General features: G+C 41.7%; 1 protein-coding gene across 1 annotated transcript; it reads left to right on the plus strand.

Annotated features, from left to right (window-relative positions):
• The first annotated feature begins 25,336 nt into the window (after positions 1-25,336).
• LOC142488195 (uncharacterized) lies at positions 25,337-37,864 on the plus strand. The gene is made up of 3 exons (XM_075588570.1): positions 25,337-25,591; positions 25,957-26,492; positions 37,760-37,864. The coding sequence occupies exons 1-3, from the start codon at positions 25,495-25,497 to the stop codon at positions 37,862-37,864; spliced, it is 738 nt and encodes a 245-aa protein (XP_075444685.1). The 5' UTR covers positions 25,337-25,494.
• The last annotated feature ends 34,225 nt before the right edge of the window (positions 37,865-72,089 follow it).

Raw genomic sequence — 72,089 nt, forward strand, 5'->3', positions numbered from 1 at the left:
GACTTAGAAAAATTTCAGGAAAAAAGGCAGTTTAGGAACGGAAAGTGCCTGTTAGCGCTGCTCTGTGAATCGCGCTGAGCGGAATATCACGTTCGCAAAGCACTTTCCGCTCTTAAAGCCAATTTACGGAGCTTAGTGCATAGCCCCCACAGTGTAGATGCCAACCTTAGCAAAAAGATCTGCTGAGTGATAACAAGAAAATCCTCCTCACAGTCACCGTCTATATAGTATCAGCCAGTCCATGAGAGCGAGAAGGAGCTGAACACAGTTTCATACTGGGGAACCTTGTGTCACACAATGAGACAGAGGGGCCTATTCATTAAACGTTGATAAGTGCTTTTCCATGTGAAATCGGCTGTATGAATTCCATCTTGCCATATTCTTTAAGTCCTTCTCGCATGTCCAAACCATGTGATAATGTCTTTTTGTGAAGCAATTTGATTCCGGCTGTGCAATGCTGTGTGGGGTAGCAAATTAGGCAATTTTACCTAATGAAGCATTTGGTTAGTACTCGTTAACCTAAAAGCAAGATAGGATGGAATTAATTGGCAAAAAAGTCACCTGCTCCAGGAAAGCAACACTGCCTGATGAGCTACCCCAGCAAGCACTATTTTTCTCTTTCTCAACATAGATGTATTCCGTTTATTGTATAAATTCAGTTTAGGGTATAAATGTATATGATGTTATATTTTACTGTATGTATAAAATTCCCTTTCAATTACATATTCCCTGTATGTACTGTACAGAAAAATTACCTTTTAATCAGCTTGGAACAGGTAACTAATAATGTGTAAGTGTGAAGTATTAACAAATAGTAGGCAATGATAATGTCAAACAAAAATAATATTTTTTCAGTGGTAATATGTCTGCTCTTGAAGTTTGGATTTAGCCTCTCCTGGTGCCTGGGTCATGATGTACGTTATTAGGCAGTAGGCTGTCCTTTAGTGTTGGAAGTGGTGTATTTGGTGCAATTGAGGAAGTAGAGAGAGTAATATCAATTCTAGGAAACGCTAGACCCCTCAGTATTTTAATGCCCTCTCTGATGATATTGCACAAATCGGAAATGGATGCAGCCTCACGATGGCATTGTTTTCAAGCAGATAAATGCCCATCCTCACCGTTCCAGCCAGCTGTCTGACCTTAGGGTGACGTTGACTAGAAAGAGTGCAACACCCAAGAAACCAGAAGTGACGTCAGACGCCGGCTGGACTGGCGAGGACGGTCTCTGCAACTGGGGGGGGGGGGGTGGGGAGTGAGAAGACTAATCAGCTTGCTCCATTTTTATGTATGGAATCTGTCTTAGGTGCTGTACCTGTTTTTTTTATGTATAAAGAAGCCTTTTTTACATTTCCAAGCTGGAATGTTTATTCCTTGAAAAGTCATCCTGTGTGGAGGAAAGGATGAAAAGATACCTTTAAGTGCCTGGGCTCAGGCACTTTCATGTAAGTTCATATCTCACCTTTGCTTCATCAAGAGCCTAGTTGTGATCTTGCTTCACTATTGTTTTTTCTTTCTCTCTTTTTTTTTTTGAGGTGCGCTGATGCTTTCCTGGACACTATTTCACCTTGAACTGGGAATATTTCCTCTTTCATGCAGAATAAATTTTGTATTAAGTTATTATGTTTATTATAGACCACCACATTGATAGCGCTTCCTTCGTATATTGTAATAAAAAATATAATTCAGCTGCGAAAAGGGTTTTCATATTTGTAGTAACCGCTCTTGAATAGTAATTCCTATTCTATATACATTTCCTGGAAACTGCAGAATTAAAAAATCATGTTGGTTATTTGCCCAACTTTATCTACTGTAATTGTGTATTTTTTTCAATGTCTACTGGATTAAATCTTTAAAAAGACCAAAAGCTATATTGTATGTAGCCCCCTTTCCTCATAACTAAGGGAACTACCAGTGCTGCTGTCACCTGTTTGGCTACCAGAAGGTCTGAGCCTCTGCCACTGGGAGCCTGGGGTATCACTTGTTCGCCTTGGTGCAGCACCTCCAACGGCGAGGGATTTCAGCGAGTGGGAGGAGCCCCTCACTGGAACCAATATACACAGCAATTAAACACAGGTATAATATAACAGTACTTACTGAACACATATAATGCATGAAAAGAATAACACGGCCATGCAAGGCCGCACCCATACAATAACACCTCCCGGGTGGAACACCCAAAATACTGGAGTCCCTGGGCACTTAACCCCTTAGTGTCCACAGCTAATCCCTCCCCAAAAAGCATGTGTGGGATAGCGTTACCCACAGTGTGTTGGGCCCTTGGTGCATATGAATAATACCTCCCTGGTCTCCGTTCAGACCAGGTCAACAAGTAAAGAACTCTGTGGATCCGCTACGTGGTTCCACACCGCAATCTATTGGTTCCTCTACTGTGTTGATCCGTAGGCGGATGCCTCTGGAGGGGCCACCAGCTGGATTGTACAGCTTTAAAATAGTCTCTGATAATGTGGCCTTACTTTGCTCACAGACTTCAGGCCGCACTTCACCTTCAGATGCAATGTCCTGCTGCTGATGTCTCTCACTGGCACATTACTGGGGAAGGTTCCCTATCTAATGCCTTTCCCTGCAACATACACAATCTACAGGGTGTCGGGTGATCTATCTTGAACCTGTGGCAAATCTGGCCTAGTCCAGTGGAGCACTGCTCCCTGGACATTACCTTCACCCTCTCTGTCCTGGTGCCGACTAATGTGGTGTCTCTAATGTAACCAACTCCCTCCTCCGCGCTTCCAGGAGCCCTATTGGTCCTCCTGCTACACGTCTAGCAGCCCCATAGGCTGCTGGGACTTGTAGTCCCCTCACTAAGTCTATTCCTGATGGCCGCCGCACTATCTAGCACTGCGCATGCGTGAGCTTCAATGCACATACGCAAGGGACTAAAATATGGCGGCACCCCCTATTAGGTACCACCGCAGAGCTCCGGCGACCCGATCACCCACACAGCAGCACCCGCGCACAGTCGCAATCTTCTCCATGGAGCCGTTCCCCTCACGCAGCACGGAGGTAAGAGGGGGACCTGGCTACATGTATTATAGATTAATGGATGACACTGGCATTAAGTGTATTAAAGATATGAATCAGTATGTGCATAACTGATATCAATCTAAACCCTAATATGCACAACTTCACTTTTAAAGCTGCAGTTCAAGCTGTCTTTTTTAAATTATAATTTTTGTCATTCAATGTGTGCATCAATACAATCTACAGTACAAACTGACAAGTGATTAGCTACATTTCTGATCAATCCGTTCTCTTGGAATCGATTGCTGAAAATTCGGCTGGGGGTTCACTAAATGCATCTTGGGTCCTATTCTGCTGCACTGAAAGACAAAGTTCGATGAGGAAGATCATGTGACCTGGCAGACACTAGATTCAATTGGTTTAGTGCTAGAGAGGCATGGCTCAAAAAGGTGATGCTGTTTCAGAAGGAAAAGGGATGTGACTTTGTAAATGGTTGCTATAGGAACAATAATTCTTAGAATAATAGAATAATACATTAGAATACATTAAAATGTCTTTCAAAGTGTTTTTTTTGTTTAAAAGTATTTTCTCGTAGTAAGAACTGATTTATTTTAAAAAACACACGTAGGATATTGCTTGAACTTTAACTTTAAACAAGTCTTTGGTGACCAGCATGTCTCTACCACCCCATATAACTTTTTTCACTTCTCTAGAACAATGTATCCATACTGTGACAGAGTCACTGACTCGGTAGTCTGGAACAGTGAATGGAGAGACGCTGCAGCCAGTTCACAGAGTGTTAATCTCCTCAGAGAGAAAGCACAGCTGAAGACTGATTAAACAGGGGCTGAACTCATCAGTGAAACAAGTGCTTTAAAAAGCAGAAAGTTGCTCACACAAGGTGAGCTTGTTTTTCCACAGGAGGGTGGAGAGACTTCTCCCAGCTAGGAAGCCCTAGCTGTTGCGCTGGTCCCCCAGTCCTGCGAGGAGCTATGCTGCGGGGACCAGCTGGGACCCCAACCCAGGATAAAGATAAAGATTGCTGCGAGCTGGACACAGCCTGCTCCCTGGAACATGTTCCTGTTAATTCCTGTTAATTTCTAGAAAGTAGTTTCTTAAAGGGACAGTGCACCCGTACTTTATTTTGGTTGTGGCTAATAAAACACTATAGTTTAACGTTTCCCATCATGTCTAGCGTCTTACTGACCCCGCCGCGAGGCCGTCCTGCCACAATACCCACACAATTATGTTCCTTTTTTTAACTCTCTATTTTCTCTAATGTAGACTTTTCCCTCAGCAAAGATGCAAATTAAGCATTCATTAAAAATAAATGATTGCTTTACCCCCCGCCCCCCCACTTTTGATACGATATCCCAGTATAGGGGCTTAGAAAACGACATAAAGGGAAACCATTTACAGGCATTGGTAATTAGTTTACATAGTTCTCTCTACTAATGTTCAACAAATGCTCTGTGTTTGTCCAATGGAAGAAGATCACTCAAGTGCTAAATGAACTATAGATCTAAGGGCTCTACAATTAGTAGAATGTGAAGGATATCTTTTCTGAAAGTAAAGAGAAGATTTAACAAACGCATAAATATGAAAAGGCAAACATAGGGAAGAGATGAATATAACGCTTAAATAATTGGTTTGAATGGAGCCGTGATAAATTGTGCGATAAAACTTGTGTCGGCAATAATGCGATATTGTGCGACAATGGTAGTAATAATGCCTGATACATTTGAAGCTGAATAGAGAGAATTGGCTACTTTGGGGAAGACTATTTCAGTTGAATAAGTAGAATGGAATCTGGATTCGTGAGAGACAACAAGGGAGAACTTGCAGCCAAGCATGCAAGAGACTGCCAGATGCTCAAAAGGTTTGGAAGCAAATGTCAGGAGGGGGGCAGGGTGATAGAAAGCAAGGCCTGTAGCATTAAGGGTGGGTTTTTTTTTGTTCTTTTAAACTGTACCTATCATTCATGAATACATCACCAATAAACCTATATTTCATATAAGTGAAAGAAGAAAAAATGATGATAATTGGAAGGTTGGCATTACAAAAAAATGCAAGTATTGTTCTTGCCAACAGATTTTTGAATTAATTCTAGTATCCCATAAACATAATCTATAGACTAATAAGTAGATTTTTTTTTTTTTTTGTTTTTGCTAGAAACAAGATGCTCTTATAGCAATTTAATGAGGCGACTATGCAAGAAGAAGCCACAGGAGGTGGTAATTATTACATATCAATAAAATAGCAAAATAAAACAGCCACTGTTCCGCATATGTTATTTTCTGCTTAAGATGTACAGTAGCTTACTTGTTGCTTTGCTTCATATTTTCTTGGGTGTTGCTTGTATTGTAGATTCCCTGCTGTAATATAGTTTGTTTATAAAAAGAAAAACAAAGTAAGGCATACAGTAAGAATGCAAAGCAACTTCAAACATTAATAACAAAGAGTTCTTTCATCACAACCCCAATGTTCTGCTGTTTGAATGAGGAATTAAAAAAACAAAACAAAGAGCTTTTTGATGCAAAACCTTAGCTCAGAAAAGAAACATTTTTAGTACAAAATGTTTTTTATAAACCTTTGGTCAAACAAATCTTTTGTTTGTCACCTTTAAACAAAACACAGGGGGACAAAGCATGATGTACTTTTTCTGAGTCTCTGTTCTATCATAATTTATCATTCAAATGCCTCTAAAGCATGTTTATGTTGATGGAAAGCAAATATCACCATCAGCAGTGCACAATATCTTATATATACATATTAAGCCAGACACATCATAATGTGCACAAGCTGATAGAGTGATATGATGAGGGAGAAAGGTGTTTAGGAACAAAATGTTTGGCACATGTAATGGAACCAATAAGCTGTAACAGGTGTTGCAATTGGTTCATTTGGTGTGGTTTTCAAGTTACAACCTATTTTGTACTTTAATAGGAAAACGGCTGTGCAGTAGATATGAGCAATTAAATTGGCCCAGGAAGAAATTGATTTTTGGTCAGGAAAAAAACTGATGTAAACAATTTGTCTCTCAGTGACGAATAGTTTCCCACAAGGTTCTGGCTGGCACTTGGTTGTATTGCGTTTGGCTCTGTTCGACGTCCTTACACACGTTTCCAAAACTTTAGACTTCAGCTGAGCTTCATGTGTTTCCCTTTTATGGATTACACAGTCAACGATTATTGGATTACTCAATCATACTGGCAAAACGCCCATGAAGTAGTTAGTCCTCTAGTCCTCTAATTCTGACTATTTATAGATCATAATATAAGTGAATTTGATTATTCTTATTTTTCTAAGTACTGTATGGTATAATATTAGCATTTGTACTTCAAAGAAAAAAAATCCCAATAGAAATAAAATTAAAAAACATAGAAAAAAAACAATATTGGAAAAGAAGCAATTTAATTTTTCTGTTCTGTTCTTCAAGCAGTAGTAGATTCATGCCACCTTTTGTTGACACTTAACAAGTCACTGCAACTGGTCTGTAAAATGTAGATCATTGAGGTCAGAAGAGCATCAGCTCAGCACCTCTTAAATCCTTAGATTCATAGTGTCAAAAACAGATAAACAAATTCTTCACTGTGACGGATAGCAAAAAAAGTGTTACCTCCTAGTTTTTTGGGCTATATTTATCTATTATATGTTAATTCAGAGTAAAGTTAGAGCTATACATTTGGAAGAGCAAGTCAGAGGATCAGAAGGTGCAATGAAAAAGAAATTCCTGTGTATGCAACAGGTGGTGAAACAAGGTTTTTATTCAAGGAAGGCAACTAGATACAGATGTAGCAGACATCAGTGCTCCCCTAGATAACACAATACAGCATATCCTGTTTTACCGCAGAATATTATACAGTTTCTATAAGCTTCAATGATGGTATTGGTGCACAAAAACACAGCATATCCCACCAAAAGGAAACAATAAAGACTGCTACTTCTGTACTGATGTAGCAAGACTTAATGACACACACGGTTTATGTACCGAAGGATTAACGCTGCAGGGGGTCCCATTCAGAAGCATGGACCATGTAGCTCCACCGTGGCAGACATTGTCCCCGGCACCGCAGAGTTTTGCATGTTTTGTCCACGACGCCAAGGACAGTAAGTCTTCCTAAATCTGAATATATTTATTGTTGAAGTAGGTGCATTCACATGACTTCTAAACAATGTCCTGTGCGTGGAATTCTGCCCGTGGGGGGAGGCAATATCCACTGCAAAGAATTCCTCAATAGAAGAGAACCGACATTCAAGAGGTCTCAATGAATTGTCGGTTCGGTCTCAAACTCAGATATTTGTCAAGTTACCTTGACAAAGGTCTGAGTTTGTGACTAAAATATTGTTCATTGAGAATTAAATTCACTTTTTTGAAGACCTCTGTAGTGACGGTTCTTTTTTCTATTGAGGAATTCTTGCAGTAGATCTGTATATTACGAAAACACAAACAGAATGTTCTGCTCACTAGTAATATGAATGGGGATGTAATATGATTGCGCCCACAAATGCCTAGAGTGGCATTGGGTGCATCAGATGAGCTAAATATAATCAGGACGAAGCGCGTAGTGTGAAACGCGTAGAGGTTGCGACAGGTCACTCTGCGCATATGCTGTTAGGCTGAGGCGGCGCTTGCAGGAAGTCCGTGCGGTGGTAACATCTCTGCGGTGGCGTGGTCCGGACCCCCTTACGCTCACCAGCGGGACCCGTTCGGCACTTAAGTGTAAGTCTCCTCCTCCCCCTTTCAGACCCAGACATTTGTTCAGCCTTGCTACTAGCATCATCTGGTTACTATCACCCATGATTTTGAGCATTTATGTCTTTTTATTCATTTGTTATTAGTGTTTAGATCTAGTCTTTTAGATAGATCTATTTATAATTTTTATGTGGTTATCCTGCATTATTCATTTGATTAAGTGTGTATGTACACTGAGGTGGGGTTGGATCCCCTCAGTTGATGCTCCTTTTTCATTTTTTGGGGGTTTTAATAAATATATATACTGGTATATATATATATGTACATATTCTAATCCCTGGTGCGCATTGTGTGCATTCTTTTTCATGTAAATAGTCTATCTGATGTAAACTCCTTAAGAGCCGGCCAAGGAGTGTTACATTGCATTAGTAAGCAACTATTTTTTTTATTGCAAGCCCATTAAACACAGAATAAAGTTAAATAAAGAATCAAGATGACATGTACACATGTTAAAAAGTGGCACAACTGCCTAGAATCAGACAATTCTTAAAATTTTCTGACATTTTCCCAACACAATGTACCATATATTTTCCCACCCTTTTTTTAGACCACTTGTTCTGTTCTGCAAGTATAAATGTAGCCAGACATATTGTCCAGTATTATGCCAGGAAACCAGAGTTGAAAACTGCCTGACCATTGCCTGCTCATGAATTCACTCTGGCCGGACTAGTTGCCCATAAGGATTAAACACAGCAGGGGTTCCTGCTTCTCAATGGCACTCCCGCTGCGTTACACCTACCGGGCTGTACCAGTCTGGAAGAGCTGCTCAGTAAGAGCAGACATAATCTGTCCCTCTCCCTGCGCATCTCTAACAGGCGATCAAAATGTTTATATTTTAATTAAATAGTATTGAATAAGGTTGTGTCCGGGACTGAACCACATTCATTTAAGCCCCTGGGACCCCCTGCTTCAAGAGTTAAAGGTGCCGGTATGTCCTGCACAAGAAACCATCAGTCATTTTTAAGCAGGCAAATCATTTTAAAAGTAATTATCCTCCAGCCATCTAAAAGGGAAAGAACAAAATCAAATATGGCTACAAATATATATATATATTTTTTACACTGTTCATACAGTCATAAAAAAAAGTCTGGATTTGTGTCAAACAAAAAGGGGATACATATAAAATTAAACATCACATAAATTATAAGACAATGGGGCTTATGCAGAGACGTGCGATACGGACAATCTCGCCAGGTTTTTGGCAAAAATGTCCGCTGCAAAATTGTGCGTGGCGACAACTTGGCGAGAAAAGTCAAATCCGCCGGAATTATTTTATTTCAATAAATATTAGCCAGACAGGTGGCGAGAAGCTTGAATTAGCCATTTACAAAACACGGAGTATTCCAGTAGCTCCGATGCGCATGTATGCGCCAATCGGGGCTATTGCATGGCGCGTTTGTGTACAATTGTGGCCGCCAGCAAAACTTGGCTTTATGCTGGCCAACGACCGCGCAGCTCTGCATGGTGAGTTTTACGCCAAGTGAAACACGCCAAATTTACAATTTACTTTACACAGGGCTAACGGAGTACCCTGCATAGGACGAAATTAAAAGGCAATTCTGTGGCGAATTTATTGCCGTTGTGCCTTTCTGTAAAGTACCTCTCTGCATAAGCCCCAGTGTTCCAAGACATATTTTTTTTAACCATCACAGTGGAAACCCAGCAGGACTCAAATATATGGGAATTGAGATGGTGGAAAAAGATTTGAGAGGAGGCGACCGTGATAAAATGTTCACACAAAGAGAGATTCTGGATCTACAAATTGGGGACCATCACTCCAGGGGGGCCTGAATGTAGATATTGATCTGAATGCATTAATTATATAATTAGATATTCATTGGATTCTTCCTTTTAATATTTTATAATGTTCTTACTTTTTAATTAAATGATGATGATTATATATCTATTAAATAATTCTTATAGTATATTTTATACAAATTATTTAAATATTTATTATTCTCTGTCTGATTTCTATCTATATTCATAATAAATATTTTTACAGTTATTTCCTATTTTTCTATTTTATAAATAATTTTATTACAGCATGTGTATCTATTTTATTCTATTTTTTTTCCATAGGTGTTTTATTACACTAGGTGTTATTATAGCTATATTGTTTATAAATGTTGTATTATTCTTTGTAATTAGGTTATACTTTAATATTATAAACAAAGGGGGACACCTGCTCAGCTCAGAGGTAAGTATGTGGGTACACTAGGGGTGATAATTTAAAACAGAGAAAGGGTAAAACGAGCTATACGGTCACTCCTGAGAGGGAGAGTAGGCTGTGGGAAAAAGCCCCCATTACATGCACTCGCTACTGAATGGTGGAACTCGGGTTGTGGGCCAAGGAGAGATGATATTCTGTATATGGACCTCTTTGTCGCTGTCCCTGGCTGTGGTAAGAGCTAGTTAGTGCTCAAAATGCATATCTGTATAATATCTTTGTATTATGTTACTGCCACTTTAAATACTAATGCAGGAGGCTGCAGCAACAAGTGGTTCGTGTTGTCTACTGCCGGTGAGTCAGCGGGGATCTGTAGATGCCAATTGACTATCCCTTGTCTGAGGAAAAACTGTGATTGGACAGGAAGGGAGGGAGAAGGTAAACCTGATATATTGCCTAACTGTTTTGAGGTGGTACTGGGATCCTGGCACCAGACGGGTGTCAGGAATAGGCCTGACATAATTTCCTAAGTGTCCTTCTCTCCCAGTTCCTTTGTCGGTCTACTGGGTGTGCTGCTGTTTTCTGTCTGCCTGTCTCCTCTTGGGTGCTCGTATCTTCTGTATCTCCCTACTTTTATAGTTTGCTGTTTCCTGTTCTTCTTTGCCTTTGCTTTGTTTGTGTCCAGACTCCTTCTGCGTCTGCCCCTGATCGCTTTCCATTTTGTTCCTGTTGAGTTACACTGGCGACACACTTTATTCGAGCTTGGCTAGTCCCACGAATTCGGGTATACCCGGGTGTATTGAGGTTTGTGACTGTTTTCTGCCCGAGTGCATTGAGTTATTTTCCAAGCAGGGATTGAAGCATTTTATTCCCTCTGGCTGCAATACTGCACAGTATATATATATAAACTGCATTACAATTCATGAATTTATGCCATCTGGTAGACACGCGAAGCATTGCAGCCTATTAAATCCTAATCATTATCATTTAACAGATCAGCCGCCCATCAGCCAGGCATAAACCCAGGCTGGGAAGGCAAATGCAACGGGGCTTGTCAGAGGTCAGGAGTGGCGCATTCCAGGTATCTGCCAGGTACATACCGGGTATTTGCTCGAATAAAGTGTGTCGGTGCAGTATGGTAACATTAGTAAAGGCCCTTGCTATTGAACTAGTTTGCCCCCATCTGTTTCCTGCTCCTTGGTCCCAGTTCCTGCTCTCCTACCCTGTTCCTGACTTCCTGCTGCCGACCCCTGACTGGACATTGACGATCCTGCTTGCCACTTGCCACCGAACCCTGCGTGTGACCCCGATGATCCTTGCCTGCTGACCTCAGCCTGTGACCCCAACAATCCTTGTCTGCTGCCTTTCACCAAACCGTGCCTGTGAACCCGACGATCCTTGCATTCCCGGATGTTCCAGCCATCGAGGTCCTCTCTGCTCCTGGTGTCCTGTGACAACAGGGAGTTTTTTAAGCTGTGACTGGGCTCCTTTGCTGCAAACCGGCATTCACAGCAATGGTACATGGAGAGAAGAAATAACTGTCTGACAGTAGTGTTGTTCAGACCGACGGTGCTGACGGTGTGACGTAAGCGGACTTCCGTACATTTTGCTAATGGTGGATTTTCAAGGGTAAGTCACCCTCAGTTTATATGTAGAGGATAGAGGAGATGTGTTGGTATTTTTGTACTTTTGCCCTTTAGACAAGGTCACACCCCAACTGCCCTCCCATAAAAACTTTAAGGCTGCCGTTTCTAAGTGTTGCTGACTGTGCCAAATAGTGGATTGTACTGTAGGGCTCATTGAAGCCATTGCTCTTGCAAAGCCTTGGTATAGACACCTGTCTGCAATGAACATGAACCCCTGAAAGGGTTAACAGGGAAAGTCACAAAGCCTTTATATTAGCATCACAAGGGAAACAGATGTATACAGTTTTAAAGGTGTTCTGAGCACCAGATGGTTTGTCATATTTCTCCCGACAAGATTATCTTTCCTGCAAACTTACTTTGATTGTAAACATTATACATAATTAAACAAAGTGTCAAATAAATGCTGAGTGCATGTTTGCAAATGAAGATGCTTGCCTGTAAAACAACCTTAATTAAGATGTAGAGAGATGTGAAATGATATACAGTATACAGATTAACACTGAATTTCAGATCCCCAAGAAGTAATTTCTGCGCAAAGTGTGGGACGCTTATTTGTTTTTTTTTGCCGTTCGTGAAATACCAGTTTTAAATTTTCCTAATCTTGGTAATGTGCTAAACTAATACGTCCTGAAAAGTCAACACAGTTTACAGTAGATATAAAGTTCTTCATATCAAGCTTCAGTGTGCTATTGGGCTAAATACAGAGATATTTGGGAAGCAGAAAAAAAGCACATGGGGATTATTTATCAGTCTCCCAGTTACAAAATTGAGCAAAAATACTGCAACAGATTTATAAAAGAAAGAAAACAATTCCATTGATTTCAATAGGAATAATTTTTATTGATAAATGTGCTGCAGTTTTTCTGCCCCAGTTTTGGTGCTTTGATAAATTGTTCACTATTACTATTGCACTTTTTTTTTTAAATGGTAATGGCTCTCTTTTTATTAATATTTGAATCTTAATTAAGAAAAATACCATTGTTTCTGAAATTGCTAAAATAAATTAAAGTTAAACTCTTGCTTAGCATATCATAAATATTGAGTTTCAAGAACTCATAGGAGTGAGATTTGGAAGTTCAAAATGTTCCATCAAACTTCAACCAGTAATATGTCATGAATGCCCTTACTTCATATACTGACAATGACTTATCCATACTGGAGAATATTTTAATCTAGTGCATTTGAATGTACAGTAGCTGATCTCTTCTCAGCATATTGAATAAGGGGCCTGTGAGAACACTGATAATGAGCGAGACTGCTTTCCAGTGAGTGAAATGAACTCAATATGACAGACTTGACAGGCTTCAGTTTGCATAAAATCTTTATGCAATGTAAGTTTTCTTTGTTGACAAACCTTTTCATTATGGATGGCCCAAATTTATTAAACGGTGCTATTGCATAGGACATCTTCCACTATCCAAAAATCAGCTAATGGCCTATTTAAGTGAATTAGTTGTAAGGTGGCACCTCACACTGATAGATATCTTATGGCATATGACCAAGAACACGCACATTCAAGACCACATCATGAAAAATAGTTCCTGCTTTAATCTTGGTCTGACTGAGCTCGCATAGGTGAAATCTCTTTATAAATAGAGACGCTAACTCTGCTTTTTCTAATATAATAAAGGAACACACACTAAAATACACAAACAAAACCTCCCTTAGACTATAACTCTACAATGTGTAACATTTATAACATTTTTCTTGGTTCATTACTTGGCACATCATGAGCCAGACAAAAATCAGTAAAAGGCAGGAGTGGTCCGCTGCTATAATACAGTAGACAGGACTGTCATGGGAGACCAGAACTTTTAACACCTTTACCACCGGGATCACTATCACCAGACAGGACACAATAGTGGAAAAAACGAAAGTTTATTCTGGCAAGTCAGCAAACACACAAAATACACAATCGCAATGTACACTCACCAACTGGGGCCTTGTGGAGAGGAATCTAGCCTAAACTAGGTGCAGGGGCTTGCTTCAGAAGGCTTGCCCTGAACAGCTTCTTCTCCAGCTTCAGTGCTATTCCTCCAGTAGAACTTTCAAAGAAAAAAAATGCCAGTCGTGTCTCCGATCAACTCCCAAACTCTTCTGGTTCTATGATTGGCCGTGCTCCTTACATAGCCCTCGATCTTCTATAGTTTTCATGGAGCAGGGGCCACCTATCAATCAGAACATGGATCGTGATGGCGCAGCTAATCGGAGGACGAGGGCTCGTCCGGCTGCACCAATCAAAGGAGGGGGCTGGCTTAGGCACTCTGGACCGCCCCGTGGGGAGGAAGCTGCTGGCAAGCGAGAAATTCGAACTGGCCAATGAGAATCAGGCCTATGGAACTTAGGCCAGGCAACAGTTCCCTTGGCCAGCCCCAAACCCCCCACTGGGTAGGTGCATCAGTGTCTCAGGAGAACAAAGGCTCTGCACCGCCAAGAGCCAGTTCCCATACCTGATTATCAGCCCTTCCCTGCTTACCATTGTCCTGGTTCTCATGCCGCTCCCAGCCTCTGTCACGAGCCAGCATTTCTCCGTAAGCAGCCCAGCTAAGTGAATTACTGGGTCTGCATGCAGAGAAATGCTGACAACACAAATTACCTACTGGCTTGCTAACTGTGCAGGGAATATGCTATCATGGAGAATAAAAGTGCCTTTTATTAACAGTCCCGTTCACCAATTTATACAGTTTCCCCCCTTCCAGATATCACAGTGACATAGCTCTCATCTGGAAGAGGTTACACACAATACATTACATACAGGCCAAATGAGCCTCACCGAAGCGGCCAGTACATATCATATTATTATGTGAGGCTGGCTACCCTACCATCACAAGGACCTTGACCAGTATAGGGGTATTTATTTATAAATTATAAATTTATTTATAAATTTTTTAATTGCTTTGGCACAACCACAGATTTTTATTTGTCATAATAACATACAGTGCTGTAGAATATGGGTATTGTCTATATGGGTGTTATTCACTCAACTATGATAGTGCCGATCAGGGCTCTTTCTAATTGACCTAATTTGGAGTTTCCATGCTACTGTATAGTGCTTCAATTGGCACTATTACAGTTTATTGAATAACCCACAATGTGTTGGAAACCAGTGTACACTAGTAACTTAAACCCCATATTACTCCTTTCAGTCAAATTCTCCACAATGAAATACAGATAAATTAATTATTTTGAAGGTGTTATTACCATATATACCATCTCAGCTCTCAGCTTACAGACTCAGGTCTGTTGGAAATCAAAGACTGACTCCTAAGTCTTATGACTGTATACCAGAGTGAAAGGATCCCTTTTCCCATCACATACCTTCACTGTTTGCCGGTAGCCCAGGACACCAGAAGCAGAAGTCCAATCATCCATGCTTTCCAGAGAAATAAAGTCTGCATTAGGATTCTCCCTTCCAGGAAGGCAGCAAACCTCACATGGAGAGGCTGATGAGGACAAGGTACCCCAGGTTTCCAACTTTCATGGTATTAAGCCATTGCAGGAGAGCATACTCAGTGACCAGTTTGAACATGTCCCCTCCAAGGTAATACCTACGCTTTCAACAGCCCATTTTAGGGTAGAGCTTTGATAGTGATTACAAATGAGTATTATACCCTGTCAATGTTCTGTGAATGTGTAAGGGGCTCTGAAAATCTGAACTTAACTTCATAACCATTAATGCTTTTCTGACACTCATATGTCCACACTTCTCTAATACAGTATGAGTTCCCTGTTTTGTCAAGTCAGTTAGTACATCTATCAGGGTGTAAATCTTGCTATCCCTGAGCAGTCCAATTATTCATTAACCCTTGGTATGGAGTAAACATCAAAACACTACGTTGCATTCACCTTCATAAAGCTGTAAAAGTAAAGAGTACAAAGTGATATTAACCCGAAGAAAATTCACTTAAATGCACACCACTAGTTAAGATATAACCTTTATTTTATTACTTAAAACATATATTACCGAGTGTGCATATAACGGTGTTTAAAATAAATTAAAGCAAATGACAAATGCACTTGAGTCTCCTCTCATATATAACCACTCCTACTGGATAATAATGGTAGGGTGATGGGGACTAAATGGTGCGATCAGCCAGGGTAGAAACCCACCAGATCAGTGAATAGCACAGATGGTATATTGACAGTGTTAACAGTGGAGAGGAATTGGTGGGAGTGATGTTATTTAATTATTAAATCACCACCAGATAATACTTAGTATAGTGTGTATTGCCCAAACTGCACTAGCATAAGTAGTGTATATACAGTTAGGTCCGGAAATAATTGGACACTGACACAATTTTCATAATTTTGGCTCTGTACGCCACCACAATGGATTTGAAATGAAACAACCAAGATGCAATAGAAGTGCAGACTTTCCGCTTTAATTCAAGGGTTTGAACAAAAATATCGTATGAAACGTTTAGGAATTGCAACCATTTTCACACACAGTTCCCTTATTTCTGGGGCTCAAATGTAATTGGACAAATTAACACAATCATAAATAAAATGTTCATTTTTAATACTTTGTCGAGAATCCTTTGCCGTCTGAAATGCATGGACATCACCAAACGCTCGGTTTCCTCCTTTGTGATGCATTGCAAGGCCTTTACTGCAGCTGTCTTCAGTTGTTGTTTGTTCGTGGGTATTTCTGCCAAAAGTTTTGTCTTCAGCAAGGGAAATGCATGCTCGATTGGGTTGAGATCAGGTGATAGACTCGGCCTTTGCTGAATATTCCACTTCTTTGCCTTAAAAAAACTCTTGGGTTGCTTGGGTCATTGTCCATCTGTAAAGTCAAGCGCCGTCTAATCAACTTCGCTGAATTTGGCTGAATCTGAGCAGACAATATATCCCTATACACTTCAGAATTCATCCGGCTGCTTCTGTCTTCTGTCACATCATCAATAAACACTAGTGACCGACCCAGTGCCCTTGTAAGCCATGCGTGCCCATGCCATCACACTGCATCCACCGTGTTTTACAGATGGTGTGGTATGCTTCGGATCATGAGCCGTTCCAAGCCTTCTCCATACTTTTTTCTTCCTATCAATCTGGTACAGGTTGATCTTAGTTTCATCTGTCCAAAGAATGATGTTCCAGAACTGGGCTGGCTTTTTAAGATATTATTTGGCAAAGTCTAATCTGGACTTTTTATTCTTGAGGCTTATGAATGGTTTGCACCTTGTGGTGAACCCTTCGTATTTGCTCTTGTGAAGTCTTCTCTTTATGTTAGACTTGATAATGATATGCCTACCTCCTGGAGAGTGTTCTTCACTTTGCTGGATATTGTGAGGGGTTTTTCTTTACCATGGAAAGGATCCTACGATCATCCACCACTGTTATCTTCTGTGGACGTCCAGGTCTTTTTGTGTTGCAGAGCTCACCAGTGCGTTCTTTTTTTCTCAGAATGTACCAAACTGTTGATTTGGCCACTCCTAATGTTCCTGCTATCTCTCTGATGGATTTTCTTTTTTTTTGCAGCCTAAGGATGACCTGTTTCACTTGCATTGAGAGCTCCTTTGACCGCATGTTGTGGGTTCACAGCAACAGCTTCCAAATGCGAATGCCACACCTGGAATCAACTCAAGACCTTTTACCTGCTTAATTGATGATGAAATAAAGAAGGAATAGCCCACACCTGTCCATGAAACAGCTTTTGAGTCAATTGTCCAAGTACTTTTGGTCCCTTGAAAAAGAGTGGGCTGCATATTAAAGAGATGTAATTCCTAAACCCTTCCTCCAATTTGGATGTGAATACCCTCAAATTAAAGCTGATAGACTGCTCTTTAAGCCCATATTTATTATTTAACTGTAACTTGAATTTATTTTGGTACACAGCCGAAAATAATAAAACTTTTATCAGTGTCTAATTATTTCCGGACCTAACTGTATATAATGAATTAATGCAGCCACAAGAAGCTCTGGGGTCCACAACGAAATGAAGTACCTTTAGCACCCCTTGCACAACATAAATGCACATGTAGCGTGTAGGCAGCACAAGTGCATCAAGAGGCGCAATGTGAACCTGCAATATTGCTAAGTGGAAAGCAAATACACTTCCCTCACTGTCTAAAATACACTTTAACAATGGCCAAATAGCATAAATAAGCTATAACATTGATCCATGGACTGAGAAACACTGTATTAAAACAGCTCCATAACAGAGACTGATGACAACATTACGTGCCCAATAGCGCTACTGTGCATGCGTGGGGAGATATGATCTATACTCAATGCCACAAATCTCCTTCTGTCACTGCGCATGCACGCCTAGCGGACAAAGCTTCAAATGCGCAGATGTGGGATGATAGAGTCATAAGCTGCACACATGAGTTAGTTGTATTGCGCATGTGTGGGAAGACATACTTTGCCATACCTAAAGTTATGTCTATGTATACTGACCCCATCTCATTGTGGATCAGATACATAGATGATATCCTCTTATTGTGGGAGGGTTCCCAAAATCTTCTGTTTGAATTTGTGGAACATCTCAACACTAACAAGTTGAATCTGAGACTAACAACTGTACTGAGTACTACATCTATCACTTTCCTCAATTTGAATATACAGTAGCGACATATCTTATTGCACTAAATACCGGCGGCATGCCGGGATCTGCCCCAGCTGCCCCAGTAATGCACGCGCGCCGCCGCGTTTCCCCACTCACCCCCCCTCCTCCATCGCGCGCAATTTACACACCCTTCCGGACCCCTGTACCCCATCTGCTCTGCCACTCTGCTTCCCCGAACCCCCGCTTACCTTAATTTCATCTCCAGGGGTGTCGGGGAAGCCTGGGGAAGCCGGGGAAGACGGGGAAGCCGGGCGCGCCTGTGACTGTGACGTCACAGTGCGCCGCCACGCGCCGCGGCTACCCGCTTCCCAGCCACATACAGCCAGCGGCTTTTGCTCGAATAAGAGCTGCCGCTGCTGTATATGTCGATAGTGACAGGAACATCCAAACGAAAGTATTTACAGTAGGAAAAGTACAGCCACTAATAGTTTACTGCTGGCACAAAGCCAGCATCCTACTAGTCTCATTGCCAGAATTCCACAATACAGGAGTTCATTAAACAATCCAAGGAGCTACGTGGTCAATTCCTAAGGCGTGGGTACAATATTAAAACACTTAAGAGAGCTTATCATAGGGCATTACATAGTGATAGAGATCTTCTCTTGTCCTCTAATGCACCAAAAACTAAAGACAACGCTATAAGATGTATTGGCACCTTCAATAAAAGATGGTGGTCAATAAAAATAATATTTGCCCGACATTGGCACCTCCTTTTGTCTGACGTGGATTTGGCCAAGGTCCTCGGCCCGAGACCAACAATTACCAGCAGGCGGTCCAAAAATTTGCAGGACACACTTGTCCATAGTCATCACCAAAGGGCAAGGGTAGAGACATGGCTTAGTCCCATTAAGGGAATGTACCGCTGCCAAGGCTGTAAGGCATGTAAGCATGTCATTATAGCTAAGACCTTCGTGAATCATGATAATACGCAGCAGTTTAATGTGGACAGTTTAATTAACTGTAGGACTACCAATGTGATATATCTCATTACTTGCAACTGTGGGAAGAGGTATGTGGGTAAGACTACTAGACAACTTTGTAGACTCATTCTTGAACATGTCAATTCTGTCAAGCACTCTACCGAAACCCCAGTTGCAAGACATGTTACACAATTTCACAATGGAGATATAAACAGCTTTAAGTTTATGGGTATATACCAACTAAAATGCACTGCGAGAGGGGGTAATATGGACCAGATGCTTCTGCGTGTTGAAGCAGAGTGGATCTATAAACTTAAAACCAGGAGCCAGAATGGGCTCAATGAAGGTTTTACTTATACCCCATTTATCTGAGTTTACCATTCGGATCTCAGTCTCCTAATAGACCTTACTGTCTTAATTTTGGTTTGGATTTATCTGATTAATTGTATATCACAGTAATTGCTTCTGACCAGCTTAAGAGCTTCCTTTACCCACTATGTGGGCTACTCATCCATGGTATTGATTTACATTGTAACAATTTACCTATATAATTAACTATATCACAATTAGTGACTATATTACTAGTGTTATAAACTCCTTTTTGGGTTTATTTAGTGTGTAACCGATGTATACATGCAGTTTATCGAGACAAGATTGTTCTAGGATATAATAGAAGTTCTGCGTGTATTTATTTCATTTCATTTTATTAATATGTTTTCACTGTCATTTCTTGACATATTGCGTATTTTTATTGAGGTTTGACAAATACGAACAGCTGATCTGTAACATGTCAAAGTGTGTACTAACGTTAAGTTATGATCCCACTCTGTATGGTGACAGCTTGTATCGTCTATGACATAACTTTAGGTATTGCAAAGTATGTCTCCCCACACATGCGCAATACAACTAACTCATGTGTGTGCAGCTTATGACTCTATCAGCCACATCTGCGCATTTGAAGCTTTGTCCGCTAGGCGCGCATGCGCAGTGACTAGAAGGAGATTTGTGGCATTAAGTATAGATCCTATCTCCCCACGCATGCGCAGTAGCGCTATCGGGTCAGCTACGGTGACAACAGATGCTGACCATCACAGTCATACTGGCAATGGCTACAGGCTGTCCCTTGAAGTAACTGCAGCACTTATCATGTGGGTCCTTGTTACTTTTGTGGCCTAATGTTCGTATTTGGCAATGGTGGATTGTTTATAGCATCTCTATGGAGACGGGAGGGTATAAATAAGCTCCGCTCACCCTCCACAGCAAAATTATTCTTGACGAAGCTCCGTAGCTGGAGGGAAACGTACGTTGGGCACGTAATGTTGTCATCAGTCTCCGTTATGGAGCTGTTTTAATACAGTGTTTCTCAGTCCATGGATCAGTGTTATAGCTTATATATGCTATTTGGCCATTGTTAAAGTCTATTTTAGACAGTGAGGGAAGTGTATTTGCTTTCCACTTAGCAATATTGCAGGTTCACATTGCGCCTCTTGATGCACTTGTCCTGCCAACGCGCTACATGTGCATTTATGTTGTGCAAGGGGTGCTAAAGGCGCTTTGTTTCGTTGTGGACCCCAGAGCTTCTTTTGGCTGCATTAATTCATTATATATATACACTACTTATGCTAGGGCAGTTTGGGCAATACACGCTATACTAAGTATTATCTGGTGGTGATTTAATAATTAAATAACATCACTCCCACCAATTCCTCTCCACTGTTAACACTGTCAATATACCATCTGTGCTATTCACTGATCTGGTGGGTTTCTACCCTGGCTGATTGCACCATACAGTCCCCATCACCCTACCATTATTATCCAGTAGGAGTGGTTATATATGAGAAGAGACTAGTGCATTTGTTATTTGATTTAATTTCTTTTAAACACTGTTTATATACACACTCTGTAATATATGTTTTAAGAAATAAAATAAAGGTTATATCTTAACTAGTGGTGTGCATTTAAGTGAATTTTCTTCGGGTACAATCACTTTGTACTCTTTACTTTTACTGATTCACTTTTCAGTTCACGGTTTGCACCCACTTTACAATTATCGATTTGGATTTGTCATTTATTTATCTATCATTTCAATTAGTATGGTTCAGTTGATCACTCAATAATCTCCCTTTTTCTGTACCTTCATAAAGCTAATGCAGAATTAAGTTGATCCGTCTGTCTCAAGAGTCATTGAGAAGTCTTAATGTGACTGGTTGTGGTTCCTAAGTGTAACAATTCCCTTATCTCCTTTTCTAGGGAAGCCCTTTTACTTTAAAGAAGCTTATAAAGCTGGGACCTAACTTTTACCCACAGAATTGTCCCAATGAGTCTAGTTCTACTATGAAATTCTTAACAGAACAGCTTCCTAAGCCCTCTGTTCATCGTTCAACTGGTCTCCCAGAGGGATGTGTTCTGCTTCCTTATTGTTTACCTTTGGGAGTTGCATTCCATGTTGTAATGAGATTAGTATTTAAATCTGTTTGTGCTGTCTGTTCTCTGGTTGAGCAACTTCATAGTTGACATTGCCTGTTTGGTGTATATCTTAGCTTTACCAGGGTTCACAATATCATACCAAAATTTGACAATTTTACTATATACTCCACTTAGGATGGATCCTCTCTTTGAGCATTGGGGAAGTTAGGGTGAATCAGGATATCCTGCAAAACACTGGGTGAAGATCCCTCAGCTTCCACTGGAGGCCCTTTCTCTGTCACAACATGGGAACGAAAACTCTGTGGGTAAATTTTAGATGGGAAAGACTATTTCCCTTCTTTACATTCAGTTGTTCCCCGTTATCCTCCCTAGGGGCAGTACAACAATGCTAATCTATAACATGGCTATGACAGGGCCTTTCTCTGGTTTTAAAAAGGCAGCACAAATAAATTAGTAAGTCTCCCCATGGCTCATCAAGCAGGTTTAAGTGTGTGCTGCACAAACTGCATACTGTAGGTCTCCTGAGCCCAGAAGGACTTTGCTACTAGAATAGATTCCCAGGAACTGATTTCTCTAGCACATTGGAGGTGTATGCTGACAGAGCGATTCCAGGGAACTCGCCCCTCTATTCCAGGACACATCAGTCACTGGAACCTGCCAGAGGGTGCACCCCACAGACACCAACCCAGACCCGGACTGAGGGAAAGAGCCCCTGATAACAGGAACCACTTTAGACGTTTGGTCAGAGGCTGATAAGAGAGGCCTAGCCTCCCAGCCCTTCAGATAGGGACTGGGAGAGTGAGTTGGCCCTTACAAAGGGATTGGCTGTTTGTTTATATGTGTGCTGCCTTAAAAATGTATTGTTTGAAGCTACGGCTGAATAAAAGCCAAGGTTTATTTTCCCCAAATATGTCTCCTTGGCTATACCTCTGCATTAGGGCCTCATGCAGTAAGCGTCGATTATGTGAAATCGGCAAGCTTACCGATTAGTCATGTTATTGGCGATTTTTCCTCTCCGTATGCAGTAAGTGCCGAATACATTCAAAATCAACCCGAAAACAAATCCGCCCACTCTCACGATGATTAGCCGATCACACACAGGTGTATCGGCGTGCGTGGCGGGGTGCTGTTAGGTTGCCCAATCACAAATCTTGCTGAATCAGGCGAAACAAGCATGTATTGGATAGCGCGCCATATTTAAAGGCAACGTGTACTGCTAATCATTCTCTGTGTTGTTGGGAGTGAGAGAGAGAGAGACGCACAGAGCTGGCTGATTGAAGATTTGCATATTGACTGAGAGACTTGTTGTGTATTGGGTGAGCTTTGTCCATTGTTGTTTTGTTTACATCTTTGTCTTGTTTTATATGTGGAAGTGTTTCGTGTGATTGGCTGTACATTTCTTGTCTGTTTTTTGTGAGTGCTGGAAGTATGCCCGCAAAGCGTGGGAAGAGTGATGCTGGTGGGAGTGGGAGTGCTACTCATGCGAGTACGCGTCGGAGTGAACGTACTGTTCAGGGGAGTGATGTTGCTGGGAGTGCGAGTGGTGTTGCTGGGAGTGGGAGTGCTGGTGCTGCGAGTGGTGTTGCTGGGAGTGTGAGTGCTGTTGCTGGGAGTGTGAGTGCTGTTGCTGGGAGTGGGAGTGCTGGTGCTGGGAGTGGGAGTGCTGGTGCTGGGAGTGCTGGTGCTAGGAGTGTGAGTGCTGGTGCTAGGAGTGTGAGTGCTGGTGCTAGGAGTGGGAGTGCTGGTGCTGGGAGTGCTGCTGGTGGCGCAGTTGCTGATGGGGTGTCTGGTGGTGGCGTGCTTGCTGGTGGCCAGCTTTTGGAGGCTCTTCCATTGGAAGAAGGAGAGTCCAGTCAGCACCAGCCAAGCTCTGACCCTAAACCTGCTCGGAAGAAACGTGTGGAGAAGCCACGTAATCCTCGCTTCAATGACCAGGAAAATACAGCTCTTGTCACTGGCATTCTGGAGCACTATGACAGTATATATGGACATTTACTAGGTAAGTGTACCTTTACATTTATTATTCAAATACATGTGATCCTAGGTCATCTGAGTTTTGTTCATATGCAAATATGGGTTCAGAATATCTTTCTATGTTAATTAGTCTGGAAACACAGCTTTTTATCATGCCTTACAAGGACAACTAAACACAGGCGGTCAATTTGTCATAACTGCATACAATATGAATGCAACCTTGCTTACATGTATAGGTTTAGTAGTGAATGCTCATGTGCTTCACATATAATACATAAAACAGCATGTTTGCTATCTCTTGGAACAGCTAGCAGTGTAGGAAACTGGTGCTTCTATTATTATTAAGTTACCTCATATATTTTATATGTTTTTCAAGGGCGGACAAGTTCATCAAGCAGAAAAGAAATGTGGGACACAATAGTCATTGGTGTCAATGCGTGTGGGAATCATGTGAGGGACAAGCGGAATTGTCACAAGATATTTGATGATATTAGGTCCAAATTGAAAAAGAAAATACAACAGCAACGCGTGCATGCTACTGGCACTGGAGGTGGGCCGACACCACAACGTCTGATATTAACTCCATTGGAGGAGCTGCTTCGGGCAAAATTACTTCCCGTCGTCGTGGAAGGCTTACCTGGTGACCGTGATATTGGAATTTATCCCTCACAATTTCCACCAGGTGAGAAATATTACTGTACTAGGCGTGTCGTTGCTTACAGTTATTTTGCATATTTACACTGCTTTTTATACTGTCTTCACAATATAAGCATACCTGCATCTATATATGTATATGTCTGATTCTGTATATATATATATCTCAAAAAGACATATATGTTGTAGTCCTACTAAAAGCAGTAACTAATATAGCACGTGCCATTGCGTGCTCATTTACATGTGAATTCCCAAAATGCATTGCTGCAGTGGAAGCAATTGATGGTGGGCGAAGATGGGGAACAACAGGGTAGTACACATGTGTAACACATGTTAATGAGAAATTATTACTAGCTACAGGTACAGAACATAAATATGTATAATATTATTGTGTATTTTATTTATTTTACTCCGAAAAACATGACATTACTGCCTATTTTAAGCATGCATCAAATATATTGCATGCAACTGCCTACAAACATCACTTGCACTAACACATCTATAGTTGTTTATGAAAAGGTCCATTTTTGCTTTAACTCATATACAGACAGCATAATGAGGCACACGTATCATATGTTATGTCATTGTTTTCATAACTTAAAAACTGCACACGACTATTTAGCTCATCTACCATTGTGTTAAAGCAGCTGCAATTAATATCTCATCACAGCATACACTTCAACAGAGGGGGTGGGGTTCAGCACACACACAAATTACAGGCTCATTTTAGGGTCAACTTAGTTCACACCATTTTCACCTGTTTCAAGTAATTGAAAGGTGTGGCTGATTAGGCTTTTTGGGGAAGGGAATACCGTTATTACAACCTGACTAGCACAACTGAAGTTAATCACACTCATTTGAAAGCTACACTTTAGCTACTAAATGCCCCAACAACTCATTACTTATCAAAGCGTACGTCACACATTAGTTCACTCATATCTATAGTTGAACTACTATCAACAACACATTATCACACACTGCATGTGTTGTCTTGTTGAGTGACAGCCACATTCAGGTGTGCCACATCTTCTATTAATGTACCACACATATCCTCTAACAAAAACAACACTTTTTGCAATATGACCACCTTCATGATAACCATTGTGAATGGTCATCTCATGATAGTTATGTACATTATGATACTGATATCACTACACAACATATGATTTTTATGTACAAATTTAATCTATTTATCCTCACGCATTACTGCAGAAACATAGTATGTTTTATGTTAGGGAACTCAAAAGTTCTAAGTACACAGGCATGTACATTGTTATTACAACTATTTATGTTCACTTTCACACACACATTTTGGGTTAAGGAACTGATGCTGTTAGGTACTCATAAATACAGAACATACAATAACTGTTTGTTCAATATTTACACATGTAAATGTAAAACTTATGTTATTGTTATATATAGTTGCCCCTGAAGGACATGTGTCACCTGAGACGGAACAAGTGTCTTCACCTGGGTCAGCCAGCTCAACACACCTAGAAGGTGAGTGTATCAGTTGGTGGCCATATAATATGTGCTCTTCTATATGTTATGTTGTCATGTTCATTATTTGTTTTGCACATCTTCTTTAAATAGGATTACTTAGTGTCAGTGAAAATGAAGTGTAAGGCAACATGTATTGTGTTAGTGATGTTAACTATCATGTAGGAGTTGTGAGTTTACAGCAAGTTTTCATTCACTCATATTTCATACTGAGTCCAAACATTATTCTTAAGTCAAGGTAGTTTTTAATGTGAGGTTATAAAACGTATGGAAACATGTTAGTTGTTACTTATGACACAGTAGAATTACATATTAACACAGCAGAGATTAACATGCCATTTAATAATGTGTACATTTATTTGTAGAACATGATGATGAGGATTATGATGATGATGATGATGATGATGATGATGATGATGCCGCCATAGACACACAAATACAAGCAAGTGACCATGAAGAGGTTCCAATTGAAACTGTTTTACCGCCAAATCGTCCAGCAAATACCACATACGATGCAATTGTAGCTTCTGAGGGAAAAATTGTGGAAGCAGAAAATCGTCGCCATTCTGACCTGATGACAGTGCTGGAAAGGATGATTGCACTGCAGGAAGAAACAGTTTCACAATTGGCACATCTCCACAGAGTCTTCATTGAAGTGCCTAAACAGTTGCAAAAAATCAACACCTCATTCGAAGCATTAGTTGTTCAGCAAACACAAGCTAATTACTTGAGAATGACTAATGTACCACAATTCAACTTGAACACCTCACAGGCAGGATCTGTTCATGCTGGTCAGTTTTCACCACATGCTTCTGATCTTCATTCACCAGGTCCGAATGTTACCGGTCAAGTAGCAGACATTGCTGTGCAGGTTCCTGACGACATCGTACCGCTGCCATCGGTACAAAATCAGCAGCTGACACTTACAAAGGAGGCGACAAAAACAAAACACAAGCAGTTACTACTGACCAGTTTTTGGTCAAAAACAAAAAAAGACACACATGAAACAGACCAACCATCACTTGTGCAGTGTCTACCAACTTGCTCACATGTGTCAGTGGGCACAAGCCCTGTCGGTGAGTCACTGGCCACAAGCCCTGTCCGTGAACAGTCACTACCCACAAGCCCTGTAAGTGAGTCACTGCCCAAAAGCCCTGTCGGTGAACAGTCACTGCCCAAAAGCCCTGTAGGTGAGTCACTGGCCACAAGCCCTGCCCGTGAAGTGCCAGAGGCCAGTCAAAGTGGCTCTGTAGTGGCTAAAGTTGTTGCCAAACGAAAAAGGAAAATACAAGAGACAACAAGCAGGCCTGTTACTCGATCTCAAAAGGAACAAAAAAAATAAATGTTATAATTCACTAAATATGTCTTTGGCCTTGTTTTGTTGACTTCAGATTATCTAATTAATATTGTATGTATGCAGAAGACTGTGTTGTTTCCAAACTTTCAAGTATGTTCTTGTACACGTGAAGTTTTGGAAATGTTAACAGTCCTAATTAAAGAATAGTGTTATAAATATTGATGTATTAATTGTCTGTTCAGTAATGGTCCACCAGGAGCCAGTTGCTAAGTTTAGAGAAGCTGCCATTGACTTTGCAGCAAAACATTGCATTTGGGTGTGTTACTTGATGTAATCATTGCATGTGCATATTATTCACATGCAATGAAAAAAAAACCTATTTAACTGCAAACATCTTTCTTGTACGTTTACAGCAGGATTATGTGTAAAATATTACTTACCTTTGCCTTGCTTGGGCATTGTAATGTTGTCCTTTAATCATTTATGTGTTCTTGTTTCAAGAACATCTCTGAATTTATACTAATATATATGTAGTATGTATGCATATATGCACACACACACACACACTGTGTGTGTGTGTGTGTGTGTGTGTGTGTGTGTGTGTGTGTATGTATATATAGTACTATCTAAACTGGTATAGATGTATTTACAAAAAACATACACTTCATGCTTCCTTGTGAAAACACAGTATTTTAATAATACAGGCCTAATGTTTGAAAACTATACTAAGTGTGAGCCTCTAACAGTATTGGGCGCAAACAAATGTTTATTACTTAATTCACTCATGTTTATCACCATTTAAATAGGTTTCATACAAGGCCTACTTACTGCCATCAATATGTTGTGTGTACTCCTGCAATATAAAAATAAAAATAAAAGATACATTATATATATATATATATATATATATATATATATATATATATATATATACATATACATATACATATACATACACACACACACACACACACACACACACACACACACATATATATATATATATATATATATATATATATATATATATATATATATATATATATATATACACACACACACTATATATATACACACAATATACATATAGTACAATATACACTTTCTATATATATATATTTATCAGAGAGATATATGTATATATATATATATAGATACACACGTATTTAAACTCATGCAGACAGGGAGTTAACCAGACTTTCAAATACACACAGAAATGTATGCGGGAAAGAAACATTTCATTTTGCAGGTGTGTGTATTTACTGATATGGCTGTCTAAGCACTATTTTCACACAGTGCTCTTTGTTATTTTGCAAGAAAACTCAATGTTACTTAATTACAAGTGTAGGAATGTTTTCAGAAACGAGATAAAAAAAAGGATACATGTTTGTCCCACAAGCGGCTATCACAAACCACAAATGTTCAACCAATTAAAACTACAAATCCAATTGGCGTTTGAAATGAGGAGTAAAAGTTTATACTTTTGTTGACCTTGAAAAGGAAACACAGAAATTTGTTAGCCATTGAGCAGTTTCATTTTTATGAGCAAAGGACAGATACCTGCACACATCTTTTGTGCTAATCTGCAATGGCTGAAGAATTCGTTAAAAATCAAAATCCGCAGTTAGGGTATAAATACATGGTATCAGAAGCAATTTTATCAACTTGCGGACACAAAGCAAGCACAGGCCAAATCTATGATTTGATTCGAGCAAAATACCAAGACCGTGGCCATGCGCGCAATTTTAATTCCTCAGTAAGATTCACTTTATCAACTAATGACTGTTTTGAACTTGTGCAGGATAAGCTAGAAGACAAGTATGGTTTCTGGAAGATTGCGAACGAAAAACATTTCACCGTCAAAGAGGGCACACATATTGTGCTTAAAGGCATATTTATTCCTAATGCCAATAGCAATGGATCCGCTACTACTGTTCCGTGTGAATCGATACCTGCTGCAATATCTGCACCCTCCATTCCTGAAACCCACATTGTACAAGAACAAAACTACTATGATTATGTAGCAAGCCTTTCAGCAGAAAATGCTTTGGAATGGGTACCCGAAGAAATGAACCTACCTCCGGACCAATTGTTTGAAGAAAGCAGTGGCGATTCCTATGAGCGCTTCATGGAGGAGATGTGTGACATACTGGATTCAGCGTTTGGGTCAAGCGTGGATGAAAATGCCTTGCATTTCTGGAGCGACCAGTTGCAGGCAGACGAAGAGTTAATTCTAGAAGAATGGTAAATATAACAATCGTTATGCGTTGACTCTGCGTTTAAACTTTTTTTTTTATTTTAACCACCATTTTCACTTTCAATGCGTGGATACAGCGTAACATTGCACACTGCATAACATGTAGCGATCACAAAGAAATTGTTTCCTAATACAATATAGTAGAACGTGAAAGAGTAGTACACATTGCTGACGGAATAAATATACGTACTTTCCTATCCCTTAAAACATATTAGCAACATTTTACCCTAACTCTAACACATACCTGTTTTGTTATCATGCAACATCTACAACATTTAAAACCGGGTCCACCACGTATGACGTGGGACCCTTGTCATGGGCCAAGGCGTCCTTAAAAAGGATTACGGATGTAAGTCCCGCCCCCAAGCGACGTGCACGCCTCAAAGCCTATTGGCTGTCATGTTTTGTTATAGTAACGGTAACTGCAGTGTGTCATGTGTGCGGCTCAGTGTTTGTAGGCGTCAACTGGGTGTTAGCCGAATGTTAATTGAGTGGGAGGAGTGTTAGCGTGCTTTTCACGCTGGTTTAACATGACGTCACACGTATTGCATTTGCGCATTGTGTTATCGGCCGTCCTTTCTGTCCAAACACGTCTGTTTAAAAAGAATACAGATGTACTCGTTTAGAACGAATGTAGTTTCGTCTTCATTGTATTTGAAATAAAGATTTTATGTTTACTGGTATTTTCAAGATGTATTGAACGCACAACGTACGCTTTGTTTTGCGCATGCGCTAACAGTTAGTGGAGCCAAGCGTGAAGTGCGTGCGCACACTAAGATGTGCGCGCACATTTTTCAGTATACAGGCAACGTTCACTTCATATACATAGTTATGCCTGCTACAAATTTTAATAAACATTACATACTGATGTACACTTGTACTTCTAACATATAAGTGAGTGACGTGTGTATGTACACAATCATATAGAGCTGTGTAACGCGTTGTCACGGATACATATATAGTAAGGTGCCATATTTGACCATCATGTGTTTGCTGTATTTCAGAGATGTCGGGGAAGATACAATCGGATCAATGTATGATTTCAGAAGAGTCTACCTTTATATGAGATGATTGTGAGGAGGAGCCACCGACTACTATACTACATATGGAACTAATTTTATATTGCTTGCAGCGCTTATTAACAAACAATTAAAAATGTGATACCCTTAAGCCTATATTGCATAAGCACTTAATTAACATAATGATGTTGCAAAAGAGTGCCTCATGAATTTTTATGGAGTGTTCTTTAATGACTACTATCATTTTATGGCATGGTGTGTTTTATATATAACAACCATTCCCACTCTGCTAACACATTTGTGTATTCTATTGTGTAATGGAACGTATGACTGTCGAAACTATGTAACAATAATAATAATAAAAATAATACTTATAATATGAGCATGTTCATGTATAGCGCTGCTAGTTGTACACAGCGCTTTACAGACACATTTTTCAGGCTGAGGTCCCTGGCCCGTGGAACTTACAATTTATTTTTTGCCGCCTGAGGCACAGGGAGATAAAGTGACTTGCCCAAGGTCACAAGGAGCCGACACCGGGAATTGAACCAGACTCCCCTGCTTCAAACTCTCAGTACCAGTGTGTGTCTTTACTCACTGAGCCACTCCTTCTCCCAATGTAAAGGACACTAACAACCAACTAGCCATTTATTGTTAAAAATCTGTTGTTACATGGGTATGTTGATAAAATGGTTTGGGACTGTAGCAAATAATGTTATTGGCCAGATGTTGTGGTCCCCTACAATGCATGATGTTCTGAATATTACATCAACATCATGTAATGAAGTATGTTTCTGTGTATATTTCATTAACCTAACTAACTATAGTTTACTGTGTTTATTAAACGTTCTAAAAATACATAGTATAGTCAATATGATGATATAAGCTACCATAATAAAGCTGGTGTTATCATTTGTCGGTGTTATACATGGATCCTACACAAATTGATACAGACACAAACAGTTGTCTTAAAAAGTGTGTCTATGCTAATGTGCACGTGATTGACGTTACAATTGTGAGAATACTTGATAATTATCATCATGATAATGATGAAGTGACGTGATTTATATTCCAAAAATATTACCAACATTGTCATATTGATAAATTAGAAATGCTAAATGACAGTAACATTTGCGACAAAATTGTCTTTTCTGTTAACAGTTTTACACTTGGTACATGTAGGACACATCCACACACGTGTGACTTATACATAGACATGTCACAAATTTAAATTAATGTTGACTATTAATTCCTAGCATTAAAAAACACCTACATTGCTAAATATAAGATGTAGTACGCATTGTTGTGATTACAGGCATTCATGCATGGAGTGTTATGATCAGTCAATTTCATCCGCGATGAATGAGCTCCCGTAAGTAAACAAATAAGTACAGTTATCCCCTTGTCTCCAAACACCTCTATATTACATTAATGGAATTTATAAGGAAACATACATAAAATGTGATGAAATGTGAGTAATCATTTTCTAATACAATGCACATGAAAGCTCAAGAGTAGCTAAATGCATATACATGATACAGAAAGTACATATATGTTACATTTGTGTTTAAACCAATATGTTGGGTTTTGACTTCAAATAATTATAGGAAGATTGATGTAGGCACATCTTATGAGAGATGTCAGCAAATATACATACCATGATCAGTCATACTGGAGATATACCTATAATGCAAAGGAACAATATATAAATTGCAAACATTGACATGCCATCTTCAGTACCGTAAACAACACAGCAAAGTGTGTATTTGGTGTTAAATGTGCAACACCATGTATATTTAATCACATTCCAAATGTAAATCAGCCTGGTGTACACATCATATGGATGTACATGTTACACTGCACCAATAACATTGTATGTAAGCATACTAGAAGCATGAATGAGTATGGGCATAATATGTGTATTGTCTTAGCATAAGGAACAACACAATGCTAAAATATTAGTGCTTTGTTACCCCAGTTGTATTCACATACACACAACTAAAGTACAATTGAAGAGGGATTATATAACCTGTGCAACAATAACATACCGGTGCCACATCCCTTTGTGCACACAGCAGAGAAAAGAAAGGTGTGCAACCCATATTCAACTGTGTCCTACCAGAAGGGTATATAAAAAAACATTATTGTTAAGATAACATAATGTAACTATAAAAGTAGAACTTGGAACATATATGTTTTTACTTACAAGAAAAAAATGAATTGATGAGATTCTGGCGTGTCTGGCCACCACTGGCTGTTTGTTCATTTTCAGCAGCTACATGGGTGGGATGCTCGTCTATCAAAGCCTCAGCTAGGTCTGATTGTACATTGTGCCTGAGTGCAACATTGTGCAAAATGCAACAGGCAAGGATAATATCAGACACTTTTTGAGGCTTGTATAGAAGAGCCCCACCAGTTCTGTCCAGACACCTAAATCTGGTCTTGAGTAGGCCAAATGTCCTCTCTATAACAGATCTTGTAGATATATGGGCTGCATTGTACCTCTCCTCTGCTTCAGTTTGAGGGTTTAGCACCGGAGTCAAGAGCCACGGCCCAATTCCGTATCCTGAGTCACCTATAATGAATGGAGCACACATAAACTGACATTAGTGATCATATTGTACAATGCCAACATTCCTAAATAAAAATGTGTTTTGTGTTAGAACATGTAAATGTGTACTCACCCAGCAGCCAACCATGTTCAAAATGTCCCTCTTCGAACGCATGGAAGACTGAAGAGTTCCTCAGGATAGAGGAATCGTGACTGGAACCAGGGAATTTGGGTACCACATGCATTATCCTCATCGTCGCATCACATACCACCTGTACATTGAGTGAATGGTAGTGCTTACGATTGCGGTACACATGCTCACTCTGACTAGGTGCAATCAAAGCAACATGTGTGCAATCGATTGCACCCAGCACACATGGTATCCCTGCTATATTATAAAAGCCAGTCCTGACTTCCAGCCACTCTGTCGCCTCTGTAGGAAAATGAATATAATTCCTAGCGCGTCTATTGAGTGCATAGAGAAACTGGGTCAAGGCCCGCGAGAATGTAGATTGCGAGACCCCGCCCACTATGCCCACAGTTGTCTGGTATGACGCGGAAGCAAGATAATGTAATGAGCACAGCATTTTAACAAGCCCAGGGACTGCACGACCTCTGGCTGTGAAAAATTCTAAATCTCCCCTTATCTCCTCATAAAGAGATAAGATTGCTGCTGAACTCAAACGATAGCGACTTACAATCTCCTCCTCACTCATCCCATCTAACAGGGTTCTCTCCCTGTACACACGCGGACGAGGCACAACTTGTCTCCTCTGTCTTCTCCTCTGATCTCCTGTCCCTCTACCTGTCCCTCGGCCTGTCCCTCTCCCTGTCCCTGTCGTATCCGCGTGACTGTCCCTGTCACTGTCCCTCGGTGTGTCCCTCCCTTGCCCTATATGATTCTCTTGATCATCAAGCATGTCATAGAAAAGAATGTTCCTCCGTCTCCTAAACAATCTCAACATTTTGAAATGAGTAGCTGTGAATGAGCAGGTAATGTGCGTCCTTTAAATAGGTATGTGATGATGTCAGGTGACATAGTAAAATGCAAGGTGTTACATTAACATAATAAAGTACTTCTGTGGCAAGCTGTGTGCAGTTGTTGTTATAAGTATTTGTTGTGTGTATTCTGCAGGGAATGATGATATTTGCCAATGATGTGACGTGAAGCTTTGTACAAAGATTGGTTGAAAATAAATAGTGTAATGTGCAATGCATGTAACACTTGTGAACGCAACAGTCAGTCATGTAATTAGACAAAAAGGCTGAGATTGACGTGGGAAAAGTTTGGTGTAACATGTGTAATTAGGCATGTTATTGTCACATGTTGACAACAATGAATAGTCGTGTGCATATGCATGCATTTCTGTAAGGAGGATAGTTGCTATAGAATGAGTTTACAAGGTGTCCCAATGATGAATTACTGTACATGTGTGTATAAGTTAGGTTGAAGTGCTTGTAATGCTACGGTTACAATGCAAACATGCAATGTGATTGAGCGTCCAATAAGTGACGTCATGAAAATAGGGAGGACCCAAAACTATATGTAAACATGAGAATACAGATGTACATGAACGTTTAAAGATGCGTGACACATTACAAGCATTGTGTAATGTAAAGGAACATGAATATACGGTGTATATGTGACATGTGTGACATGTGTAACATCATGTAAATAATTGTCGCTCAGTTCAGTAAAATGTGTGATATGATGTGAGGTTCTCCTTTAAGAGTTGAGTATAGTATTTTCCCTTGACACATCATCACATGATGAGTAATGTGACCCGCAAATGCTGACAACATGTAAAAGTAGAATGTTATGCAAATAATACACGTCAGCTGTGACACAATGCAGGGAATGCCCCCCACACTGTAATGCAAATGACGTTTGTATTGCGAGCAATGAAACGTAAACAGTTCTATACTGTTATACGTCCCCGCTCCATTGACTCCATTGATGTACAGAAGATTTTTTTTTTCTAAGTGCCGTTCCGGCAGCCTTAGCGATCGTTCTCCCCTCCAAACTGCCAACTTTAGTTGGCGGGAGAAATTGGCCATAACATCTCAATTTCGTAGTGCCGATCAGCCCAGATAAGCTGATTTTTTTTGTTGAATCCAGCCGATTTAAAAAAGTGGCGATCAGTGGAGAAAACAGGCTTATCGGCAGCCGACTGGCCATAACAAAATAATCGGCTCCGAAACCTGGCGAAATCAAGCACTTATCGGCGCTTACTGAATCTCAAACCCAATTTTGGCTATAAAATGGCGATAATTCCCTTATCAACGCTTACTGCATGAGGCCCTTAGTCTCCTACAATTGCCAATTCTTACTAATAAGAACTGAGATAGGAAACCACTGACACCCCATTATTGTTGCTACCCTCAATGTCACTTCAGCAGAGGTAATACCAAGTACCCAGTGTATACTTTTAATATAACCAGGGTAGTAATTATTCACTGTGTACCAGGGTAGTAATTATTCACTGTCTAGGTTCTCAGATTTCTTCAGGTTCTGTTTGGCCCAGAGTCAATCAGTGCCTGTATAGACTTGCTATTAGTCTGGATTGGAAACTCAAACCAAATTTGGTTGGTCAGATGCACTGATGGGAAAAGACACAGTACATGTGGAGGATGTCCATATTACCTTTTAAAATAGTACACTATAGAGCAGGCCTGCACAACTCGTAAAGTGAGAAGGGCCGAACTGCTCCAAGGAAAAAAAAATTGGGCCTCACGGGAAAAATCATCATCATCACCATCATCATCTCTCCTCCAGCACCTAAGCATCATCCTCATATATCCCCCAGCACCCCTCATCATCATCCTCATATCTCCACCAGAACCCCTCACTATCAACCTTTGCGATACTCCCCATCTATCTCTCGTACCCCATCTCTCCCCCTCACCCACACACATAATACTCCCCCTCCACATCAAACACACAATACCCCCCTGCATAGCACACATATCACACCCCTCCTGCACCTCACATCCCTCTCCCCCTTTGCACCTCACATCGCTCTCCCCCCTTGCACCTCACATCGCTCTCCCCCCTGCACCTCACATCATTCTCCCCCCTTGCACCTCAGATCACCCCCTTGCACCTCAAATCACCCCCTTGCACCTCAAATCACCCCCCATGCACCTCAAATCACCCACCATGCACCTCAAATCACCCCCCATGCACCTCAAATCACCCCCTTGTACCTCAAATCACCCCCTTGTACCTCAAATCACCCCCATGCACCTCAAATCACCCCCCTTGCACCTCAAATCACCCCCCTTGTACTTCAAATCACCCCCCATGCACCTCAAATCACCCCCGTGCACCTCAAATCACCCCTCATGCACCTCAAATCACCCCCCTTGCACCTCAAATCACCCCCCCTTGCACCTCCAATAACCCCCCGTTGCACCTCCAATGACCCCCCCTGCACCTCCCATCACCCATCACCCTCCCCCTACACCTCACATCACCCATCACCCTCTCCCCCCCTGCACCTTACATCACCCACAGGGCCGCCAACAGAAATTATGGGGCCCAGGACAAATGAAAGGAGCAGCCCCCCCCCCAAACCCATAGCGCACCTACCACGAAAAAATATCTTTTAGCGCGCAACTTTTACTTAACTGTTTTCTTATTGTGATACAGAAAAAAACATTACAATGCAACCTGTTTATTTTTTTATATTTTCAACAAAAGACATGTGACTGCCTGCCTGGGTGAATGATGGTGGGTGGGTGAGTGATGGTGGGTGGGTGGGTGAATGGTGGTGGGTGGGTGGGAGACGGTGACTGGGTGACAGTGACTGGGTGACAGTGACTGGGTGACAGTGACTGGGTGACTGGGTGACAGTGACTGGGTGACAGTGACTGGGTGACTGGGTGACAGTGACTGAGTGACTGGGTGACTGGGTGACTGGGTGACAGTGACTGGGTGACTGGGTGACAGTGACTTTGTGACTGGGTGACAGTGACTGAGTGACTGGGTGACTGGATGACAGTGACTGGGTGACAGTGACTGGATGACAGTGACTGGGTGACTGGGTGACAGTGACTGGGTGACAGTGACTGGGTGACTGGGTGACAGTGACTGGGTGACTGGGTGACAGTGACTGGGTGACAGTGACTGGGTGGGTTGGTGACAGTGACTGGGTGGGTGACAGTGACTGGGTGCTTGACAGTGAGTGGGTGACAGTGACTGGGTGGGTGACAGTGACTTGCCTTGACCAGGTGGGTGCAGCTTGCCGCCGGACGCTTTCCCCTCCTGCCCCCGATATCCCTGCTGCAGCTGCCTGGGATGGGAGGGGGGCTTGGGGGCGTGGGCGCGGTGGGGGAGGGGCACGGGAGGTGAGCTCGTGGGGGGGCCACAGGAGGTGAGCTCGGGGGGACATGGGAAGCTGGCCGCGGAGGGAAGCGGTGGAAGCAGGCCGCAGGAGGAGCTGGCTGGTACTTCCCCCTCCATCCCACGTTGCGAGCGGGGGGGAGGTAGTAGGGGGGAGCGGGCCCTGCGCATGCGTGCCGGGACAGCGGGGAATCGCCGCCATTTTTTTAAACTTTTTTTATTTATTATTTATTTAATGAATTATGTTATTGCAGGCCTGCTCTAGAGGCTCATGTAGAATAGGTGTTAACATTTCAATAAGAGAAAGAACAACCTGTATGAACTTTAGGGGAAAAAAACCTAGGACATTTTAAGTCTCCCTCCCCCTTATTCCCTTTTTGGGGTTTTATTTAAATGAGCTTTGTCTCCTTTTCCGAGGATTTCCAGTCAGGTTAATGCAAGTCCATGAGTTCTTTCTTGAAGGTTGTTCAGTGCGAATTTAAGTTTACAAATAGCCTCAGCGTCAAGAAAATCTTCAACTAATTTCTCAGCCACATATAGAGTTTATACATTATGATTGTGAACCCTCCATTGAGTTTGTGATGGGAGTATCTGTATATATTGCTCCAAGATGATCCGGTACAGGATTTCCTCCTTGAACTTCTCCATGAGACCCAGCCACCTGTAGTTTAAAATCTTTTGCAATATGTGTCCTTTTAGTCTTACAGGGTCACAGGTTACAAGGTTAAGGTGTACATCCCACTGTTAACACCATATGTGGGAGTGTGCTTTCAGAAACCAACGGAAGTGGTTTTGTTAAATTAAACCGCTTTCATTCAATCACAAAAAATGACAAATAATTAAAAGAGCAGGATCACAAGGGTTTTGCTTCATAGCACTTAAAATGGCTAGTGTATCTGAGCCCTGAATTATGTAGGCAAACAAGTATGGATCAAAAGAACATCCGCTCCAGGAAAAAAGGTAAGGCGCTCACCAGAAATGGAGGGTTAAAACAACTTAAATAAACTACATAAAAAACAAAGAGACGAACAGTGCTAACTACTCTCCCACGCGTTTCACGCCCACTGTGGCGCTTTCTCAAGGAGCAGATGTTCTTTTGATCCATACTTGTTTGCCGTCGTCTGTGAGGATCTTGCTAAACCACCGGAAGCCACACGGGAGACGCATTCATTCTGACAGCGTCAGTGAAGCAGCTGAAGGAAGGGACTCAGGACGGTGTTTTATCATGAGTAAGGCTACTCCACACCGGGCTTGCCGGGGCTGTGGGGACTATATGAATATATTTCACCTTATTGTCCCTGTGTTGTTCCCCTCCTGTCCTCCCAAACATCCATTTATACTTACATACTTATCACTGCATCACTGTTTAATCCCCATTACCCGGTGTCAGCTCCACATTCTGTTATCTTTAGTGCCTTAGTGCACTTGCAGCCGGACCTCCTGGAGCTTGTACGCGGTTTTTGTTCCCTGAATTATGTAGGGCTGCACATTATGCCCATAGAGTAACCAAATTCAGTACACCTGGGTCTCAGTGATCAGACAGTAGATCTAGTTATACTGAAAATCCAAGACTGGATCCCTTTTATGGTCATACTTCCAAACTATTATTATATTTTTTTTGCTCTGGGAGCAGAATGAAGTAAACTGACTTTTTAAAAGTAAGATGGAAATGGCATGTCTTAAACTTGGTTTCACTACTTTTTGAAGCCAGTTACTTCATTAAACGTTTCTGGCTTTTTTTACATATGATCTTTAAAATAAAATAAAAATAGATAGCTGATGCTTTTCTTTTTTCTTGCTGTGATTAGCTATTCTGAATTATTTTTAGTCATGAAATATGGCTAAAAATTAAGAATAACATATTTTCTAAGGGACTCAATTTTCTTGTCAATTGTTATATTGCAAATGAGCAATTTTAACCCCAATATACAGTATGAGTGAAGTAAACGTTAGCTGACATTTAATAGCAAGTCCACTTGCAAAGTAACATAAAAAAAAAGAAATTAAGTTGCAGATTTACTTAATTGTAGACAATTACTGGAATTACTATTAGTAAACACAGATGTTATTACGGTAGAGAGGAAAGTTCAGATCGCGCTGCTTGGTACACCAGCAGTTGAATAAATATTAATGCAGATGCTTAAATCAGTTACCAGTGCACCATAGGTGAATGGAAATATATGTATTAGTAAACACACAAACAGACATAGAAACTTACATTTAAAAAAGTATAAAGGAGTTCCACTGGTCCGGATGAGAACTGACAGTCAGAAAGATGTTATGCAATAAGAACTTGGTGCACCAAGTCCACTGCAGTCTGCTCGCAGCACCCTCAGACCTTAAGGAACCCCCAAAGGCACAGCTGATTCAACTTCACCTTTAAGGCACCTCCTCAGCTTTGCAGGCCCTACGAGCTGGTTGCCTGGCGTTCAAGGATACAAAGTAACTGCCTCTCTGTCTCACTTTCTGCTACTGCATGTGGATGGAAGCATTCGTAGCTGCACATGCGCAAGCACTCTGCTACTCGGGAGCAGGGAAAGGAACAGCTGACCAGCACTACAGCCCAGGGGACCTTGCATGACGACTTTTAGGTGATAGTGACGACCTCTACGCGTTTCCCACTCACGTGCTTAATCAGGGGGTAACATCATGGGCACCAGAGCTCTTGTATTTATACCCATTACAATTAATGATCAAAAGCTATGGTGAATAAAATAAATAAAGCACAAGCCCAGAAAAACAATCAGGCTGAATAGAAACCTCACGATCTCCTCTGTTTGTGAAGAGCAAGATGCAACTATATTATAATAAATGTAATCATACACAAAATATGTATGATACATGTGCAAAAAACAAAATTTTCAACTGAAAAAATATATAAATTAGAGTATAGAATACTAACAAACAGATGAGATCATGAAAAGAGATCCTTTACAGTAGCTAGAGTAAACCAAGTGTGCAAAATAGTCAAAAAGGACAAACAATATACTAAATTGCTACCACCAAGCTAAGCTAAACCACTATTTTGGTCTCAAAAGGAAGTGTGTGTGCAATTAAAATCCATATTATCATTGCAAATATATACAGGCATTCCCCGGTTTAAGGACACTCTCTTTAAGTACACTCGCGAGTAAGGACATATCGCTCAATAGGCAAACGGCAGCTCACGCATGCGCCTGTCAGCACGTCCTGAACAGCAATACCGGCTCCTACCTGTACCGAAGCTGTGCACAACCGGGGAGACTGTAGAGCCTGTTGCACATGCGTTACTTACATCAGTTTGCACGTAAATGTCGATTGCAGTACAGTACATGCATCGACAAGTAGAAAAAAGGTAGTGCTTCACTTTAAGTACATTTTCGCTTTACATACATGCTCCGGTCCCATTGCGTACGTTAATGCAGGGTATGCCTGTATTAGTAAAAATACACACATCTCCATTCTGATACACATGCACATATATAGGCATGTGTATTGAACAGTGGCTAATGATAAAGCCATAAACAATAAGAACTGTATTACATATTGCAACATATTTACAATACAAATGTAAAATTCATAGATGGAGACCAGTCCATGTGGACGGACATATCTTCAAATATGAAAAACATTTCATGGATATGTTGTGTGTTACATGCAACAAATAATGTAGCACCCACTTAGCAATAATATACAAAATAATTTTCTAAGAAAAGGTGTAATGTCAACCACATCATTGAAACCCAATGGGTGTTTGGTTTTTAGTCTGCGGATCCAAAATTGCTCCCTGAACAGCAAGTACAAATCCCGGTTGCCACCCCTTACATTATCTTTCAGGGACTCAATGGCAGAAAAATGCAATGACATGGGGTTATCGCCGTGTACAAGGTGAATGTGGCCCAGAAGGAACGTTAATGGTTTACCTTTATCTAGAAAAATGTTAACTATATGTAGCCAGGTCCCCTTTTGTGCCGCGACCCCCTTCCTCTTACCTCCGCTGGCGGGGGTCACTCGATAGACCCGTCGGCACTTCTGGAGGGTGGTGGCCGAGCAGGGAGCACACCTGTGCTCCGGAGGTCCCCAGCGGCTCCCGAGCAGGGCGCTGCCATGTTGTGCAACTTTGCGCATGTGCAGTGAGTCCCCGCATGCGGCGGCCGCCAGGGACATTAAGCATGCGCAGATAGACCGCGCGAACGCTGGCCAATAGAAGTAGGGCTCTAGAGAGGGACTACATATCCCATGAGCCTAGGAGCACCCCACATGACCCCAGGGAGCCAATAGGGCTACAGCATCTCCCTGCAGGGGAGATTGGATACATTTAGCGGGCTTGAAGCACGTTAGGCAGTTGGTGATCGGAGCAGCTAGGGGAAGGAGGTAGGGTGCAGGAGTCAGTGACTCCCTGCACTAGGCCAGCAGCCCCCTAGGCCCCAGATAGCCCTGAGTCACCAGTAGTGTTGTGTTGTTCAGGGACAGGCCCCAGGTTAGGGACCGTGCCCCTTATTATTCAGAAACAAGCTTGGTCCAGGGGAGGGGAGAAGGGAGCGGTACGGTCAGGAACACACCAAAAATAAAAGATAAATAGAATAATGGTGCAGTATTTTCAAACAATGTGGGAAATAGTTGAATCTTGGCTCGAGTAGAATTCCTACTTACAACAAGTAGAGTAAAAGTAAGCAGTGGTCTGACTAAGTCAGTGTGGATAGGGTAAGGTCTTTAGCAGAGATGACTCTGGATATGAAGTAACTTCAAGCGTAATTCATTGAAGTGATGGAGACTCCGATTCACGCAGAGTGTAGGGATCATATGCAAAAGAAACGGACTATAGTGTAGATCATAAAACACAGTATTTATCCAATCAAACAAAGTAGGAAATGTACTTACAATAAGTACATAGGGTATGTACACGTAACAGTTTTGTGAGACAGTAGAGGGCTCTTAATTAAAAGAAGCTTATTATTCAGAGTCAGTTAGGGACACAGCGGACGCTGCGCGTCCATCCAGAGGTCTGGGCTCAGACCTTCGCTGTCGCTGCAGCAGCCATCCGGGTGGGATCGCCCCGGATGGAAGTTCCTGTGGTCAGCGGTCATCGGATCCTTTGTGAAGCTCCTTGGCAGGCCCGGGCACTGGAGTGCTCGGCAGGTAACCATCACCAAGTGCACCAACTATACTCTATTATACTTACACGGGACTAGTGGCTGCGCAGTCACACATATCTATCTCTAAGGGAAGGGACATATTGTGTGGGGTTACTGGACACGGGGTGGGATCACCTGGTGAAAGGGGGTAGCGTCCTGCGAGACGCAGTAGTAGTGTCTCCTCTAGAGAGGGACACCTGTTGATATATATATGAATAAGTATGGTTGCTACAGTAAAGTTATTGGTTGTTTTACATGCTGTGTGTGTGATATATATATATTGTCCTGCGACGAACCACTCCCCCCTCCAGTGGGAGCCATCGCAGGTGGAGGCGCTGCACTGAGTACAAGGTTACTCCTATTATTTATACGTGCCCCAGGCTCCCCGTGGCGGAGGTTTAGGCCTCCTGTGAGCCTAAAAGGTAAAGCACCACACCTGGTAACATTAAGTTCCCCGCACACACATGCTATATGCTATTGGGTGGGGGAATACCCGTTACATTTGGAGGCGCTGCTGAGATTCTACCTGGGGTGCCCTATTCCTTATCAAATTGTCCAAATTGAACTCCATAATGTCCGTGCCATCAAAGCAAGATGTAATCGACTGGGCCTTAGCGCGCCACGTGTCCCCATGGCGCGTGGTTGCAATGGCGGGAGTATCCCATGATACGGGCTTCTACACGTTACGCACACAAGAAAGAAATTGTCTGGGACTGGACACTGCCTGGGTGATAGATTATAAACTTGATGTTGACGGCCAGGGAGCCACCTACCTCATGGCCACTGAATGTGACATATGCCCAGAGACTGTTCCCCAGGTATTAAACCTACCAGATCCCTCCACAGAGGACTGTCCCATGATATACCCTGACCCACAGGCTCCTGAAGAACCGTCCACCAGTACGCCTCATGGGGTAAATCCCCCCAAGGTCTCCTTCACCCCGAGCGGCTTCGGGGGAGTTAGCAGCTGGGCGGGGAGTCTACCCACCTCGCCTACTCCTGATAGACGGCCCGGCGGCCTCCCAACCATGCCTATCATAGGAGCTGGAACAGTAGTCATCCCCTTAGTGGAAATCTTTCCTTGAATGTGATAGCCTCCCAACTAGTAGAAGCTGTAACCATCTCAACCCAAGCACAGAACTACAGGAAACTAAAGGCCTTTTCTGGGATTCTGCGGATGCCGTCAGGAGAAGAAGGGATCGAGACATGGAGGGACCATACTCTCCAAGCAATAGCGGAGTGGTCGTGCTCCGAAGCCAGCAAAAGGCTGGTTGAGTGCCTCCGAGCCCCAGCTGGTACGGATGCATTGTGAAGTGGAAGGAGAAGTTACGGCACAGGAACTGGTGGAAATGCTCACTCAGTCCTATACCCGAGAAGACGACGAGGATGAGCTGATGGCCCAGTTCAAAGCTCTTCGCCAAAAAGAAGGAGAGGATTTATCTGCCTTTGTCCGCAAACTACAGCTGTCACTGAGGACCCTCCTGTCCAAAAACATAATTTCAGCCGCCGAAGTGGACCGGTACCGATTCAAACAGCTACTAAAGGGGTCGTTGCCTGATAACAACATAGCTATAATGATGCGGGCTGCCCCGATCGCTGCAGTACCACCCAGCTACATGGAATTATTATGTCACATCAGAGGACATGAGGTGCCGCGACATTTTCATGAATCCAAAAAGACCAAGGATACCATCAAGGGTGACACCTCTGTTCCCTCCACCCCAAAGGGTAAGAAATCTTCCACCCAGGAGGAGGAAGTGACTCACAAGTTGCCTGCCAGGAAGGGTCGTGCCCCAGAGAGATCATCTTCCACGTACAAGGATCGTCCTGAACGCCGCGACGTAGTTTGCTATAACTGCGGGAAGAAGGGCCACTTCTCCAGCGATTGCCTGGAGAGGGAGGATCCTCCGGAGGAAAAACCTCCTGATAGAAGAAACTCAGCCCGGTCAATGGTCTGCCGAGTACAAATGGCCGAGTCTGACTCAGAACCCCTTCCTGGAACCGAAGATGCCCCTTCTGACTCCGGCCCCGGTGATGACGCCTCACCAAGGGAAGCTTACAGTCAAGTAGGCCCCGTGGCCATCATGCCTGTTGTACTGGAAGGGATCTATGCATCGGCCCTACTGGACACGGGATCACAAGTGACCATCATATACCGCAAGTTCTACGACACTGCCCCCTGAGGACGGCCGAACATATGAAGGTTAGGGGGTTCAGTAATGAAGACTACCCCATCGATGGGATTGTAAGGTTCAACTGGAAATACTCCAACTAACACCGGCAAGAAACACGGAGCCCCAATACCAGTGCAAGTATCCGATCATCTTGGGAACCAACACTGATATAGTACAAGCTGTAATCAGGGCATACCTGAAAGAGACCAACGAGTTGCCACTGGCCAATTCGCTCCTAGACCCCGTCTACGAGAGGAGTGCAACCGGGTATATGCCTTGGAGCGTCACGGGGATCTCTACAATCGTCAACACGGACTGACGACCATATTACCAGGGGGAGTGCAACGAGTGGCCATCTGGTGCTGTTATCCCGAGCGAGATGAGAACGATCAGCTCTTCTCTCTGGAGAGTACCCTTGAGGAAGAAGTTCAGAGAGGTTATAGGGTACTACCCGAAGTAAGGGAGTGGACGACTAAGATCCCTCTACGAACTTACGTATATGTACAGAACATCTCCCCATTCCCGATGGAACTTGATGCCGGACAGAGTCTGGGCTGCATATATCCGGTCAGCCCTGTAGAAACCACTCCCCAGGTGAATGCGGCGGCAGCAAATGAGCGGTTAGTCGATCTGGATTTCAACTTTGGCGAGTCGACATTGCCCACTGAGTGGAAAGAGCGGCTGACAACCCAGTTGAATAAACGACGGACTGTGTTCTCCACGAGTGAGATGGATGTGGGATGCAGTTGCAACGCTCAAAATGCCATTTTACTGAGTGATGCCACTCCGTTCCGTGAATGCTCTCGTTGCATCGCCCCTAGGGATGTGGACGATGTGAAGAACGTCTTGCAAGAAATGGAGACCGCTGGGATTTTGACTGAGTCTCGGAGCCTTTACGCCTCTCCCATAGTGGTGGTGAGGAAAAAGAACGGATCCGTACGACTGTGCGTAGACTATCGAACCCTGAACAATCGTACGATATCGGACCAGTACAACCTTCCTCGCATTGAAGAGATCCTGAATGCTCTGGACGGAAGCCAATGGTTCAGCGTGCGCGATCTACGATCTGGATATTATCAGGTACCCATGAATGCAGAGGATCAGGAGAAAACAGCCTTTGTCTGCCCCTGGGGTTCTACCAGTTTGAAGGGCCTCTTTGATTTGACAAAAGTTGTTCATATTAATGTATTTATTTTGTTTACAAGTATAAAAGGCTATTTTTTTACTTACAGTATATATGCTTAATCCTCTCTCTGCTTCCTTACCTTTGTCTTAATTTTGATATTTTACATATTATCAATCTTGCTATGGCTACTAACAAATAAATGGAAGTTACAATACAGCTGCGCCAGCCTTTATTCTAAAGCGGCCGAAGCCGCGCCACTCTGATAACCGCGGCCAGACGCGCTATGTTTACTTAATTTTCCCAGCGGTTTTCGTTATTTTAGCGCTCGCTTTTTTAGCGTTGTCTGCAATACTGCAATACCGTCTAGAAACTCAGGTGGGCGATCGCGAGCTGTTGTCTTAAAAGTCTAATAGCAATTCAACCTACAGTACAGCCTTACATTTCTGCAAGTCTGTGTGTGCGCGCGCAGTAATTGTAAATTGAAAAGATTTATATTTGAAGCAGAGATTAATTAACGTTCCGAGTTCATACTGTATACAGTAGTAGTATGAGGCTCCTTAGGGAGAAGAAGTACAGTATTACAAAAATATAACGTCGCATCTTCTTCCGAAAATAATATTATCACATTTCTATATGTATTATTTATTAATCAATACTTTTACTAGGCTTGCTCTTCTTTTCATACTGTTTTTATTTTATGCGCATGCGTGTATGTTTCATTGGAACATTATTGAAACGTATAGGCGTGTTACAGTATCACATTTCTGCGCATTAAACATTATGATGACTTTTTGAATATATTTCTTTGAACTAGTAATCCAGAATACAGCGCTCTCCCCCTCGCCCCCGCACACACACAATGCTAAAGTATTTCAACTTCTTATCTACACCTCTCCCACACAATTCTTTTGTAATGGATGTCTTTCTGGCTTGAATCTTCACGAGCGTGGCATCACATTCCTGCGCATGCGTGTATGACTTCCCATTCAATTAGAAGTTCCAGTTTTAAAATATATATATATATATATATATATATTGCAAAGAATGACCTAGGCGCACATATGCAGGGGAAGAGAAAAGAAAAGGAGGAAAAAATCATAGGGCAGTATATCAATACAAGCAGATAAGAATTCGGTGAGATATGCACTTACACTAGTAAGATCATTAAATGCCTTTAATCCACTTAGGGACTCTCGAACTCAGCTCCTGTAGTTCGTCTGTTTCTTGGCTCCTGGATCTCTGGAGAGGCTTGTCCTGAAGGCTCCTTGCAGCAGTCACGATGAGTCTGTTTTTAGCAGACTATACCTTGGTGTGGATCTCAAATAAAGGGATGGGTAGGGAATAAAAGGAGAAACATATGTGTAAAACCTTTTAATAAAACATCTAAGGATAAAACAAAAGTATTTAACTCACATTCTATGAGTTAAAAACGGGCAGTAGAGAGTGTTTAGCGAGTCTCTCACACTCGTGGTATAGAACGCCGACTTCCAGACCTCCTCACACCGGCAAGTGCTTCCGCATCAGGTGATCAGATCTCGTGATCAGATCTCGTACGGCTCTCGCGAGATTTCCCTCTGTGTAATTCACTGCCAATGCTCCGTTCAGCTCCGTTCAGCTCACACTAGGAACAGTCTCTTGGCGTCACTATAACAGGGAGTCTCACAGACTGTTGGGAGATATAATTACATACAGAATATTACCAAACAACCCGACTGATCTCTTTAAAAAGGAATTATTAGAACTATTGAATGAGGGATATAGAGATGGAATCCTAGAAAAAACTGAATGGGAATATCTAAATGTAGAGTCCCCTAGGATTCCTATATTCTATTATCTCCCAAAACTTCATAAGGATGCCACCAACCCCCCAGGACGACCAATAGTGTCCGGAATAAAGTCCCTAACTGCTAACCTTTCAGGCTATATCGATACATTCTTAAAAAAACCAGTTCAAAAACTGAAATCATATGTCCAGGATAGTATTCAGATTCTGAATATTGTTCAGAATATGGTGTGGAGTGATGATTATGTACTAGTCACTTGCGACGTGTGCTCCCTGTATACGGTAATTGACCATATGCAGGGATGCAATGCAGTGAGAGAAAATCTGACTAAAAATGGTGAATTGGACAAGTTACAGATTAAGTTTATTGTTGATTGCATTAAACATATACTTACCCATAACTACTTCTGGTATGACGACAAATACTACCTACAAATTAGGGGTACTGCCATGGGTACCAGATTTGCTCCAAACTATGCCAACATCCTCATGGGGATGTGGGAGGACAACTACATCTGGTCAGGTCATGGGTATGGAGCAAACCTGGTATCCTGGCATAGGTACATAGATGACATACTGTTCATATGGAACGGCAGCATAGAATCATTAAACATCTTTCTGAACCAACTAAACAACAATCCATATAATCTGAGATTCACCCACAAATACAGTCAAACGAGTATAGAATTTTTGGACTTGCAATTGTATGTCTCCAATGGTATACTGGAGACCAAAACCTTTGTAAAAGAGGTAGATTGCCACAACTTCCTAATGGGAGATAGTGGACATCTTGACAAATGGATCAACAACATCCCTCTAGGACAACTACAGAGAGTAAGACGTAATTGCACACAGGAAGACATTTTTCACGAACAAGCTCATGAGCTAATGGAAAGATTTTCTGAGAGAAAATATAAGAGGGAAATAGTCGATGAGGCCTATAAGAAGGTTACCAAGATGGAACGGAAAGATCTGTTATCCTATGGGTCACATGGGGAGAGGAAGGAGAGGGGAGAGAAGGATAAAATCTCAATACCTTTTGTAACAAGGTATACAGACTCCTCAAAACACATTAAAAGAATATTCAATAAGCATTGGAATATTCTTCACAAAGATCCAATCTTACAACAAATTTTACCATCTAAGCCAGAAATAATATTTACAAAGGCGCCAAATTTAAAACAGAAACTGGCGCCAAGCTGTTTGAAAAAAGAATGTGTTAAGCCAGTGAGTGTAACAAATGGATTCTTTAAGTGTCAAACATGCAAGGGGTGCAAATTGAATTCAAATACACAGAAAACATTCAAAAAGATAAAATCTGAAATAACACAAGAGGAATACGAAATAAAGGATTTTATTGACTGCAATTCCAATTATATAATCTATATGTTGCAATGCCCTTGTAATAAACAATACATAGGGAGAACAACTCGGAAATTAAAAATGAGAGTTGCTGAACACATTAAGAACATAGAGAAGGGATTCATGCAACATAGCGTATCCAAGCACTTTAAGGAACACCATGATCAAAACCCAAGTGGTCTGAAATTCTTTGGAATAGATAAAATTCATCCCAATTGGAGAGGGGGTAACCAGGTAATTAAAATTTCAAGGCAAGAGACCTTCTGGATTTACACCCTAAAAACACTCATACCAAATGGGATGAATATAGACATCGACCTGGGGTCATTCCTTAAAGATTAAATAAAAGTCTGTTAGCGCAATGTCCCACTCTGTTCTTTGTTGAGTGAGAACTCATATCTCCAACATAATTGATTTATATTATGTACAATTGATTCACACTATGTACTGGTGACATCAAAGGTCAACTAGGAGATATATATTCGTTTTTTCCTCTTTGTATAAAGTTCGCAAAGTTTATGTGTATTTCTTGATTTATCTTCTATAATCTGGTTTATAGTCTGGTCTGTGATATGTGTAAAATACAGGATGTAATAACATACTCCCCTCCCCAAAATGGTGTACTTTACTTTTTATGTGTATGTACAATTGCATATACTCAAACTCTATGCAATAGGGATTATCAAATGCTAATATTGCAAACTATTGTGTAAAAAGTGACATCCTGTAAAATGGTGTATTACGCTCTCTGGTCCATTTTATGAATTAATGTAAAGAGAGGGAGATCAATTACAACTCCCCCTCAATTCTTGTCTTTACCGTAAATATATATACAGTTGTATATATACAATTGTAAATATCCATTTTTTCTATATAGAACGTAATATCGTAGACTAAAGTACACAATGCTGAGTGGTATCCTTTTAAGTATTATTTTCAATATCATCATAAGATGACTCTTTTCGTCTAATAAATACATAGGGATAGCCCAACATAATGATTTGCTATATATATATAAATTTGGATATACTTGACATAGCGAAGTGTGGATCAATTAAAATCGGAGTTATGGTGCTGTTATACGTATGCATAAAGAGATGTATAGACCCAACATTCGTATACATATGACAAAATTGGCAAGATTTAGGCCACGTAAACACGTGATCGGTGCATATGTTTATATTCACAAATCATATTGTTGTCCCTGATTGGAGTAATGGTATATAAATCTGATACATATTGTTTATTTAATATGGCCAATATATATTGGTTAGATAAATGGGTTAAAGATAAAGTATATATGATGTATTTCATGTATATTTCACTAATAGTAATCACAAATAAGGATATAGTTTATATAAATTCATATCACTTCTGTATTAGTCACTCTTTGAATAAATTCATTTATGTTTTAGGAATCTTTATATTAATGATACACATATTAGTTATTTATAATAAATACACGGGTTTGTTTATTAATTATTTGTTAAGATAATTTGGGCCGAAATGATAAATTATAATATCTTTAATAGGTATCATCCAATATGCTCTAAACATTGGAATAAGTATGGTGAATATATAAGACGGACAAAAATCGTTATGTATATATATTGATGCAATCTACGAATATAACCCTCTCTATTACTGAAACAAAAACAAATAAAAATCTATTAATATTTTCATCTCTCTAATAATGGAAATATATGTTCCAGCAAATTATAGGTAGATTAATAAGTCCTCTCTAGAGATTATGAGAAATAATTAATGTAAGTCTGGATATGGTCTATTGGCAACATAGGGTTGCATTATTATATGTATCTCATGTTGCTCCAAAAACGTGGTTACAAACAATATAGAAACTGTTTATTTTAGATATTTAATATATCGAATGTGCTCTGTATTACAAACTAAATTAACTTTCAAATTCAAATTGCCAAATGCACAATAACTGCCATTAAGTGTATGAGTCTTTAAAAACATCCTTAGATGGGGTATATAATTAACCCCCAAATCGGAACACGTTAGTGATTTCCAGTTAAACACATATTTGCTATCTATATATGGCAGGTATTGTGTATATAGGGCCATTGAATAGGAATAAATTGTTATTCAAGTCCCTTGATGTGTCACTATGGTCTAGATATGCCTGCTATATGTTTAATTAATTATATGCCAGCTAAATGAAATATCAGCCAATCGGTCAATAGAGGTAGGTTTAAATACCCAGGGTGGGGATAAGGTAACCATAGCAGCCCCTGACGAAGCCCGAGTGGAGAAACGCGTAGGGCCAGCGTGATTGGAGCAGGGAGAGTGACGCCAAGAGACTGTTCCTAGTGTGAGCTGAACGGAGCTGAACGGAGCATTGGCAGTGAATTACACAGAGGGAAATCTCGCGAGAGCCGTACGAGATCTGATCACCTGATGCGGAAGCACTTGCCGGTGTGAGGAGGTCTGGAAGTCGGCGTTCTATACCACGAGTGTGAGAGACTCGCTAAACACTCTCTACTGCCCGTTTTTAACTCATAGAATGTGAGTTAAATACTTTTGTTTTATCCTTAGATGTTTTATTAAAAGGTTTTACACATATGTTTCTCCTTTTATTCCCTACCCATCCCTTTATTTGAGATCCACACCAAGGTATAGTCTGCTAAAAACAGACTCATCGTGACTGCTGCAAGGAGCCTTCAGGACAAGCCTCTCCAGAGATCCAGGAGCCAAGAAACAGACGAACTACAGGAGCTGAGTTCGAGAGTCCCTAAGTGGATTAAAGGCATTTAATGATCTTACTAGTGTAAGTGCATATCTCACCGAATTCTTATCTGCTTGTATTGATATACTGCCCTATGATTTTTTCCTCCTTTTCTTTTCTCTTCCCCTGCATATGTGCGCCTAGGTCATTCTTTGCAATACATTCCCAGCGGCGTTGTGGAGCCGCAGACCTAACTTGGCTGCAAGTCTGTAGGGTTAGTAGATTGTAAGGGTATATACCTTGTATTGATTGATTGGCTGAGAGTGTGGTTTTATCTAACCATATTCAACATATTGTCTATATCTGCGCTGTTGTTTTTTGTCTGTATATATATATATATATATATATATATTTTTGGTTATTGACATGGGCTTGCATAACAATTCTGGATATTCTGAGAATCAATCACTACTGTTGCTTTTTAATTCTACACTAGTCATGTACGTAGTTTATGAGGTGGGTGGCATAGTACTGTGATTTTTATTTGGGGGTGTGGGGATCAAAACATTATGATGACCTATTGAAAATATTTCTTTGAACTAGTAATCTAGCATACAGCGCTCTTCCCCCCCCACACTGCCCCGCACAGACACAAGGCTAAAGTATTTCAACTTATTATCGACACCTCTCCCAAACCATTCAGTTGTAATGGATGCCTTTCTGGCTTGAATCTTCCCGAGCGTGGCATCACATTTCTGCGCATGCATGTATGACTTCCCATTCAATTAGAAGTTCAAGTTTTTAAAATATATATATTTTTTTGGTTATCGACATGGGCTTGCATAACAATTCTGGATATTCTGAGAATCAAGTTTTAAAAATATATATATATTTTTTCAGTTATCGACATGGGCTTGAATAACAATTCTGGATATTCTGAGAATCAATCACTACTGTTGCTTTTTAATTCTACACTAGTCATGTATGTAGTTTATGAGGTGGGTGGCATAGTACTGTGATTTTTATTTGGGGGTGTGGGGATCAAAACATAATCATGACCTGTTGAAAATATTTATTTGAACTAGTAATCCAGCATACAGCTCTCTCCCCCTCCCCCACACCCCAAACCCCGCACACACACAAGGCTAAAGTATTTCAACTTCTTATCAACACCTCTCCTAAACCATTCTGTTGTTTTTATGTGTATTGGCGAGAATGACTCATCCTTGAAATCTTTGAGGCTTTGTTTACGGTAACGCATGCGTATGTGTGATAATCCCTTCTCAAATTTTATATGTTCATCTGATTAGCCCTTCTTGGCGACTAACTAGTGTAGACAGAGCCTTTAATCAAAAACTTTTGAGGCTTTTTTTTTGGTCATGGGATGAGTTTAACCACTGGCCATAAGATTTCTCTGAACCACTAATCTCGTACACACTGCAATTAACGTGTGATAAGCCCTTCATGGAGAATAGCACCACACACATTCAAATTGAATTTCAAATTCAAAATAAAATAAACCCTTTTTTAAGTACTGATTTATGTTTTTGATACTGTAAGTTAACAATACTTGCCATTCTTTCTTTTTCTGGGGGTGTTTAAATGATTCTCGGAAAATTTACAGGTAAAATTTTTTTTATTTTGTCAGGATAATCATGGAAATATGAAACATGCAAAGAATCATGAATAATACAAGATTTATACTCTTTTTCTTCTTCGTCATGGCCACATTGCATTCTGTACAGTAGTTCATTGAGAGAGGGTGGATTTTGTGTAAATTATGACTGTTGATACACTACACACACAGTTCACTAATTTTACACATGATACCCCCTCCCCACGCCCGTCCTTTTTTAGTGTAGCTCTCTCTGAAAAGAAAAGAAAAAATAGTGCAGTTAAGTGCATATAATGGCATTGTGTACAGTATCACTACTCCTACTCCATATTGGACTATGCAGTCAAACTACTGTCTACTGGAACTCTATACAGTACTACATTATAACTACTGTATAACTACTGTACAATACTTTGTAACAAGATTTGTAGTGCAGCTCTCTCTGAAAAGAAAAGAAAAAATTAGTGCAGTTAAGTGCATATAATGGCATTGTGTACAGTATCACTACTCCATATTGGACTATGCAGTTACTACTGTCAAAGTACTGTATACTGGAATTCTATACAGTACACATTATAACTACAGTACTGTATAACTACTGTGCAGTACTTTGTAACAAGATTTGTAGTGCAGCTCTCTCTGAAAAGAAAAAAACAGTGCAGTTAAGTGCATACTGTATACTGTAATACAATTTGTGCCATACTTACCTGTATCATACTGTACTTGGTGTGCCTGTACTTACCATACTACAGTACAGTAATGTACCATACTACCTTCCTGATGCATGCCCATTATGCTCTATCACAATGGGCAACACAGTCGCAATATGATCTGTATATTTATTACATCTTTCGACGGTGAGTACATTGTTCCAAAAACTCAGTATGCCACCCGCCAATTCATCTTTTTTTGAGGGTTTCACCACTTTTCGGATATGATCCTTCAGCTGATGCCATACCAGCTCGATAGGATTGAAGTCTGGCGATCTGTCACTGGAGGGGGAAAAGAAGGAGAAATAGTTAAAGAGATACACAGTTGATACCGCAGGCAAGAATATGCGCAGTTGACGCAGTGTGTTTGGGATCGTTGTCCTGGAAGCACCGGTGACCATCTGGGAATTCACGTGTGATGTACTCCACAATCTCGGGCACTATTTTCTCTTGAAAAAAAACTTTATTCATGATTCCTGTAACAAGAAAAGAAAAGTGATCAAAATAATGCACACTAGTACAGTACAGTGCATAAGTCTACAGCATGTAACTTTGTGCATTATTTTACCATCAAAGATGACGATGCATCCTGGTCCACGCCTAGAGATGGCACCCCACACATGCATCTTCACTGGGTGTTTTGGACGCGGTTTCATAGATATGCGTCCTTTTTTGTGGAATGCAAAGGTGGCAAATTTCTCAAGCGATACAATGGACTCGTCAGTAAAGATTCAATTCTGAAAAGTTTTGCCACTTTCGATCCATGCCTGTGATTGGACCACTCTTTTTATCTTGTTGACGTCCCTTATCATAGGGTACGCTCTGTAATGACAAGGAATAATTTTATGGGTACTGTACAGTTTCTTAAACCACACTTTTACCTCCTTTACTGTCCAATACTAACCTCACACGTCCATATTTGCATCCCAATCTGCATCTCATCTTCTTGATGCTGCTCTCCGATGCGGTTATATTGTGATTTTTCTGCAGAGCGTCTTTGACAGTTGTGGCTTCCTCTCATCATTCTCTTCACTTATATCGTCAACCAGAAGAGTCAGATCCATGCTCCCGGCTTGTTATGGCGATTCCATGCCAGTTTCCTGCACAAGCCCTATGGGAATCATCATGAGGCTGATCCTAAAGGGGATGGGGGGTACTGTAAAGGAATCGGGGAATACGTCCTTTGCGACGTGTTCCCTCCTTACATGTAATATCTCAGACCTCCGCTCTGGCACCAGCGCGTGCGTGCAACCACGCTATGTTTACAGTGTGCCAAGGAGCTTAGCTCTGCCCCCTCGGACGTGTCGCGCTTCTCTCATGCGTGGCGCGCTCACGTGATGGTGTGCACTGCTCCCAAGCTGCGTGGCAAGTACTCGTTTAGCCCACTTGTTTCCTGCAGCCAATCCTTGCCTCCGCCGAGGCTGCGACTCCGCTCCACCTCCCTTGCTACTGTTCCTGTTCCTGTTAAATATCCTGCTCATGCTCAGAGTCATTGCTGAGAATAACTTCTTGTAGCCTTGAGCTCCTGCATCTGTTGTGCCTTGCTCCCTTTCCTGTTCACTCTTTGTGAACTGACCCAGTTTGGTGATATTTACTTTTAATTTACTGGATTTTACATCCATCTGTTCAATATCTCCTTCCACAAGTTTCTGAAATATTTCAATAAATGGCCCTCGACAGTATGTGGAAAAAAATTTGGACCTTGTTTTCAATGGTGTATGTTTAAATTCTGATCTTATTTCCCTTGCTTCATCAAGTGGATTTGTGGCACTGTTTTCAGCATTTGATTTAAGGAAATACTTCTTTAAAGTTAACCACCTAACATATTTCTGTAAGTCAATGTACAGATGCAGCGGCCATTATTCGATCATTTCTAAGCGCCGTTTACGTAAAGTCTACTGTATTCCATGCATTTTCCACTCGTTACTGGCAATCACACACATGTTTACTGTTGTTGATTTCTGTGATTTCTGTGATTGTGATTTCCTTTCCTTTGAAAGTGAATCCCTTTGCACTTGGCAACCTGTGAATTGTGTGTAGTCAATTTGCAGGTTTTTAAAACTAGATATAAAATGTGGCCACTACAGTCATCCATTGTAAATTCACCTTGGTCGCCGAAGACGGTATCAAATTTAGGCGTTTCATAATTAAAATCTCCACATTATACACAATGCTTGTTCCATTATTCTACATTGCAATCCTTGCACTTGGTGAAATAGACATCATGTCAAGTCCTTATACCAAATCACAATGTAGTTACGCATTTATCATATTTTCGGCAATTAAAGCTGGAACAGATAAGAAGGCGACTTTAACAGAGATATACGACTATATAATTGAAAAATATGAATTCTTCAAATTTTCACCAAATCAACGTGGCTGGAAGCATTCGATAAGACAAACTTTAACTAATGATGATTGCTTTTTTTCGCACAACCCCTCCTCAGGGAGATACAAGAGTATATTGGTCTGTGCTACCAGCTTTTGCCTTCATGTTTGCTCATGGTGACTTCAAAAGAAGAAAGGTCAGGTTTCATCCATTTAAGATTCATACAGTACGTACTTCCCGACCCTTCAGTGTACAGGTACCAACATCGGGTTCCCAATACTATTGCAATAACGGGCCAACCGTGACCAAAAACCTGGTGAACTGCAAAACTTGCTCCCTGGCCCCGCCTGTTTACCAGCTTCATCAGGCGCCTGTCAACTATAATGCTGATTACATGAGTGATTCCGGCTGTTACGCACAATGCTGTACATCCCTGACATTGGGTCATCTCCACCCGGTTGGCAAGGTATATAATAAAGATATATATAATGCAGACTGCATGAGTGACCGCAGCTTGTACGCACAATACACCTCTGACATTGGCTCATCTCCACCCAGTTGGCAAAGTTTATAATGAAGGTAAATATAATGTACTATACAGTATTAACTTTAATTCCCCTGGGGGGGAGCGGCAGTTCTACGGGTCCCGCGCTCTCCCACCAGGCATTTAAATTAAATGCCAGGGGATCACGCGAAGCATACAAAATATACTTACAGTACCTTCCCTTCCAGCAATGTGTCGTCATGGAAACCAGGCATCAAATTACCATGGCAATGTGATGTCACATGACCCTGCGAGTAATTTGATGCCGGAGCTGAGCAGGGGAGGTGGCGTGATGCTCCACGTAGAGCACCCTTGTATAGTGTACAGTATGCCTGACATAGCCCATCAATGCTTGTACACATGCACACTAGAGCGTGACTTGACGCATGCACGCTACCGGAATTTATAGCATAATTTTTTTTTCTCCAGAAAAGAAACTTTGAAATCTATCGTCAAAAGATAAGGCTGAAGTTCAATGGAACTCTAATATTGCTTTTTTAAAACGTTGCTTTTTTTACTTTTATACAACCAGTATTACCAGCTTCACACTTTTAAAACTTTGCCACGCTACAGTATTATTTTGGACAACACACTATGCACTGTGATTCAATTACATGTCATAACCTATAATACAATTTCACACTGAGATGTTTATTGACTTTATTCCACTTCATGGTTAATGGAATATATTAAGTGATGCTTTATTTTTACATATTTAATCAATATTAAGATTTAGAAAATAACTACATTTGCAAACAGTTGAAACAGTTGTTTTCTAATCTTTCACAATCATCCGTGCAGTACTGTAAACAGACCAATTGAGTTGCATCTCACCTCCCCCGCACCACCACAAAGCAAAGGCATGGGATATGAGAAAATACCTATAACAGAGAAAGTCTAAGACAGTTTCATGATTTGTCTGCTAGAATAGAAATTTACATTTCCTGCTTCCTCATGCATGCACATTGTGGACTAGTGTACAAAAGAAAGCCTTCACTGCAATCGGACTTACTGTAGAAATCAAACAGGAAACAAAAAAATTAAAGTAACATTTTTTTTTAGAAGGAGAGAATAATTGTGAGCTGTAAACAAAACAATGCATTTTTTTAATATTTAATACATTTTTACATTTATAAAATCACTACCTTTTAATTTCGTTATGAGGTGGCATACAGTACTATCATATTTTTTGGTCATCTTTTCATACTTTTTAGGGAAATATCACACACACAAACATGGTCTCAAGGGACTGACAACTTTAATTATATTTTATAACATTTCATGCTCATCACAGCATTACACCAAGAGGAAACATTGTAGTGGCACCTTCCCCTCCCCCCCCCCCACCACAAAGCCATGCAAAAGGCATTTGACTCGTTATCAACACCTCCCCATGCCAATCCAGGACATTCACAGAAAGACACATTACGTATACTTCAGGTCTAGGCTGAGCAATTACTTTTCCTGCTTTCACATGCATGCACGTGGCTGATAAGAAGACTTGCACTGTAATTTGGCTAGAATGACTTCACTGCCAATGTGAATTTCAAGTCGTCAAAAAAAAAAGGCATATCCTTTTTTTTTCTTTTTTTTTCTTTTTTTTCCTCGAGAAGGGATTCATAAATGAGTGATTTGAAGAAACACTATGCAATGCTTTTTTTATTTTTTATTTATTTAAATATTTCATCAATTTCAACATTGTTCAAATCACAACATTATTATTTTAACAATGAGGTTGCTTTTTACTGTATAATTGGGCTTTGCATGTGTAATTTATTCGGGCAAGAAACCTGGAAAAAAAATAAAAATAATAATGAATTAAGTTTAGGGGGGGGGGGGGAATTCTATTCAATACCTTCAAATGATTTCTTTCAAGTCTAATCCTGCACAGTCGTCCCAGAATTACACAAAGATGAAACAATTTACGTAGTTGCACCTTCGCCCACACCACCCTCACTAAGCCAAGCAAAAGGCATTTGGCTCGTTATCAACACCTCCACTCCACCAGACCATGGGACCTAAAAAATTAAGTAACATTATGTTTGAACCTTTTGTTCTTGGCCGAAAAATTACTTTGCCTGGTTTCACACACATGCGCATGTCTGAGAAGTCCTGCATAGTGATTTGTCCAGAATGACTTCACTGCCCATGTGAATTTCAAGTTAAAAAAAATACATTTTTTTTCTTTTTTTCTCGAGCAGGACTTAATAAATGAGTGATTTTAAGGAAAACTTTATGTTATGCATTTTTTCTCATATTTTATCAATTTTTACATTTATAAATTCACTACATTTTTATTTATCTATGACATTGCATTTTGCATTATAGAACTGGAGAGGAACCAACGCTACAGCTATGATAAAGTATGTAATAGAAATGTGAGGGTGCTGCTGGGGTGGGCTAAACTTGCAACAACTGAAGAAGCTTGCTATTGGAAAGCACACTTCACCCAGACTAGCTTTGAGCATTTTACCCGTGGTAATCATTCATAATCTTTGGCATTTTTATTCCCTGGGTAGGTGGCCAACTCCAGTCAGCCTCCTACAATTGGTACAGTGTTTATAATTCATATACTGTAAGATGGACAGTGTCCCCATTGTGTTACTTCACTTCTATAGGTTCCACATATGTGATATGTGTTTTCTTTTAAAGCCCATTATTTTATTTGTTCCTAATAAAATTATTTTTAATTGTCTCATACCACATCCAAGCTTATAGTGTGTGTGTGCTCATTTTGGGGGTTTATTTTTCTCCTTCAGTTGTTGCAAATTTTGCATTGTAATTAGACTTTTCAGGTGTAATTAAGTCGGGGAAGAAACCACCCCCAAAAATATTAATCAATGGGTGAAGGGTGGGTATCGGGCCAGTGTGGCTTAACCCCTTAATTACCTTTGCGGTTATTATCTGATAAGGTGTTTAAGGGGTAAATTGATATCTGAATGTAATTGCAATGTATTGGCTTTGTATTGGCTATGTATTTTGTGGGCAACGAAAGACAAGGATTTTGCTGGCGATGGGGGCTTCTTATTGATGAGGTCAGTAGTACTTTATTTATTTTAATATGTTAGTTAATGTGTTTAATAATGGGCAAATAATCTATTATCCCTATCTGGATAATAGTTATTTTGCACATTATTGTACTGTAGGTGTTGGGGGGGGTGTATGTATGGAATGTATAGGCCAGGTTTATTTTTTTTACATTCAGGGTTGGTTTCTTGGTTCTGCGTGAGACCTCTGGAGACCACCTGCGGTCTCCTCGGGTATCTCATGGGTATTAGGCTGGTGGTTCTATGGATGACACCTGCGGGGATGAAGCGGTGGCCTCACATCCGTGGGGGCACCGCGGACCCATAGCTGTGAGGATGTAGCGGTGGTCCCACATCCGTGGGGGCACCGCGGACCCATAGTGAGCACTCGTGAGTTCTCCAGACCCCCGTGAGAACTACCCGAGGCCCCGCAGACACCTGTGGGTCTGACCCGGGGCTCCCAGACATCCGCGGGCCTACCGTGGGGACCCAATTGTGGCCCACGGTGAATTCCAAGGAGACCACCTGGGGGCCATAGCACTTGGCGGGACCCACCAACAGGCCTCCAGAACCTGTGTGAAACAAGTTTCTGGTACCCTGTAGGTCTGTCAGGTGACCCGCCAGCCCCTCCTGGGGCCACATAATATGGCTGAATGTTCTCAAAGGTTATTATACATGCACCAATTGCATTGGATGTAAACATAGTAAAAAAACAAAAACCTTCAAATCCAATGTGACAGGGACAAGCTTCGATATAACAACCTTTATTAATGGCAGGACCAGTTTCTGCATATATCTACTGGAATGTCCATGCGGCCTGCAATATGTGGGCCACACTGGGAGACCCCTCAAACGACGGTTCGCAGAACACGTTTATAACATCAGGAGGGGTCTCGAGACACATAGTGTCTCAAATCATTTCAGAAAGCATCATGGCCAGAGTCCAGAAGGCTTAATATGTGTAGGAATTGACAACCCTAAAAGCAGTTGGCGTGTGGGGTACAGGTTAATTACGGTTTCCAAACGGGAGAGTTATTGGATTTATGTGCTTAAAACTCTGTCCCCCAAGGCCTTAATATCGAGTTCGATCTTGCAGCCTTTTTGAAGGATCCTTAATTTGTGCCTATGCTACTTATTTCTATCACACTACATTGAGCTATTTCTATTTGTGATATATCCACTATATCATTTCCATTTATATTTTATAGTTCTGTATTGTACAGTTCTCCAATGTGCTGTTAGTCTCTGTACAGTTTATTAAGCAGGTTCTATATGCAATTTTTCTTCATGTGGAGCATAATGCAATCATTGTGACCCTTAATCGGAAATTTTAACTATTTTTATTATCCTTTATGCAATTTTATTGTTTTTGATAGAGGGTTTAGGTTGTATCATGGTCCTGACCCCGTTCACGATCAAAATTGAAATGTTGATCCATTATGATATAACCTTAATCCCAAGCACCACCCCTAGTAGGAGGTTACCTCCAATTGGGTTTTGTATTTAAAGGTTTCACCAACTAAGCTCCGACAGCCTCTGACGAAGTGACCACGAGTCACGAAACGCGTAGGGAGGAGGAGCTTAGTTCTGTGAGCCGATCCGGCATCCGTAGTTCCAGATGCGAGGAGAGTTCCCTGCATCACTGACGTCACACGCTCTGCCGACAGCGGGTTTGCGTGAAGTGATCCTCTCCGTCGCACAGCGAGGAGCTTCCAAGTTGCGGACGGCATTCGTGAGTGTCCCAGCATACCCCCTGACATTGTGAGTGTGGGTTTTTATATGTTTTTATGTTTTATTAAAAAGTTGTTTCGTATTGCACCATATCTGTGTCAATCCCTATTTTAATATCCGTGGGGGTGCCGCATTGGTATTACTACCAACGCCATCGCTGATTGAGGAGCACTCCAGCAAGCCATTCCACGCGGGGTCCGTGAGAAGAGCTGAGGAGAAGGGAAGTGACCACAGATTCTCTCCACTGAATGTGCAGGCGTTCATTATGTGAGTAGGATTCTTCGTAGCTCAAGATAGGGATTGATTGTAGAAATATGCTACGCAATCAGGTGTGCCTTGTTATCTGTTATTTCAGAAGCAGTGGAATTCCACAACAAGAACACCTTCCCATCTGGAACATTTTCAACAAAGCCCATAATCCGTCCAAAAGGAGAATTAGTTCAGAGACTGCCTTCTAGATCACGGTATCTTGGACTTATTAGCGCTGGGGACTTTCTACTTTGTGTGTGTATTTACTGTATCAGATTTGGAATAGTCTGTTGTATATTGTCCCCTAGGCTGCTTTTTTCCATCACTTATTGATTATCACATTTGATTATCACCATTTGATTTATTATTGCACTATCACTTAGATATTAGCGTAGGTCAGCGCTTTTTAGAGGGTTTATATCTGTGTGTTTGCCCACAGAGGAAAGTATATTGAATCTATATTCAATGTGCAATGAATCAACAGAAGTGATGGTGTATTTATAATGTACCACAAGAGGTAAAGCACTGTACGGTATACACCCACTTTTAACACCTGCAGCTCATGTCCACAGCCGCCCAAAAATTCCATTAGGGACACAGTGCATAAAAGGTGACACAAAATGCATAGCCTCCCACACGTTGATCTCTATCTGAACGAGCTCTTGAACAGATACTGTATTGTGCATTCTTCCATCTGCTTCCATGGATCAACCCCGATTCTACGGACACAGGAACCTGCTTTCTTCTACTGTGCTGACCACAAGAAAGCGAAAGTTGGAAGATGTTTTCAATCCAAACCAAAGGTGCCTAGAGAAATGGTTCAGAAGGTTCCAAAGGCTCCCAACGCAACGAACCCTGCCCCTTATTATGTGAAGAAAATGGCCAAAATTAACAAGAACCTACTGGTCCATAGCCATTTCACAGAAAAAACACCAAGGACATGGCTACTGCTGCGACACACTTTATTCGAGCAAATGCCCAGTTTGTACCAGGCAGATACCTGGAATCCGCCGCTGCTCACCTCTTGCATGCTGCGTTGCGTTTGCCTTCCCAGCCACGGTTCATGCCTGGCTGACAGGCGGCTGATGTGTTAAATGATAATGATCAGGATTTACTAGGCTGCAATGCTTCGCGTGTCCACCAGATGGCATAAACTCCTGACTTGTAAAGCGCCGAATCAGTAATGTGTGGGCTTGCAGTTGTTTCGTTTAAAAAAGATACTGTACCACAGTGTGCCATTGTACAGTACAGTAACTTGGCCTTGGCCTTGAGACTGAAGGAAGAGTTGCAAAAATGTATAAATTTAGGCTTTACATATTAAATAAAGACAAAGACCAGTTTCAGTTACACTATTCTCCAGAGACCCACCATGAGTGTTCAAGTGCAGCCCGTGCTCCAAAAACCTGACAGAAGTTATGCTTATTTGATATGGGCCGCTATTAATGCAACAGAGGATAAGATGGCAACAGTTGTTCAAATTTATCAGTATTTTATCGAAAACTATGACTTTTACAAATTTTCGCCAACTCCTCATTTGTGGAAGCGTGCAATAAGGAAAAGGTTATGTAGTGACCCCTGTTTTCACCGTATTGAGCCCCAATTTGTTGGAGGGTATTGGTGTGTGTCACAGGGTTTTTCCCGTATCTATGATCATGGAGGCGGCAAAAGGCGAAGGGTCGTGTTAAAACCAACTAAGAAGCGACAGTCCCTGCCAAGCAATGCACCAGCACCAGCACCAGCACCAGCACCGGCTTCCAATGACGGTCCCACTGTCAGTGACAACCCTGAGACAGAGTCGGATTTTGCGGCCAGTTTTGATGAAGCTTGCATGTACCTAAGCGATTTCCCGCCTCACCTGCTGACTACAGGTGGGTGATGAAGAAAGCTGTACTGGCAGTGGACCAGCGCCGGCGCAAGCTGAATGGGAAATAGTATGGTGAGTACTGTATTGTTGCCGTATTATTTTGGTGGGGCTGGCTGGGTACTTCTTTAGGAGGCTGACCATTACTGTACATTAAAAATTTTCATTTTGTTTTTCCTCAGAAAAGAAAATGGCTAATGGGGGGATTTCGATGGATAATATTGTGCTGTATGCTGATGTTTTCCGGCCGAACAGTATACTGTGTAATAAAACCCGAATAAATTAAAACTATGCATTTATTCTACATGTTCAGTATACAGTACTGTATATGCACATACTGGGGGTGAGATGTGTTTGCAGCAGAGAGAGATCTGCTGCTCTCTCAGCGCAAACATCGGCACATTAAAAATTATTTTAAATACATTTTTATTTATATTGTAGATGTGCAGGGGGTCTCGGGAGCTGAACCGCACTGGTTTCAGGTCGGGGGACCCCCTGCTCCCCGAGATACAGGCCCCTTTAGGGGGTGCCGGTATCCCTCTGCGTTTAAAGGGCCCGATTACGTGACCGCGACCTGTAAACCAAGCAGAGCAGAGGGATACCAGCACCCCCTAAAGGGGCCTGTATCTCGGGGAGCAGGGGGTCCCCAGACCTAAAACCAGTGCGGTTCAGCTCCGGAGACCCTCTGCACATCTACACTATAAATAAAACACATATAGTATATACAGTAAATAAACACTCGTTCTTTACCTTAACGGCTATGCGCTATGGTAAAGTAGCAGCATTTCTGTATTTTTAATAATATTGTACAGTGAGCAGGGGGTTCCCTGAGCCAGAAATCTAAACTCAGGGGACCCTCTGCTCCTGCTCAATATTATTAAAAATACAGAAATGCTGCTTCATTACCATAGCGGATAGCCGCTAAGGCAATGAAGGGGTTAACCCACCGTGCCCGCTTTATTGTGGGTGGCGGGGATGGGTGAGGGGTTATTTGGCCCTTGGTGTGAGTTTAGGACTTGCGGGGGGGGTTGCGGGTGCACTTAACCCCTTCACGGCCGTAGCAGTTAATACCGTTACGGTCATGAAGGGGTTAAGCCCTCCCGCTACCCACCCACAAGCCCTAAACAAACCACTGTTGGGGCTAATACCCCCTTCACCCACCCCCGCTACCCACAATAAAAAAAAACTCACACACAGCAGCCGCCAAAAAATAAATAAATAAATCTAAATAAATAAATAAATAAATGACAATAAATACATTTGAAATACATTTTTATTGATAGTGTAGATGTGCAGGGGGTCTCGGGAGCTGAACCGCACTGGTTTCAGGTCGGGGGACCCCCTGCCCCCCGAGATACAGGCCCCTTTATGAGGTGCCGGTATCCCTCTGCGTTTAAAGGTCCCGATCACGTGATCGCGGCCTGTTAAACCAAGTAGAGGGATACCGGCACCCCCAAAAGGGGCCTGTATCTCGGGGGGCGGGGGGTCCCCAGACCTGAAACCAGTGCGGTTCTGCTCTGGAGACCCTCTGCACATCTACACTATCAATAAAAATGTATTTTAAATGTATTTGTTTATATTCATTTATTTATTTATTTATTTATTTAGATGTATTTATTAATAGTTATGCTGCTGCTGCTGCTGTGTGTGAATTTTTTTTATTGTGGGTAGTGGGGGTGGGTGGGGGGGGCTAATACCCCCTTCACCCCATCCCCGCTACCCAGAATAAAAAAAATTCACGCACAGCAGCCCCACAATTAGTAAATACATCTAAATAAATAAATAAATACATGAAGAGAAATAAATATATACTGTACTGTAAGTACCAACCAGAAAACACAATTTAAAACCAAAGCTAACCCTTACAATACCAAGGATTACATCTACAGTGTACCTAATTGTAAAAAACATTATACATTAACACACATTGAAGCATTGCAATAAACAACAAACAAGCCCCCTCCCCTATTCTCTTTGAAACCTCCCTACCTTCACTGTAATCTATGTAAAAAACCCTCCCCTATTCTCTTTGAAACCTCCCTACCTTCACTGTAATCTATGTAAAAACCCCTCCCCTATTCTCTTTGAAACCTCCCTACCTTCACTGTAATCTATGTAAAACCCCCTCCCCTATTCTCTTTGAAACCTCCCTACCTTCACTGTAATCTATGTAAAACCCCCTCCCCTATTCTCTTTGAAACCTCCCTACCTTCACTGTAATCTATGTAAAAATCCCTCCCCTATTCTCTTTGAAACCTCCCTACCTTCACTGTAATCTATGTAAATCCCCCTCCCCTATTCTCTTTGAAACCTCCCTACCTTCACTGTAATCTATGTAAAACCCCCTCCCCTATTCTCTTTGAAACCTCCCTACCTTCACTGTAATCTATGTAAAACCCCCTCCCCTATTCTCTTTGAAACCTCCCTACCTTCACTGTAATCTATGTTAAACCCCCTCCCCTATTCTCTTTGAAACCTCCCTACCTTCACTGTAATCTATGTAAAAACCCCTCCCCTATTCTCTTTGAAACCTCCCTACCTTCACTGTAATCTATGTAAAACCCCCTCCTCTATACTCTTTGAAACCTCCCTACCTTCACTGTAATCTATGTAAAAACCCCTCCCCTATTCTCTTTGAAACCGCCCTACCTTCACTGTAATCTATGTAAAACCCCCTCCCCTATTCTCTTTGAAACCTCCCTACCTTCACTGCAATCTATGTAAAAAAAAAACCTCCTCCTGTTGTGTGTTAAATCTCCCTGGCCTGTGTTTCTGAGTGCCCGCTTTATTGTGTGTAGCGGGGGTGGGTGACGGGGTTTATAAATGTGAGTTTATAAATAAAATAAAGAATATTATTTCTAGGGGCCCTAGAACAGAAGTTCCCACGCCAATTTCGCGCTCATTGCTCTTTTTTTACAATGTTGCTTAACGCACACACACAATAGGGGGATAGGGGGAGGGGGTTTTACATAGATTAGAGAGAAGGCAGGGAGTTTTAAAAGCGAGAATAGGGGGAGGGGGGTTTACATAGATTAGAGAGAAGGCAGGGAGTTTTAAAAGCGAGAATAGGGGGAGGGTTTTTTACATAGAATAGAGAGAAGGCAGGGAGTTTTAAAAGAGAATAGGGGGAGGGGGTTTTACATAGATTACAGTGAAGTCAGGGAAGTTTAACACAGACATGAAAAATATGTATTGAATGTATTAATTGTTTATTATGCCTTAACCCCTTCATTACCTTAGCGGCTATACGCTATGGTAATGAAGCAGCATTTCTGTATTTTTAATAATATTGAGCAGGAGCAGGGGGCCCCCTGAGTTTAGATTTCTGTCTCAGGGAACCCCCTGCTCACTGTACAATATTATTAAAAATACAGAAATGCTGCTTCTTTACCATAGCGCATAGCCGCTAAGGTAAAGAATGATTCTTTAATGATGTGTGTGTTTTATTCACAGTGTAGATGTGCAGAGGGTCTCCGGAGCTGAACCGCACTGGTTTTAGGTCTGGGGACCCCCTGCTCCCCGAGATACAGGCCCCTTTAGGGGGTGCCGGTATCCCTCTGCTCTGCTTGGTTTAACAGGCCGCGGTCACATGATCGGGGCCTTTAAATGCAGAGGGATACCGGCACCCCCTAAAGGGGCCTGTATCTCGGGGAGCAGGGGGTCCCCATACCTAAAACCAGTGCGGTTCAGCTCCCGAGACCCCCTGCACATCTACACTATAATAAAAATTTATTTCAAATGTATTTATTTGTATTTATTTATTTATTTATGTATTGCGGGGATGCTGTGTGATTTTTTTTTATTGTGGGTAGCGGGGGTGGGTGTGGTTATTTACACGGGATCCCCCTCCCCACATTTACATACAGTACACTGCACTCAGAAACACAGGCCAGGCAGATTTAACACACACACACACAATAGGGGGAGGTTTTTTTACATAGATTGCAGGGAAGCTTAACGCACACACACAATAGGGGGATAGGGGGAGGGGTTTTTACATAGATTAGAGAGAAGGCAGGGAGTTTTAAAAGCAAGAATAGGGGGAGGGGGGTTTACATAGATTAGAGAGAAGGCAGGGAGTTTTAAAAGCGAGAATAAGGGGAGGGTTTTTTACATAGATTAGAGAGAAGGCAGGGAGTTTTAAAAGAGAATAGGGGGAGGGGTTTTTACATAGATTACAGTGAAGTCAGGGAAGTTTAACACAGACATGAAAAATATGTATTGAATGTATTAATTGTTTATTATGCCTTAACCCCTTCATTACCTTAGCGGCTATACGCTATGGTAATGAAGCAGCATTTCTGTATTTTTAATAATATTGAGCAGGAGCAGGGGGCCTCCTGAGTTTAGATTTCTGTCTCAGGGAACCCCCTGCTAACTGTACAATATTATTAAAAATACAGAAATGCTGCTTCTTTACCATAGCGCATAGCCGCTAAGGTAAAGAATGATTCTTTAATGATGTGTGTGTTTTATTCAAAGTGTAGATGTGCAGAGGGTCTCCGGAGCTGAACCGCACTGGTTTTAGGTCTGGGGACCCCCTTCTCCCCGAGATACAGGCCCCTTTAGGGGGTGCCGGTATCCCTCTGCTCTGCTTGGTTTAACAGGCCACAGTCACGTGATCGGGGCCTTTAAACGCAGAGGGATACCGGCACCTCATAAAGGGGCCTGTATCTCGGGGGGCAGGGGGTCCCCTGACCTGAAACCAACGCGGTTCAGCTCCCGAGACCCCCTGCACATCTACACTATAAATAAAAATGTATTTCAAATGTATTTATTTGTATTTATTTATTTATTTATTTATGTATTGCGGGGATGCTGTGTGATTATTTTTTATTGTGGGTAGTGGGAGGGGGTGAAGGGGGTATTAGCCCCAACGGTGCTTGTTTTGGGCTTGCGGGGGGTAGCGGGAGTGGTTAACCCCTTCATGACCGTAGCGGTATTAACTGCTACGGTCGTGAAGGGGTTAAGTGCACCCGCAACCCCCCGCAAGTCCTAAACTCACACCAAGGGCCAAATACCCCCTTCACCCACCCCCGCTACCCACAATAAAGCGGGCACGGTGGGTTAACCCCTTCATTGCCTTAGCGGCTATATGCTATGGCAATGAAGCAGCATTTCTGTACTTTTAATAATATTGTGCAGGAGCAGGGGGTCCCCTGAGTTTAGATTTCTGGCTCAGGGAACCCCCTGCTCACTGTACAATATTTTTAAAAATACAGAAATGCTGCTTCTTTACCATAGCCCATAGCCGCTAAGGTAAAGAACGAGTGTTTATTTACTGTATATACTGTATGTGTTTTATTTATAGTGTAGATGTTCAGAGGGTCTCGGGAGCAGAACCGCGTTGGTTTCAGGTCGGGGGACCCCCTGCCCCCCGAGATACAGGCCCCTTTTGGGGGTGCCGGTATCCCTCAACTTGGTTTAACAGGCCGCGATCACGTGATCGGGACCTTTAAACGCAGAGGGATACTGGCACCTCATAAAGGGGTCTGTATCTCGGGGGGCTGGGGTGTCCCCCGACCTGAAACCAACGCGGTTCAGCTCCCGAGACCCCCTGCACATCTACACTATAAATAAAAATGTATTTAAAATAATTTTTAATGTGTCGCTCTTTGCACAGAGAGAGCAGCGGATCTCTCTCTGCTGCAAACACATCTCTCCCCCAGTATGTGCATATACAGTACTGTATGTGTACAGTACTGTATGTTAGGGGTTATAGGGGCTGTTGTTATACAGTATATATATATACAGTATATATACTGCATTACAATTCACTATAGGGGACGGCTTCAAGAGAACAGCTCGCAAGCGCCCTCATGTGTTTTTACACGGCATTGCAGTATTGTAGCTAGCCGGAATAAAATGCTTCAATCCCTGCCGGGAAAATAACTCAATGCACTCGGGCAGAAAACAGTTACAAACCTCAATACACCCGAGTATACCCGAATTTGCGAGACTAGCCGAGCTCAAATAAAGTGTGTCGCCAGTGTACCACCCAAACCCACAGGATCCTATACCTGTCAGAGGTGTAAGGCTTGTCAACATATGAAGACTATGAAACAGTTTACCAACTGGAACAACACAAAAACATACCAGATTCGTACCTTCATAAACTGCCTAAGTACAGGTGTAATATACCAAGGCATCTGTATTTGCGGGAAAATCTACGTTGGTAAAACCAGACGTTGCCTTAAACAGCGAGTCCTTGAACACACCGGCACAATAAGGAATAAAGCTGACAAACCTCTGTCCAGACACATCAATCTGTGTCATGAAGGGGATATCAGAGCTGTGAAATTCTGTGGGATTGATCATTTCACTAGCGGCCTGTGACAGGGTAAATAAAAGCCACCAGTAATATGCCTGGAAAACCTATGTCTAGTCTGCAGTGCAGCACTGACAAGGTTAACTTCAGCTGGGAACCTCAGGACAAATAGTTGGATCCCAGCTGCCTAATCAAGGTGTGTTAAAACTCAGGCTATAGACACATGGATCTTGGTTGTTGATGAGAGAGGAGTAAGCTGCTGCTAAAGAGATTTCCTGATACAAGGTCTGATAAACAAAGTAACTGAATTATAAACTGTCTGTCTCCTGCTTAGAAAAGGGATTGCTGCCTGAGTTACACACTGTCTGCTAAAGAGAAACTGTTTTGTTTTGTTTTTTGCTGAAGAAAAGCTATTTTTGTTTTGTGTGTTGTATATCTGTTAAGGCTAAATAAATAAGCCTTGGCAAGAAACCCACGTGTGTAGTTGCATGTACCCTGCAACACGGCCAAAGAAAGGGGGACTGCGATACAGCCCTCCTCCAAAAATAATCTAAGTGGATATACACACTTGGAACATTAGCACCAAGAGGCCTGAAGGAGGGATACATGTTCACCCCATTCATCTGATCCACATTCAATAGAGCAATTTGAATATCTTCCTGTAATAGGAATCTGGGTAATTAAACACTACCCATTACAAACACCAATCCATCTCACACTTCCTGCGTATATCTCTAAGTCAGGGATAACCGCATCCTATGACATCTTACTTTACCCTTCCAGGACTGGAAGCTAAATAACCAAAAGGGTATCTCTGGACCCTATAATTCAATGAGCTTTCACCATTGAATTTATGACTGATTTACTGAAACCATCAGGAGTCATATCACCATGATATAACAAAGACAGCTGACTACCTTTGAATTACCAGAGGGAATGAGAGTTCTCATTACCCTCTGAGTAGCCTGACTGCATACTTAACTAATGTACATTTCAACAAGTATGCTCTAAACAAAGCTGTGATCAGGTACACAAAGATCTGTTAAGATTGCGTGCACACACATAGGATTTCATTGCTGTGCATAAGGGCACAGAATTCCATACACGCAACGATACAGCAAGGGTTAATAGTGACGTCACTTATCTGGAGGACATATAAATACCTGCTAGCATGCAGGGTCCCCTCATCATTACTTACAATCTGACTTGAAGAAGCGTCTCTCGCGAAACGCGGGCGTCGGCTTCGTTTCCAGATGTGCACGCGCAGGGTCTGATAATCACCGCACCTGACTACCTCAAACGGCGAGCTGGAGCGGCTCCCTTCTCCTGCACGATATAGGTTTTACTGTGCCCCGACGGACACGCAAAACCTCGTATAAGAAATACAAGGATATTATTCTCACAAGATATATTTACTTTATGCAAGACTGAGAGACAGTGCATCTCATTAGCTTGAAACGTGATATACTCCTGAAAATAAATTCATATGTGCATAAGGAGTTTCTCCTCCAACAACAGTTCATGTGAGCAACTCACTCTAAGGGGTTGCTGTCTGAAAATACATTAAAATTACTGATCATAGTATCTGTCTACTCTATGACCAGCTTTCATCTAGCTGATCAATCACTTACAAGTATATGGTACAGTATCTCCTATTATAAAAGGCGTCTACACTCTATCACCTCTGACCATACAGGGTTACTATAGGACACCCTCTGAATGCTTTACTAACTCCAAGATCATCGGAGGTCATAAATCAGTGGGTCCCAATCTGTGCGTCGCGGTGCCATGCTGCGCTGTGACTTGCCTAGAGGGGCGCTGCAATTATCCCTCCCCACCATCCATCCGATTATCTCTCCCCACCATCCCTCCGATTATCCCTCCCCACCAGCCCTCCTTAATGCTGGCCGGGCCGCAGGGGATTGGCTGCAGGTCAGAGGAAGCCGGGGGTGGGGCTTCCGCTTTGTGCAGAGCACACGGTGAGTGTGTGTGTCTGCCTTCCCGCTCCTGGCTCCTCTGTCTGCTGGTGGCTGTGCGGTGTCCCGTCCCCTTCTGCCCAGGGTGATAGGAGAAGGTAGCGGGTATGCTGGGGGGGGTGTAGTGAGTTGTACATTTGCCTGTCCTGGCAGTGGGTTCAGGGTGAGGCAAAGAGCTGCCTGCACGCATCTCCTGCCTTTCCTCCTCCCCCCCCCAGTCACTCACATCCGTCGCTGCCTCTGCTCTCCACTGCTCTCCAATGTGTGTGTGTATATGTGTGTGTGTGTGTGTATCTGTGAGTGTGTGTGTGTGTGTGTGTGTATCTGTGTGTGTGTGTTTGTGTGTGTGTGTGCGTGCGTGCGTGCGTGTGTGTGTGTGTGTGTGTGTGTATCTGTGTATGTCTGTGTGTATCTGTGTTTGTGTATATCTGTATGTGTGTGTGTGTATCTGTGTGTGTGTATCTGTGTGTGT

Source organism: Ascaphus truei, chromosome 2, assembly GCF_040206685.1.
Source record: "Ascaphus truei isolate aAscTru1 chromosome 2, aAscTru1.hap1, whole genome shotgun sequence".
Lineage (NCBI taxonomy): Eukaryota > Metazoa > Chordata > Amphibia > Anura > Ascaphidae > Ascaphus > Ascaphus truei.

Bases quoted from the DNA above. Each gene is read 5' to 3' on its own strand.
- LOC142488195 (XM_075588570.1), top strand. From the start codon at position 25,495: ATGTTATTGTTATATATAGTTGCCCCTGAAGGACATGTGTCACCTGAG. The intron at 25,592-25,956 runs GTGAGTGTATCA...ATTTATTTGTAG, and splicing joins CAGCTCAACACACCTAGAAG to AACATGATGATGAGGATTAT. The intron at 26,493-37,759 runs GTACAAAATCAG...GTGTCCTTTTAG, and splicing joins ACATCGTACCGCTGCCATCG to TCTTACAGGGTCACAGGTTA.